We start from the raw sequence: 72089 nt of genomic DNA, 5'->3' as shown, positions 1-72089 counted from the left end.
GAAGGATGTAATCAATTCATGCTGCTTTTGAATGATGTTTCATATTGTGATCTTGTAAACAGATCTTAAAATAGCCAGTTTATAAGAAAGCTAAATCTGTATCATTAGGAAAGCTTTTCTTTTTTTCCCAAATTAATCCCAAAAGAAAAGTGGGAGGATGGAGGTACAGCAGCTTTGATTTTGAACCCCCTACTGAAGTAAAAGAATGATAATAATTTGAAAGTTGGTTTTGTTTTGGTGTTTTTTTAAGAAAAATGTACAACCATTAAACAATATACGCAACTAAATGTGGTATGTCAGAGATTAACTTAACATAGTGTTTCTGTAATGCTGAATCACTGTAAATTAGTTCAGATAGTGAACAGTGACGCGTTGTTTTATATTTCAGCAACAAAACAAGAAAACAGAGTTGACAGAATTCAGCATTTTCAGAATTTGTTTTGTGCTATATCATTTAAGTAGTGGCCAGTGGCTTCTGCTCCACACCGCGATGGTGAGGTCCTCTTGAAAGCTCAAATCTTTTGTGAATTGAATTGTAATCCTGGGTTTTAAACATGCCACCAGCTGAGGCTGAAAATGTACCATCCAGGAAAAAACTAAAATAATGTTTCATCACAGCAGATTTTGAGAACAGCAGCAAACCCCTTGCCATGGAGATGGAACTAGAGTGTATCCAGAGCACATGTAATCCTTTGGGGTTAACTTTGAAGAAGCTGGGATTAATGGATAAATCTCCATTCCAGTGTCTATAGCTTTGAACTATGGTGAACTACGGTGTCGTAAGAAAGAAAATCCTAATATGCATGTAAGGTAATTAAAGTTGCTCAGTGAAATACAAACAAACAAAAACCACAAACAAACAAAACCCCCCAAGATTTTAGGGGATCCTGTAGCTGAGTAAAGTCTAAGGGAGTTACACCAGCCCTTTGCTCAGCCCTTTTGCAGAGACATGGCCACTGAATGCAGGGGCTAAATGTTGGTGAATGTGGAACAGCTCTACCCACGAGCCAAAGTGGCACAAAATGCTATTGAACCAACTTTCAGCTGCTGAGCTCGGTTTTGGGTTGTAATCCCTCTCTCCTTTGCCACTTGTCAGCAAAACTGAGGCTGTCAGAAAGCTGACCAACAAGCTTAGTGTGTCTGTATTTGCTACATATGAGATCATTTTGTGTAGCAAGAGCTTCTCATCTGGGCCTTCTATGTCACAAAACTTCAGATGAGGATCCCTGTCCGTCTCATCTATTATTTCTTTGCAAGGACAAGTTCCTAAGTGTGTTAACGACCACAGAAAGAACGTATGTCTCTTTGGGGAATAGTACATCTTTTTACAAAATAAACATTTTTCTCAAGTGAATAGAACCAGAAGTATTAGAATAAAGTATAAATCGCTTTTGCCTAATCTCTTGCAGTTGCTTAGAACACAGTGATATCCGCACTCTGCGGCAGAGGGCAAGAAAAGCTTCTCACTTTTCTAAGTCTTTGACAAAATACACATAGTAGGAAGGAGAAAGGCTGTCAAGTCTTATGGCCTTTTCTGTTTCTGAAGCTTTATCATGTACTTCTGCAGCATATGGGTATAACTAATTACATTTTCTGAGCAGATGTGCAAAAGATGGATTGATATGCCAAAGCTGGTAAATGTCCAATGAGGAGGAGACTGGTGTGCCCATGACAGAATTTGTAAATGAGACATTTATGGAAATGACAAACGTAAAACATTTCATTTTAATGTGTTATTCCTGAGGTTAAAAGAAGTCCAAGTCCATTGTCAATGGAGAAAAATGTGTAATGTGTCTGTTTCCACTTTTAGAAAAATTAGTTTTTTCAAAATCCGTTTGGAATATGTTGGGGTTTTTTAACTTGTTTCCTCTTCTCTCCCATTTTCTACTTACTGTTGAAAAGGAAGGTGAATTAGAAGGGATTTCGAAGGAAAAAAAAAAGAAAAGGTTAAATCCCTCTCTCACACAAAAATAAGATTTAAAAAATATTCATTTTTCAAATGTTAAAATGAAAAATCAACTGATAAGACTAGTGAGAATCTGTACACACTACGCTGGAGCGAAACAGCAAATAAGGAATTAATGATGATGTTAGTTGATGCAGCATGTCAGAACAGATTTGACTGACCACTTAGACGTGCTTAATGGCACAGCAGCTACTGCTGCTGAGCGTGCCTTCCTGAAGCACAACAGAACCTCATGGATTCTGTCCTTAAAAATATACAGTCCTTTTGTCCTAATTCAGTATTAAGCTGCTGAGAAAAGTCACCCTGCAAAATTAAAGTAACGTTATTTGATATTCAAAATGCTATTTCTCTCCAAATGTTACAGCCCTTTTGTAGATCAGTACTTCTGTTGATGTCATTCCCTTCAGCCAGATCCAGGTATGTTCCCACCTGGCTAACTCCAGGCAGCCTTCTTTTGTTTGCTTTTCTTTGGTTTTAAGCAGAGCTGAAGGAAGTTTGAGAAGTTTGTATATTCTCTGTAGAGAAAGAACTAAAGGGGAAGAGCATTTTGCCTCTCAAAGTGATTTGCAGTTGACATACTTTTTTATTTATCCCGTTAGTCTCTTCATTATTATTCACATATCTCAAAACGGTGTATTCACCTTCTCAAATTTTCCAGTGCTTTTTCTTCATAGTTAATTTTCTTTTCTTTATCTCAAAATCCTTCATTTCCCTCTGACACCATGTAATATTTATTACATTAGTGCTAAAGCTGCATGAATAATTTATCGACTATTTTGCCTCTTTTCCTATTCAAGTATGGTCCATAATGATTTACTTGAAATATTCATTACTTGAAGTGTGTTGCTGAATAATTTTTGCAAATAATTCTTGGCCTGTGTATTGTTCAGAGGCGCAACCAAAAACCCATGTGGCGAAAACCCAGTTTCCATCCAACCATGGAAGCTCTTCTTCTGATCCAGTGTTTGGTGCATCTGCTGAAAATGTCCCCACTTGAAACTGGCTTCCTGAAAATCCTCCTCAATGCTCATCGCTCGTCCAGCAGTGAGAGTGCTGTCTACAGGGAGCTTGTTCAGCTGGCTGACGGGCTGGCTTCATTCAGTTACTCTCTTTGCTCCTCAGCACCACCAAACAGCACAGGTTACCCCAAGTGACAAGTTCCCTAATAGTGAAATGCTGTACCTATGACGTACACAGCCAGCCTTCAGGAAGCCTAAAAGAGATGCTAAAAGCACCGACAGTGCTGGTGAGTTTCCCTTGCAGCATCGATGCTGGCAGCAGCAAGAGGTCAGCATCGGCAGTGCTGGAGTGGAGGGATGAAAACAAGAGGCTTCACTTATATGTAATGATGGGACTTGACAATCTTAAAGGTCTTTTACAACCAAAATGATTCTATGATTCTATATTCAGCCACATATTTTTTAGGCACCAGTGCCAGCCAGGGTGTGAATGCTGTGTTTACATGGATGAGGGATCCCACACTTTGGGGAGCAAGGGACTGGGCTTTCAGGAGTTTGAAATATGGCAGGACCAGCAGGTCCTGTGCCCTGTTCCCCACCTGCAGGCAGCTGGGCTTGCAGTCCCTCTCTGCTCTCCTCAGGGGAAAAGCCATTTCCAAGCAAGTGTCCCAGCTATACATCCTGCTGTTAATGAGATGCTCAAGGGAAGATCCTTGGACAAACCCACCCTTTGCATCCCCAGCTTCCAGCTCATTTCTGCACCTTATAGACAGGTGGCAGTACCTTCTTGGCTACTTTGTCTTCTTTGGTGAGAAAATTGGTGTCATAAATAAACAGTGAACAAATTTTAGTATTAGCGTGGTTATTTTTTCCAAGCATTTGTGTAAGCATTGCAATTCCATAGATTGCCAGCTTTCAAGACCACAGTGTGTTTCAGTTTTGTTGATAAAGCACCTAACACAGCAGTTTCTGCTCTGAAGTTGGGACTTCTACTTGCTGCTACAGTGGAATTAGTATTTACCTCTTAACATGTATTTTCGGTATGTTCTAGGGATGCAAACTATTCATGTTCATAGTAGGAGCAAGTAGTCATTGCAAACTAAGAGCTAGGGCCCAGAAAAGTGTCACCTGTAAAATGCAATAAAACTGTTTGGAAAATAATGTCAGATATAAAGTTTGTTCTCAATGACATTTCTTTTGCAGTGAGGAGGTTGCTTTTAATTTAATTGCTAATTAAAAGTTCAATCATTTACTGCTTAATATTCCCAACTTAGTACTAACTGAACATTGATACAAGTGCTGCTGAAGTCCCTGGCCAAATTGAAGAAGGAGGAGTGGGGGACAATCTTTCAGGGTATCAGGGCTCACTCTGTGCTTACACCAGTTTTCCACCTCTTTTCGTTAGCAATGCTAAGCAGAGCGTGCTGACCCTCCGGATTAGCTTCTCTTGAATAAAAAAATCGGGAGTTAAATCAGTGTGTCTCTCTGCCGTGGTCTGTAAGAGCTGCCGGCTGTACCTGTGCTCTGCAGAGGCCTTGGGAGTCTGTCTAGGGCAGCAGGGAGTGAAAACCAAAGGGGACACACAGTATGTTTCAAATGGAGCTGTGCTTTGAAGAGGACAGAGAGAAGGTGCTCTGTTACATATCAAAGCAAACGAGTGGGACTAACTTGGAAGACAGTGAGGAAGCCGAATATATTTTTTTCTTTCTGAATTTCTATTAAAACCTTGATACATAGAAATATCTATAAGGAAGACCACAAAGTAGACAATTGGTACTGAGTAGTCGGTAATGATTGACTATAGAAGCTGTGACGTTTTGGATTAATGTCATTTTTTTTCTGTTAGGCTGAGCTGTCACCCACCATAGCCAGATTCTGGGGATGAATGTGTATCCTGTAATTAATTATTACTTATTGTTTTTCTGTCTGACCTCTAGAGTTGGTTTTTATAAACTGAAAATTGCCAGAATCTGGTTCGCATTCAGTACTACTGACAGTGGGAATGATCAGAAGAACTCACTTAACAAATATAGATGATAAAATAAAATGTCACATTTTATTACATACTTTTGTTCCATCTGTCTGAGCAATTTTAAATGGCAGATTTAAAGAAGTGCCAGCAGGCCACGTTTTTCAGGGGTATTGCACATGGCTGCACCGGCTTTTAGCATTTCCTTTCTATTACGAGCATAATTTGGTGGCACGGTAAACTCCTGGAAGGGGCCGAGAGCATGTGTGTTTGCAGTGGGACACTCCCTGTGCTCCTGCCCCTCTGTCAGCTCCTGGGGAGAGCACAGGGAGTCACCACCTCCGAAATGTCCCTTTCCCTAACTCAGATACTGGTTTTTGTGCTATTGGTCTAGCAGAGAAGCTGCATCACTGTTCCTGTGCAGCTTTTGAAGGTCACCATCACTCACCTCTGTGCTGCTTGCTAGTAAGACACCTCTGTTACTGTGGGCTTTTTCTACCACTCACATTTCTCTTCTTTGTGTATCAAATATTGAGGCTTCAGAAAATTTCAGATTATCTTTAAAGTGCTTGTGTTTCCATCAGTGAGGCAGAGTGGCTGGGTGGCTGGTTGTGGTGCTTTTTTCTGCTCGGGTGAGCAGCTCCCACCAGCCTGCTCCTATTGAGTTCTGGTCCTTGTTGGAGACAGTACCTGCCCTGCCTACCAAAGCTGCCAGCCCAGCTGGACACATCAGGCCCACCCCATCCTCCTCACCAAGGAGGGAAGTGAGTCCACCTCAGCCCTGAAGTCCCTCAAAGACTATGGGTTTTAAAGTTCAGCTCACACTTGAAGCATTTTTAATGCATTTTCTGCTTCAAAAATGCTGTGAAAAAATTAACAGGAAAAAAGACCTAGAGGAAATAACCCAGCAGAGAAAAACAGATTGGGAAATGGAGCACAAGGAGGCATAATAAAAAATGTAGGGAGTCTCTGATCAAAGAGCAGAGTGAAGAGAAAAAGGAGATAATGAATAAATAAGTAAATGATGCACACTCCATGTCCAGCTCCCACTTTCTGTGCCAGCTCAGTGGCACCCTGGCTCTGATGCACAGGACTGGCACTTTCTATACTGAGCATGACTTCATATATTATGGATGACATAATAATATGTCATACCATAATCTGGTCTGTTATTTCAGTTCATTGTAGGTGCATGTGGGGACATAGGCAAAAGTGTGAAGACACAAGTAAAGCCATCTATTCCTCCTGGGCCTTAATTTTCTATATTGAATTAGAGTTGGACTTCCCAATAGATAGAAGTTAAACTTTCATATCTGTTTCTGTGAACTGGAAAGCAGGATGCTAAATTGCTTTGGCTGCCTTTGAGGCACCTAATGTATTTTTCAGCCTTTCATTTAAAAGCTGGCTGTACAATGGTAATGGTCAGAGGAGAAAATGCCAAGCATTTATCAAGTTAAGGCTCATTTAAAAAAAAATATACTAGGAAATATGTACACTGGAACCAAATATGCCACATATTTAACCACCATTGAACATGGCTTTGCTGAAAGAGAAGACACCGAATTTAACAGATACTTCATCTTTCCATACTACATCTTTGAGAAGACAATGTTTTTTTCCCATGGTTAAACTTTTATCTTCATGCCTGATCCCTGCAAATAAAAGCAGAATGAGGACCCTTGTTCCTGAAATAATGTAGGTTATAAAGGGAGTTAACTCGAGTATTGGGATTTGAACATGAAAACTTCGCTAACTCCAGGCTACTATTAGTTTTGCACCATGCCAGTGAGTAAAGTATGGATTAGACTCACAGAAATACCCCCAACTGTGCCCATGCCTTGGGGCGGATTTAGATCAGACTGATTGTTCCATTAAGCTCCCAGTCTGGTGAGAAGTCACACTAGTAATTTGCATCTTCATAAAAGAATTAGCAGAGTTGTTGCTTTGAAGTTCAATTATCCATGTGCATGTTTAAAGCAGAATATTGAAAATGCACTGTGCTGTTTGCACAGCTGCAGAGAGCTAAATACACGGGATGTTTGCAGGTTTGCTATTGAACCTTTCGCACAGCTAGGGAAACACAGGGCTATTGTGAAGTCTGCAGAACCACCATGGGCAGGCATTGAAGCAGAAGTGAAGCTCTAAAGAAAGTTTATAACTTCATTTGTGGACACTGAGGATAAATTCAACAGGCCACTTAAGTGTTCATATTATGAGGTACCAGCTGCAGCTCTATAGTTAAGGCTGAATTGACATTAGAATTTAAATCAGGGGTTCAACTTCATTATTTATGTGGATGATGTGGTTTCCTTTCTTTTTTTTTCCCTCTTGTTTAGAAATTTACAGTACTTGGTCTTAGACTACATGATGGATTTCCTACTAACTAGAAGGTAAATCAATCAGTTAAGGGTTAAAATTAAGCTATAAAATAGACCCCTTATGAAATGAGATGTTGTTCAGAGTACTACTGATTTTTTCACATTGTTATCACTGTTAAAACTGAGTTATATAATATTAAAAAATAGCTGAAAACCACTATTAAAATAAATAATAAATTCTTATGTAATTGCTATGATCACCAGCTCATTTATACTTACAGGGATTATTACAGCATCAAGGCTCACCCAGCCTGTCATCCCCCCTTGCCAGCACAGACACTCATTGCCACAGCACTCCAGGTTACAGCTTTCCATGCCACAGTGCTCCAGCTGAGGCGGGCAAGAGTCCATTTAAAGAGACATCTTGGCCCAACTACTGTTGGGCCCTCACACCTTGGTGATCTCCCACCCACCTGGCTGCTCAGCTGTGGTGGACCCCGCAAGGCTCCATCCCTGCCCTCGTACGAGACCTACACGAGACCCAGGTGTGTTCCCCAGAGGGCCAGGGGTGGCCAGTGCCCGGTAGTTTGGCCTTTTAAAGCCTCTTCCTCTAGACCTGCCTCAGCTCTCCATGTGGGAACCCCTTGTGCTCCAGCCTGGGCAGTGCTGGGGGAAGCCTGGAGCTGCAGCTCCCACCTGGTGTGGGCCCAGGCATCACCTGTGGGTCTGGCAGCGATGAGATCACTTGCAAATGCATCTGAAAAACAGCCTGAAATACTGGCCTGTGCAGCTTATGGTGAGAGATTCCACAGCTGAATGGGGCTTTGGAGAAGCCACATCAACTAGATTATCCATTAGGAAGCAGTATACATTGTGAGACAAACATTAAACAGATTGGCCCAGGTGAGCTGCAGCTACTGCATCTTTGCAAGGCACTAGACATATGTATTATTTCATGTCCTTCATTCTTACATAATTTACATCACATTTCATGGACCACTCTTGACCGCTTCCTACCCCTGTGCTACATTTTGGCTGCTGGTGTTTTTTGCGAAGAACAGGAGGGATCGGTGCAAAAGAGGCAGGGATGACACATAATATTTATCTGTGACTGAGGAAGATATTTTGATATGACTTTTATATTTACTGCTAGTGACTAATCAAAGTTCCAGCTCAGCATCTGAGGATCAGCATTTCCAATTTGCTGGCTGCCTGTCTCTTAATCAGAGCAACATCTTAACATCAAGGGTTCTGCAGCCTGTGGTATTTGTTATGGGAATGTACTGCTTCAAAAACCTAGGAGAAACAGACAGATCTGATCGCAAGGAAATAAAAATATTATAGCTCTGATGTTATCAAAATTAAATGACTGCCTTTGAGCACACTACTTTTCCTATAGCAAAGACAATTACAAAGGGAAATACAAGTGAGGAAGGTTTTTTGAAATGCAGAAAGTAACTAAGGAAATCTCATGTATGAAAATACAGGGCATTTTGTACGATTTCGTTGCCAAAAGGAACAGAATTCCTTAAACTTGCAACTGTATATGTAATTAACCACATCAAAATGATAACCCACAGGAATTCAATAGTTTGCCCCAAAACATCATCCTCTTGGGTCTTGTGGCAAACTATTTGTTATACAACAAGCCTAAAACGTTAGCGAGTCAGGTTTGCTCAGTTCACGCACAGTCTATTCAAACAGTTGTGTCATTCTAAATGAAGAAACCCAGTGGAAGAAATAACAATGTATTTATTTTATTGAAATACTACAAATCCTCCTAAAACTAAGTTTGGGGTTAACCAGATTTACTGTTGTGTATTACTTTTTGTTTATGAATTATTGGAAAAGCATCAGATCCTGGTACAGTCAAAATCCCTTAGTAAACTGCAGATCAATATAAAAATTGATCCAGTCTCTTTCCACAGCATAAGTCTTCGTTTTGGAGCAAGTGTAAATGTTATACAACTTAAACTGAACCACTGCAAGGAATATTAAGATTATAGCTGATTTCTAGCAACTGTTAAACACCTCTAGTCCTGAAATCACACTTTCCCTAACTGCACTACAGTCTTGATAAGTTTCTTTCCAGTGATTTACATTCTTGTGATCTATAGAATTGTTTATTGCTTCTCTGTGTTTAGCACTGCAACAAATAATGTCTTTTCACTGTATTGTAATTTCTTTAATATTCAATACTGTTCAGATTCCTATTGGGGGGGAAAAAAAAAGTTTTCCATAGTTTTTAATACTGGAAAGAATTCTGTCTGGCAAAGAAAACAAATCTTAATAAGTGGCAATGCTAAATAAAAAAAAAAAAAAAAAAGCTCTAAGTAATTCAAAGAAGTCCATGTCAAGCTTACCGTCCACTCCTACACTTGCTTATCCCAGTGGACAGAGAGAGAAGATGGGTTTTGCAACATATGCAAAGGACTAATAGATCAAACTAATGTTGAGTTGGTACTATAGAAAGATCAGACGATGCCCACATCCAACTTCTTTACAGGTTCGTTACTGACCTGTCATATCTAAATCAGTACTTTCCCATTATTACTTATTAAATGAATATTTGATTTCTTAAATAGAAATTAAGAGGGGCATTTGCATGCCAAGTTGCTAAATGTAGAGCAACTGTATCTTGTCTACTTTAACAGTTGCACAACTCAAGGGGAAGGTTACTGAAACACCATGGGAATGACCCCAACATCCATTCCTTACAGTATGTTCTGCTATAATTTATGTCATTTTCCTCAGCTGTTTACAACCCGCACAGTATTTGCTAGCTACACAAATCATGTTTGTCAAACTTGCAACATTATTGCCCTGTTACAATGAGACTTCACCTTGTATTTTATTACTAACCAAAACCACTTCCACAAAACAACCCAAACCAAGTCTTTATGAAGTGTTTGTATATTCAGCCAGGCAGAAAGTGGAAATGATGCCACATTACTGATTTGCTCACTTCTGATCCGAATAGTCCAAACTGTAAATACTAACCATTTTTATTAAGTCATTTGTAGCCAATTCACAGATCTAAAATAGCTGAGAATTTTTGAAGTGGAGACTAGACCCAAGATCCATTTAGTCCAGTATGTGGTCTCTGGTGGGTATTGGCACTGGATTCTTCACGAGAGCTTGGGTAAGAGCAGATATGAAACAACAATCCTATGGGAGAAGTCCTCTCTTCAGGACTAAGATTGCTTCATTAGCCTAATGGTTTAATTATATTGCAATAGCTTGAAATCTTATATATATTAATTATTAACATTTCCATCATCTATACATCAAATTAATTTTTCTGAATCTTACTAAGCTCTTAGCCTCAGCAAAACCCTGTGGTAGTAGCTGTCTGCAGTTAATTTTAAAAGTCATCGGTTTTAAGCTAGTCTCACACAAAAAACCCTTTGTACACATAGTAACAGCTCCTGAGGAGCTGGAGCTTCTCCTTCCTCACTTACTTACTTCCACCACAGCCTCTTTTACTGGTTGCCAAACCAAACTAGATTCAGGCTTCCTTTGGAAGAAAATGTGTATTCTGCAAAATTATTACTACTCAAGACATACTATTTGTTCCTCTCAATATTTTTCCTTTTCTTTGATAGAGTTTTCTCAAGGAAATATTTTACTTCTGTTTCCACAAAGCAAAACTCAAACACCCTAATGAGGATGACTTTATTTTTTCTATAGCCTCATTTGTTGAGCAAGGCACACTCAGGTAACAACCACCACAGCCATGTGAAACCGAGCATGGTGCTGTCAAAAGCCCAGCTTTAACACTGGGGTTTTCCAGTGGCTGGAAACCTGCGCCAGCGCAGTCCTGTGCTTTCTGTTTTCACTCAGGCTCCAGCATCAGCCAGGGCCCTGTGCAGAACCACGGGATAAAATGTCTGACATACCTGAATACTCGTTCATCAGAAATCAGAGACATACAGGATGCTGCTGCTCATGAGGAAAATAATATATTTCAACAGTATTGTCTAATCTGTCTAGAGGAAATGCAGTTATTAGAAAACACGCAAAGTGCCAAGGCCCTTGGAGGGTGCTAAACAAAACAAGCCCCTAGTGAGAAAAGCCTCGGAGTGCAAAGATGTTTGTCTTGAAATGCACACAGAGGAGGGCAGCAGCAATAAAGAGCCCAGTTCCAAGTTCAGAAATGAAAAGGATGAACTGCAACTTGCAATTACATCAGAAACTTTTATGAACCATCCTTCCCAACCGAATGTGACTTCTGCAAAAAAGTATTTCGGATCTTCCCAATAAAATGTCTAATGAACACTGTGGGGGCCACAATTCTTGCTGAAATGGTAACTCCTCCTTCAGAAGCTCTGGAGCCAGGACTGCTCCAAGCCCCACGGAGCAGCTGGGGAGCTCTGCACAGCGCTGCTGGCACTGCTGGGGCAGGGCAGGGGCACGGCCAGACAGTCACAGGACACAGCTGCTTCCAAACCCAGCGCAAGGGAACGGGAGGCAGAGGGAAATCAGCAGGGTGGAAAAATTAGCAATCAGAAACCCACAATGACCCACGCAGAAGAAGAGATAAGTCTGTTGTAACACCCATGGGCACTGTGGACATAGTTAGAGGTGGTTATGAACTGTACACAGTACTCACAAGTGTCAGCAATAACCATTAAAATCAATACTCAGTAATATGTTGGAAATAGCTGTAAAAAGTTTGTAAGGTGCATGACTGAGTAAGGATAATTTCCCTGTCTCATTTCTTCTAAATATTTTTCTTTCTACTCCCAGCCCCCTTATAAAGTGAATCTTATTTTCTAACTCCTGAAGGGGAAAAGGAAAAAAGAAAAAAACAAACACACAAAACAAAACCACAAAACAAAATAAAACAACCAAGCAAACAAAAAACCACCAAAGAACTAACCAACCAACCAACCAATCAAACCAACAACAAGAACCAAAAAAATCCCCAAAACAAAACAAACAAAAAAACCCACCCACCCACCCACCCAAACCAAACCAAACCAAACCAAACCAAACCAAACCAAACCAAACCAAACCAAACCATTCCATTGGCAGCAATTTGATACAAGATTTTATTGACAGGGAGCCAATAAAAACAAAACCTCCACATGCTCTGTCTGGTTCCTCACCCACCAGACTGTTTCAGGGAGGTGATGTGTGAAGGAAAACTATATAGTTTAATTGGGTATTATTATCTATAAACTACTAGGTAGGTGCTGAGGTGTTCTGAAATAACCTGTAGGAGGAAAAAGCACCTGCAGTAAAGAGCAAGAAGAACATAATTCTTTGCTTATTCACTACTTAGAAATATTTTAAATCTTGTTTTTATTTCCAAATGATCTCAGCCTGCAAATGTACAATGCACCATTATAACAGCTGTAGATGATATTAAGAGACCAAACTGCAAGTACACTTTGGAGCACTGCACTGAATCATCAAGGAGTGCTGGAGAACTGTTTTTCCAGTACTTTAAATGTGTACACATTACCAAATAAAATAAAAATATCATGTATTATTGAACTTATATTACAGCACAGTGGGTAGGTTGCATGGAAACTAGAAAAGGATAACCAGAATAAAGCTGTAGTTAAAACATTTTAATAAAGTGTATAGAGTTTAATTTGTTACCTGAAAAAAAAATGACAAAGATGAGCTATAGATACAGGATCTACCACTGATCTCAGAAAGAATTTTTTGTTTTACAGAAGATGCACAGCTTTTGCATTATTTGGGGTTTTTTTAATAGTTTAATCATTGTATGCTTCTCTAAATTAAATAAAATGTTCAATTATTTGGAGAAAGAAGGATAAATTATAACAAATACATCAGAAAGTGGTTTTAATAAAAGCCTGCTAGGCTCTATGAATGAATGGTGGTGAGCACTGTAAAATTTCATTTTAAAATGAACTTTTGAACATCAGAGAAACATTCTCATGCTTAAATGTAAGCACACAGATTCTTCTCTAACATGGGAGTATTATTCTGCAATGGAGTGATGGAAATGCCATAATATGTCATAAACAATTTTTTTTTTTTTTTCCATTAGAAGACTGCTTGCAGGCACAAAGATAAATTTATTACAGCAGAACCTTTGGTGCTTTCACAGTTAATGCCTGACAGCATTTTCATTTTAATTTTTTTTTTTTTTTCCATGGTTTGTAACTTGATAAATTTGCCCTGGACCAAAACATGATTCTCAAGAACTAATGGTAGGGATCTCATTTAATCAAATTACATTTAAGTATGTATTTTTAAAATAGTGGAAAATCATCTTCCATGAGTGAATCATGAAAGCATGTGACAACCGTTCAGGATGCATAGGGAAGTCACAGGATGGTCCACAGGAGGTTAAATATTATAGTGCTTTTCCAGCAGCATAATGAGAGTTACCAGTTTGGCCCTGAAAATCACCATCCCTGCATGCAGGAGCCATTGCTTTATTTCACCCCTAGGAAAAACTATTGGCACTGGGAAAGCACAAATGCTCATCCATGCTGCAATGTCACAGCAACTGAAGCACAAAGGTCTCTCTGTCCTCTGAAGGGAAATCCATCGCCAAGTAACTCCTCTGAGATGCCTGCTCACTAGCTGTGGGATGTCATGGGCTTTCACTTCCCAGTGACTTGCCCAGGTTTCCACAGATAACCTACGTTAAAAAAACAAAACCTCCAGCCCTCAACCCACATGCCAGACAACAATTCCACTCTCCAAACATAACATTCATCTCTCTTCTATCCTCCTTCCAAAGGATAGTCATCACAACTGGATGTTTTGAGTTAACATCAGAGCTATTGGCAAATTAATCCTTTGTGCTGTTTCCTTTCTGTTTTATTCAAAGGTGAGTAGGGGCAGAATATTACTAAATAGCGCATGGTAAGTGTGTGATGGCTGTATGCTGGAAAACTAGGTTTCCCAGCTTGAACTTTGCACAGCTCTTTTCTTGCTGCCCTGTAAGCACTGGAAATCTCTTAACACACCGTAGAGGCAAAGTGAAGATTTCTTTGCATCAGAAGCAGTATTCTAATATTCTGCTTAATAGATTTTAAAAATCCAGAAACTTTGATTTCAAGAAAGGGCTCTTCAGAATCCATGCCACTTAAAATTCTCAAATGAATAGCACAGACTGTGCTTTTCAAAGGCACGCAAAAGTTAATCCCTGAATTCCCATGGCAAGCTAAAGCATTTGACATTTGATTTCTACAGACTCTTCAGCAAATCCCTCAGCTATGGTACATAAGCACCTTTTCTTGGCCCAAAGAAATTGCCTCCTGCCGAGGCTATTTGATGGCCTAACAGAGCTGGCTGGGCAGCACCGGCGCTGCCGCCAACACCAAAGCCCCAGCAGGAATTGGCAAGGCCACCACGTGGGGGAGAGCAGCTCTTGCCATGAAATCCTGGCCTGAATTTTCCACTACCCTGCTGCAATGAGGTATAATCTCTGCTTGTATACTTTTCATTCCTGGGAATCTTTCCAGGCTAATCTGTTCTGCACGGACTGTTTGGGCTGCCTCTGCCCCTGCTAAGTCAGTGATGAGGCACTTAGTGCTTTCAGTCCCTGCTGCCTGTGTCCAATGAGCTCATCAGGAGCTTGAGACAAATCCAAAATCTCAAGTTGAGCTCCTCAGCATGTCTGGAAGCCCTTTACAGAGTCTGTCCCAAAATAATGTATTTCCACAGCTCAGCAGTCTGTGCAATCATATTTCTCTGCATAGAGTGAAAAAACTAAGACTTTAAAGCTGACGCTTGCAGGGTCATTCCAGCATCAGCTCATAAATGCCGGTACATTAAGCCCAAATCCAAGTGTCCAGCATAATATTAGACTGCTTCGTCCAGACATAGGCACATTCCTGTAGATGTGGGTAGTTAATAGCTTTGAAAAAATACTAACAATTGAAAGTTCAAATGCATTTGAAAACTTTGGCCCAAGGTCACAGAAAGGTAAAATTGCTACCAACAGTTTGGAAAAGCCCAAGTCAGCTCTGCTAAGTTAGCTCTACTAGCACCTGTTTGGGTCTAAATATAAGATAACAGTAATCAAAACCAGATCCATCAGTATAAAAGTAGCTATCAAATAAAATCATGCACTTTTAGAAGTAACATAACTTCTAATAAGCATTTAGAGAACTTCTTTGAGTTTACAAAATAATAAAGAACGACTCCATATAAAACAGAAATTAAAATATTATTTTTCTATGAAGAATGACTTTCAAAGCACAGGTTACTAATTCTTATATTCAGTGCTTTCCAGACTCAATGTCCCACTTAGAACACTCTTCCCATATGTCCAAGTCTGTACTCCCCCTCTCCCCCCTTGTGCTTTCATACTTTACAATAATGTGTCTTTCATGTATTTATTTCACCATCCTTCAGTTAATCCAATTTTCTACACTAAGACATACCAAGGTGTGAGAAATCTTAGTCACCAATCTCTGCCACAGACTCAACCAAACCCTGAAAGGCATTGCTAAGTAGGCTACAGAATATGCAAATAGGAAACCTAGCAAACCACTAGCTGCCTTTCAAAATGAATTTATGGCTCTCCTTGCTCACAGATGGAGCTTTCCTTGTAATATTTCTCCTCACGGTTCTCCTTCATGGTTCATGAAAGCATTTTCAAACAGGGTAAACATGAGGCAAATGTCATGCTCAAGAAACAGTCTGGACACAGTTTATGCATCAATCATTCCTGTGAAAGCCACCTAAGGACCTTGGTAACAACAACCCTGAAGGCAGGGTGCCCAGTCCAGTGTCTAGCACTGCAGCACCGGTAAAGTGCCTGGCCCCAGGACTGCCAGCCTCTTGAGCCTCTACCAGTTTTGCTCGGTGACTACCTTGGATTGGCTGTTTCAGTGGTGCACAGCAACACTATATCAAATTGAAGAACAGCGAGTGAAAACTGGATCAGTCTGTTGGTGGCACTGAGTAAATTAAGCCAGGCAGAACATACTTGGAGGCTAGCCAGGACACAAAATGTACTACAGATCTTCTCATCAAAATCACTAAGATCTTGGACTATAACTCAGACTAAACTCCACTTAGAAAAGGAAATGACATAGCTACAAACCTATGCCTGCACCAAAGGTGACCTTTACAATACCATTTTTAAAGGACAGGGGAAGAGAAAGATGTGCTCACATTTTATTTTTGCTGTTGTCTGAAATGTCCTGATTCTTTGATACTGAGACAGGAGCTGCTGCTTCGCTGCCGAAAAGAGCAAGTTTCCTGAGGAGTGGGTTCCCCAGGGCGATGAGCAGTTTTTAATTAGAGTCAGGGAAGACCAGCCAAGGGACCAGGCGCTTTTCTATCACAGCTAATGCATAACAATCAAATTGGCTGTTTTGGCTGAAAAACTAGTCAAACTACAATGTGTTCTAATTACTCGGGTCACCACATTGGTCAACATCAAGGAAGCCAAAAGCATCTGCCATTTTTATACATGTTTAAGCATCTTATAAGCAAGTATGTATTTGAGGGTTTTTTTCAGTTGTTTTAGGATTGTGTCAGGTGAAAGAAATAAGAACACAGGAAAATAAACAACTACTAAATGGTATTTTTGTTTTGAGGATATATAGCTTTAAGTGTTTCCTCTATGTTTAGTCTTTGCCACTACTAGTACCTAGTAAATCATCAGAAAGGAGAAATGCATTATTTTTCAAAGTTTCAAGAAAATTCAATGTGTCTCCAGTAACTGTTACTGTCTCCCACTAATTCTCACATGTTTATGTATCTGCCAGCTCAAGCCAAGCTCTTTGGCTTGCAGGATCTTACACTTTCACCCCCCAGGCTTTGGTTCATAAGACTAACTCTGATGGGAGGTATTAAAAGACACACAACACAACCATTACAGAGAAAAAAAAAATAAAATAAAACTCGCTTAGTTCCTTGAAACCAAACTTCCCCTTCTCTGGAGTCTCCCAAGTGTTTCAGAAATATCCATGGGCTGGGCAGGTGTAGCAGGGAGTAGGCGACTATACTAGAACGAAAAAAAAGGTCTGCTACCATGACTTTGCTTTTAGATACTTCAATGAGCAATTGTTTTAATAGATGACAAGTATGAATCCTCCCGTAGAACATTCTCATAGCTACGGAGTCCTGTAAGGCAGAGTACCTTATCTGATAAATGAAGCCCTACATTGATATTCAAAATGCTGAGTTAGCATTCCCACAGCTATAGAACTACTTTCCGCATGTGCCCTCAGCCTCTGCCTGACAAACCCTTCTAGACCTCTGCAGAAATAAACAAGCAGCAAGAAACATCAGGACTCTGATACTTAGAGTCCAACTGCATCTAAATGTTCATTAATCTAGAAGCCTCTCAACTGCTGTAATTAGAAACTGTAATGCTATTACCCACAGAGGCAGTTTCTATTGCTAAAGTCGTAAATTGAGTGATTTGGTTATAATCTATCTTTGTAGGAGCACGGGTGTGTGGTAAGGGAATTGGTGAAAGATGGATTCAGCAGCCATCACCTCCAGCTCCTAAGCTGCTTTTTATTTAGCTGATATCAGAAGTCCTGGCTGCACAACCATATTCAGCACAACTCCACTTGATTGCGCATAGTGATCATGATGAGCTCCATTCAGGGAACAGCAGGTCAGAAAAAAAATCCCTGTTACATAAATATAGTCAGTAAATATAGTCAATTTATACTTTTGTACACTGATCATAGTCTGCAATTTCCTGTATAGGATGGCACAGCAAAAGACTTAGTCTCAGAAAAAAGAAGAAATCTATTTGCATTTCTTTGTGTTTACATGGTTTCTCTGACAAAATATTTGGAAAGCTCCCTTCTCAGTGGACAGGGTTTTTTTAATTTTTCATCTGATATGATTAATTACTTCAGTAATCAACTTTTCCCCTTCAGAATCTTACTATCTAAATAGGTCTAAATTTCTTTCTTTCTCTCTTTTATGTATTTGTTGTTGTTGTGGTTGGTTTTTGTTTTCATGCCTTCCCCTTTCCACAGTAATCTCAGTTTTAAGTCATCAGCAGCACAGTTCAGCAGTATAAAAGATGCTCATATATCCTGGCCCGGTCTCTCATGTTCACAGCCTGGCTGGAGCTGCTCAGTGCTATGTCCACTGTTCCAGGTCTGCAGATGCTGTGCTCAGCAGTGGGACCTCAAATGTCTCCTAGACAGATAGAAGTGTCTATAGAAGATGGATGACATTTAAAGGTCCCACTTGAGATGAACGCTCCATTTGATGAAGTGCCTTGCAGACCCAGATACAGTCAATTCATAGTGCAAAAACAGTCTAATAGATATAAATCACATCAAATTGTAGCCAGATATGTATAATAGTAGGCAAATATAAACAGTGCTACTCCTGTTGTGGTCTTTGTTAAAATAGAACCAAAGCCAAAGGGCAGTCACTAAAGGAAGGGAGTAATACGAGGAAAGAGTGAATATTGTGTTGCTTCCTTGGTCAAAACATGGTCAGTCATACCTGAAGGACGGATGTCAAAACAGATGAGGCAATACCTGCATTGACACGTCAGCATGCTGCACGTTTGCATGAAAAGGCAGACAGTAGAAAACAAAAAAGTGTCAGGGACCCTGTGTGTTTCTGGCATTACTTAACACACTTTGACCCCGCTGATACAGAAACAGAAGTGTATGGACAAAGCAGCCGCTACTGTGACAACAGCACTGAAGACAAGTACAGGGCTCCAGAACGACCACAGCTGCCTGAGACAGAGCTTCCGCAGGATGGTGAGTGACCGTGTCCCGAGAGCCACGCGGACACAGCTGCCTGGACCAGGAGGTCTCTTCCTGCGTCAGGAAAGTCTCACTTTTTTCCTTGCCCACACCTCTGCACTGAAACCAGCACTCACGTTCAGTAATGCACAAAATGGCAGAACGTCATAGTTTCACCACTGCCACAGGGAGACGAGAGCCTAGCTATCAAAAAGTACACGGCAAAGCTATCTATTTGTCTATTATATCATCTAACTCAGATGCTAAACTGCAAACCAACACCAAACAATGAGGAAGATTACATGTTTAAACACTACCGAAGTGTAAAACTCAGCAGAGGGGAATGGCGCTGGAGGGAAATGGAAAATTTTTAAAGCTAGATTAACGTATCCTGCAAAGCTCTTTATGCCATCTGGTAATACAAGCACTAAAAGACCAATATGGAAGAGTGAATAAGTTCAAAAAGTAATCAAGAATAAGAATCTGGCATAAAAAAAAAAAAAAAGGACAGCATCTGTTACAGAGAACGAAGGGAAATCACATCTATCTCATACTCAAGTAATAGGAACTGATGGACTGAAAGCCTATTTTTATAGCATACTTAAAGCTTCTGGGAGATGCAGCTGATAAATTCAGATGATAATTCCACCTTCCATCTGGCAGGTGAAAGAGCCTTCCCCAGTTCCAGGGCTAACCACCACTTATGGTTTACTGCCTCGTGTCACAACTAGGTCTGTCAGGAAGAATGATACCAACGTAACAATACACGTATGCAAATACTCATCAGCAACTAAGACCACGGCCCAGTTTCCCACAGCATGCTCTCCTGCCCACAGCACTTGGTGTCCCTCTCCCCCAGCAGGAGGGAGCATGGCTGGGTATCTCGGCTCTAGCTGCAGAGCAGCAGTGACAGGGAAAGCTGCAGTTCTCCTGTCCTCTCCTCACAGCTCAGGCAAAAGCTGTGTTTGAAGCCTTGCTAATGATCTGTGAGTGCGTGCTGGAGTGGGGGCGAGAAAAGAGGAGAGATGCACAGGAGAGGATGTACTGGATTCCCACTGGGTGGCCTACATTCGAGGTCTAATTCAGCACCTGATCACGGTGGGGTATGAGTTTCAGAAAGGGACCTCTCAAAGCAGGAGGACACAAGGGTGGCCAAAGGGGAGTTATGACGATTTTTCCTTTGCGTATCTCTACACAAGAAGCTTGCTTTGGAAAGGGCCATTTGTCATATCTGGATGGCTGCTCCCAAATACCACATGTATTTGAAAGAATTAACAAACATATGGTCTGATTTGTAAATGATAAAAACATACAAAATCACCCCTACCATCCCCTGCTATGTATTCTATTTAAATCTGGAACAAGTCCCCTGACTCTCACCCAGAGTTACACAAACCAGAACAGACAAGACAGTATCTAGTCCTTTCTTGACCAATTTCCTTTTCTGACATATTGTAGAAGGCACGATACACACAGCCATGCGCATCTTTGCTTTCCCGATAGTTTGTGACTCGTCACAAATTCAGGCCATATTTGTGCCTGTAAACATGACTATCAGACCACTATCTGTAGGATCTGCAGTGTCATGAATTAATCTCGTGCGATCTGTTTGCTTTACCAGCTGTATAGGAAATTCTCATCCACTGTCTATAAAGTCATAGCACATTATGTTCTTTTGAAATTCCACTTGTATTCACAGTTAAACCTTTAGCTTAGATTATCTCACGTTTATTATAAAAGTTTCCTTAACCCTCCGTTTTTTCTGGAACAAACTCATTTTCTGTTGTTACTCTATTCCCATTAAAATAATTGATACCTCAACACATTTTTCTACTTTCATATTCATACCTGCACCTGAAAAATCCATTTTATGTTGGCAAAGGCCTAAGTCCAACTACACTTGCTGGTTATTACATAACGTGACACGGAGATGTGTAACATCTAATGAGAAAGACAAATGCAAGAAGCACAGTGAAAAGTGAAGACAGAGCACAGAGCTATTTAACAGAAGGAGCAGGTATACTAATGACCAGTGAGGATAAAGAGGAAAGTTTTAGTACTGTTGTCTTTTGTGTTTCTCAGCAATTTCCTTCCAACTGAAACCACAACCACAGGGAAGTGAGCAGTATGTTTGGAAATCAAATCACACACTTGACATCAAGCAAGTCAAAAAGAGCCTTGTAGGTGATCAAAACCTTGTGGTATCTCCCATCACAGTGCTCGAGACTTGTAGAAGCTGGCTCTTCCAGAGAGCCTGTAGAGGTGACCCTTCCTCTCAGCTATGAGAAGCTTTTAGATTCAGGTGTATAGATTCAGATTCAGATACAGGTAGACGTCAGTTACATCCCAATTTTCAAAAGAAATTACATCCATGAGAGAGATTTTCTTAACCTCTACGTGCATATTACTGGATTTCTGAAGAAAAAATCCATTTTATTCATCAAAAATGTATAATACAGTATTTTACCTTCAATATGCAGGGAAGGCGGGTCATCAGGCAACAAACGAAAAGCAGCAGCATAATGTCCAGTGCCATGGGAGTCCCGACTTCTCTTAATCTGACAAAGAACTGAAGATCAAACATCTTGTGATTATCTGTTCTTCTAAGCAAAATGGTAATTGACTGAAAAGTATACATTATGAGCAGGCAACATTCCCACAGGAGGCCCAGGATGACAGAATTCTGTCACATAATCAGCTGACATCAAGTCCCTGCTTGATTTCTTTCCTAAAAAGGTTCAGCATGTGAAAGATCTCACCCTCCATTGACAATACATAGTTTGTTTAGTCTTCCTGTTCCCCCTCTTCTCTACCAGTGTTTGCCATCTTTTAGCGTAACTCCATAGAATAAATACAATACAACACGAAGGACATTCTCTGTTTCTCTCCAGAAGACTACATGCTCCAAGACTATGTCCTTATAATGTTTTCTCTAATTGCTCAGAAAAAAAAAACAAAACAAAACACAAAGATCTATCACCTTGTCTTGATAATGAAGTATTGCCAAAAGGCAAAAGGCAAAGTCTTGTTTTATTCCTGTTGTTTCCTACTAGGATTAGATTCCAGTCCCCTGTCTTCAATGAGAGCCAAAGGGCCCTTTATTTTCCTGAATAAGAACTTCGTTATTATCTCATCAGACTTATTTTTAGAATATTTGAATAGAATATCTTTGTCAGTTGCTACTGTATAAATAGCGGTTGCTAAGGAAGGAACAGTAGCTGTTTCCTTAAGCAACAGTAGCAAAAGAGAATGAAAGAGCAAATGATTTCTTAGCAGAAACAGTAGACTAAGAGCAGCAGTTCTCTTCTATTGCAGTATTTTAAAAATGTAGAAATGCCATCCACTAAAGTATTGGTATTTTAAGTTAGAAAAATATAGCAAATCTACCTCAAATTGGCACATTTTCTGAAGAGTGTAAGGGATTGTTCCTGCTTCTGAAATTCTCATTTTGTAGCTCTTCAGTTTTATAGTTGTAGACATATTTACTCTATTTTTTATGGTTATTTGTCTACTTCAGAGCAATTTGAGTAATTCACAACTCAAGGATCTCACATTCAGAATGACATTAAAGATTTCCAGCAAGGCTACAAGTTCCCTGTAGCTGCAGAGAGCATGTATTTAGGTACATCACCATTATTTAGTGAAAGATTTATCAGAAAAAAAGGGTTTGGTTTCTTATTTTTATTCATTTATTGAGATCTAAAAGTTGCCAGATGAGAACACTGGTGCAAAGAATTTGGTTTGGGGGACTAAAACTCTCTACTGGTGCTTCTACTGAACCCCCCATCTTAGTGGATGGATTCAGTAATTTCACAGTTGGAGATTACCATTGTGCTATTCTTTATCACTTTCAGAGAACAAGAGCAGTCCACTGCTCCCAGCCCACTAATGAAGCCACTAGCAGCTGCATAACTGAGAGATTTTGCTGATGTGATCGTTTCAGGAAACCAGCTGCCACACACTGTTCTGGCTGTAGTCACTAAGGGAAGACATTATGACAGTAGAGCTCTTCTGGGGAAAAAAAGCTTAGGACTTGTCTACACAGGGGACAATTCAGTATGGTTTATCTGAATTAGCCAGAGATTTGATGTGTATTAGTTAGAATCATATAAAACCTCTGGCTGTATACATTTATTCAGAATTAAATCATCCTAATTTGATTAACTTCTAAATGTTTTACACAGCTAGTGATAACAGACCAAGAGTAGAAGACATGTAAAAGTATCTAAAATTATCTGCTACTGAACACAGTCACTCTCCCCACCTCATAGCAGAATGAAGTTTCAAGAGCTGACAACTGGAATAGAAGAACCTGAATTCAAGGATCTGACAGGCAGAGAACTGAATGTCACCATCATCTTAAATGGTAGTTGGAGCCTGGGCACTAGCTGGTTATATTGCTTCCAGCTAGAGAGGTCATCAAACATGCCTGCATCACAGTACCCTTTTAGGCAACTGGAAGCTAAGCATCTTTGAAGCTGGCCTTAACGACAGCTATCTTACCACCAGCTTGTCTGGGATAGAGTTTGTCAGACACTGGGGACCGGTTTCATATGGGATAGACTGCACTTCCTAGGATTCTCTACAGAGAGAGAACAAGCTCCAGGATTGAGCAGGGAACTACATACCTAACCCTCCTTAGAAGTGGGCTGGTAAATGATGAGGTAAATATAGGCAGCTTAGTATCAAAAGCAAAGCTGTTAAGAGTCATACCTTAGCATGACAACTCAGCGAGTGCTGAGGAAACAACCAGGCTTACCACACAGTCACACCTTGGCTTCCAATTCCCACCCTGATAAGAGCATTTCTGGGGTGTTCACAGTTTCCTCTTCCCAGAACATGAGGTCCAGCCTGGAAACTCCAAGGAGTTTTTTCAGCCATCCTCATACAGGAGAGGATGACAAAAAGGCAACAGACACTCTGAAGCTTTTCTTTATTTTCCATTGTGGAAGTCCCCAAAAGCCAAAAGGCCTAGAAAGTGGAGGAGATGGTCAAGCGCTGAAGCCATGATAGGTCTCCATTCATTTGGCTTTCCACTTGTCCAAGTGAGAACTGGGCATCTGCTGGCTCCAGCTACAGTCATACTTACAGCACATTCAAGGCGAGGGCCTGGCATCTTGCCTGTTCTGTCTAGTTTCCCAAAAGTACTTGAGGACAGACAAAAGGTGTTGGTGCACAGCAGGGAAGTCTGGTTGCTGGGGCCAAGCCAGCTATCGGAGGCAGTGCCTGGTGAAACTGCACTTGATATACTTGGAGGTGCCACAAAGTTGAGAGGTTTGGAGGTCTGCTTGCCCTTCTGCCTGCAAAAGCTCCTGTGTGTCCCCAAGGCCAAGGCTATGCAGAGGGCCAGAGATGTATTTGATCAAAACAGACTCAGGTTATCTGTCCCTAAAATGTAGTACACTCTGCCTTCTGCATGGCAATCCTCAGAAATACCAAAAATAGACCTCAGAAGAGTATAAAAAGCTCCCTGCTAACATAATGTGCAAATGGACTGTCACACTCACGGTGATCTTGGACAGCAACAAAATTAGAAGGCAACAGCACAGAAAACTGCAGCTGAAAAATACCAACATTTTCCTCTTTTAATACATATTGTTAAAATGAACATTTTTAAAAGCTGAAGAGATGTGAGACCAGATGCTATTGCCGTATGTCTTATGCAGTTCATGATTACGAACGAACAGCAAAATACATATAAGGGAATCTAAAATGATATGGATACGAGCCCAGCTGGTGTCCCCATATGCCTTATGAATTCCATTTTTAGGAACACAGCAGCATTTAGCATTAGAGATACTTCTTAAACATCTCATTTATAAATAGAGTGGAGCTGTTTCACTGAAGTACACGCAGAAAGGTCCATGAGGATCAGAAAACCAGCTGCATTCAAAACCATTGAAATGGTTCAACCACAGTGTTTCTATTAGGAACCACTCTGCACCAGAACCCCTGAATGAGGGATGATGATTGTTTGTCATAGGTTCCTCACCAGGATTTTGTTAAAAACAACCATGAAAAAGCCATTTTAGCCAGAAAATACCAACTTACTTTTGTTTTAGCAAGCCTCCTATGTAAACTTTTTCAGGTCCAGAACGGAAGAGTGAAGGCCAAAGCTCCAGCGCAGTGAAGAGGTGCAGGAGGGGTAAATTCTTGTCACTTCTGAAAATCCATCAAAGTAGGGTCTGGAGCTTGGCTGGTCCACATTCTGGGGAGAGTCTTTCACCAACTGTCTGTGGACCCTTCTGCAATACAGCTCTTCCTCTCCTGCTTTTCAAATTCACCAGAAACACCTCTAAGGGAAGGTAGTTATCTGTGGGAATTCCTGGTTAATTGTGAAAAATATATCGCCAAATGCAGCTGACTTAAAAATCATCATTTCATTATTTGTACATTATCAAACAAAATATATCTAGAGCAGATATCTATAAAGAATACACTACATAGGAATGAAAAATTATTTTATTTAAAAATACATTATACAGCAGAGTGTCTCTCTTTTTGTTTTCTCACTGCTGGTTCACAGAGATAATATGAGAAATTTAACCCAAATATTTGACTGGGAAAGATCCTGAGAGAGAAAGAGACCAGTTACAAGCTGATGATATACAGTACACTGAAAAAAGAGTCATCTCTTTTAACATAAAAGAATCTCTTGGTAATCTTATAAATCAGATATAAAAAATGCAGGTTTGCTACCATGCAAAAATGAGTGAAGATTTCATTTAAATCTGCACACAGAGAAATCATTAGTACCTTGGACTCTAAATAGCTAGACTAAGAGAAAGGTACGTGTGTCTAAAATGGTGATACAAGCTTTGGACCTACTACAATTTTGTAAACACAGTTGATAGTCTAATAAAGGTGGATTTTCAATCACCTAAGTAATGTCATTGTAGCTAAGGGCTCTATTCTAGGACTTTTCTCCCCACTGATATATTTCTTTATTCCCTAATTCTCAGCTTAGCACAGTGACTTTGTGAGATATGCTCTCTCCACTCAAAGATGACTTGGCCTTGCCCTGTTTGTCAGGCATCACTTATGTATTTGCGTTTTAGTGAAAGTGGAGGCTAAAATAAGTAGTTAAAAGCAGGTATTACCTGGATGACTATGTGGGAATACTTCAGAATTAATCATAGAAAATATATACCTGATTCTACAGCCTTATGTTTCAAACATCTTCAAATGATGATTAATGACAAGGAATACACTGCATGATGGAAAATTTAAGATCTAGAATGTTTGACAGCCTGAACTGACCATTACTATTCTCGATGCGTCTATAGTGCTAGTGTGGTATCAGCTGTTGCCAGAGGAAAACTTTCTGGCAGATGTTAAGAGCATCTTCAGCAGCTACAATACTCAGATCCATTTGGTGCTCAATTTTTATAGGACAACTTCACTATGAATAGACAAAGTTGTCTTCTGAAGGGGAGGCTCAATTTGATTATTCACAGCAGTAACAGAGATATAATAACACTGCTTGATGTTGAAGAAAAAAAATCAATTTGTCAACACTGTACAGACTGATGGGATATTTTTTGTAATAATATGGCCCTGAAACACAAACAGAGATAGAAAGATTTGAAGAGAGAAATTCTGCCTGTCCTGGTCACCTGGGCTGAAGAAAATTAATGAAACCATTTTGTTTTTTCCATGAGTTCTTCAACATGAAAATGGAGAGTAGAAACTCATACGCACTTTTCTCACTAAGCCAGTGACTCTCTTCTTATCTTGGCACCCATTCTCCCAGCATAATATCAGGGTGTACAACAAATATGAGAAGCTGCAGGCTTCCTTCAATAATTTGTTCAAATGATTTATGAACAGCATGGCTTCCCATCAGATATGCTGAGCTAAGAATTGAGCCTTTAACTTTCCATGGGATATCATTAGTAATAAAGAATATATCAATGATCAAACTTTCTATATTATTTTCATTTCTTTTAACCTAGATACATATATATCATCCAAGACATTCAAGAACTACAAAACAACAGTTCTACTACAATTATGTCAGGAAAATATCCAAATAAATAAACTTTTAATTATGATACAATACTTATTACAGTAAAAATTGGCATTTTTTTCTCTTCAAAAGCAGAAGCACCAGTCTTACATATAACATACTGTTTGAATGATATCTTACATGGAATACAGCATAATACAATGTGCAAACAGCATTTTCATACAGAACATAATATTTGTCTAGTTTTTATACACTGAAATTGCCTCAAATGGAAACAAGATCATGCTGAATTAAAAATGTAGATTTTAAAAACTCAAAGTCAAATCAAAACATGAAGTACTGTTGGAATAGGTACATGAACCATTAAAAACAATGAGAAGCCAAAACAGAGGGTATTGTCAGATAAATATAATTAGTGCTCAGTTTGCCCCATTCCATCAAAAAGTAAACAGTTACTATTTTTGCTTGAAAGTAAAGTGACGTTCTAATATTTAAGAATTCTTCAAAATGTTGGTATCATTTTAATGATGTAAAAATCAAGTCAGAAATAGGACTTCTAAAAATTTCTTATTTTGATACACTGCAATTATCATGTGTGGGCTGTGAAAAGAGATGAAGTCCAATGGAGTGAATACACATCAGCGTCAACATCATGTGACTTCTGCAAAGGCCGTGATGTGGTTCTACGAGTTAAAGGAAAAACAAACAGATAAAAACCCAGAAACCACACAGATAAATATCAGCGCTCTTGTGAAAATATTTGCCTCCTGTGCTTCAGGGACAGCCTTATACTTGGAGACTATTGCAGGATGATGTAAATAAAACTGGTTTTCACTGCAGTGCTTTCACTCCCACAGAAATTCTTTGTTAACTGCTGAAAGTCTCCATACCTAAGTATGCTGAACAAAGTGATTAGGTGCAATGGTTCTACAAATTTTAGGTTTCAATTGGGTTTTTAAAATTAAGTAACAATGTGAATAATTGAGTAAGCTGTACTTTTATTCCTACCTTATTCATAATTAAAAGCAAAATTCCTAGAAACTAAAGTGATAGTTTCTGACAGATTATAATCTTCTATTTCAGTGTTCATACCATTTTAATGTTGCACTTTTTAAAAGATTCATTGCTCCTCATGAGTTTGATGGCACAGAATCAAATGGTGAAATGCTACAACAAAATTGCATTTAGCAGTTGAGAGCTTATATTCAAAATTTCATTTTTTCAGAATCACTGCAGTGTCCTCTTCATTTGCAATGCTATTCTCCTCTTCCCTTCAATGGGATGATTCTTATGAACTCAAAGATGTGTATCAGAATGTGGATATGCTACACGTGACTCTACACATTAAAACTGCAGCATCCCAAAGAGCTTTGCTACTTTTTCATGCTCTAACCTAAGCAAGTGCCTCTGCAAGTATTTGGTAGGTGAAGACTCAACTGCACAGTGATGTGCAGGACCCAAAGGAATGGTACATTCTCTTCAGACACACAGTACCCTTGACTGCCACCAATTTTATAAAACATGCAATGTGTAAAATTAATAAAGGGAATCTTGACATTAAGCCATGTGTTTGTTGCCCAGCACAAAAATGCACAGAGGGATATAGTACCAGGCAAAGCACTGCAGATTTCTCTGATCACCTCCCCTCCTGGAGCAGACCAAACTCAGAAGGGAGGAGGTGTAAGCTGAAGAGGAGGAGGGATGTAGATATCTCATGGACAGTAGGATAGAACTCCCTTTTTTGTCCCACTTAGAGGAAGCTGTTCTAAGTCCTTCAGAAAAATCCCTTATCACATAACATAGAAAGTGCTGAAGAGAAACAGTGGTCACCACACAAGTTTCTATTTCTCAGTTCTTCTTTAAACTATCTGGATATTTGTCTATCAGTCTGTGTGGCAGGAGGCATCTTTGATTTTCCCACTGCAGAAAGGAATTTAGAAGCACCTTGAGTGGAAGCACAGGAGATCTGCCTCTTATTTCTCCCCCTTCAAACATGCTGTCAGCTTTGCTTCCTCTCTCACTGTGCCATAACTGCACTGTGCCCAGAGGAGGGGCTCTCTTTCCCCTCCCCTGTATATGCATTTTAGCTCTAGTCTTGCTTTATTTTATGACAGCTTTCATAAGAGACCACCACCAAACAGTAAGCATCTATGTAGATTCATCTCCAAACTAGAATGAATACATTTTAAGTAAATAACAATGATTAAACCACAGCCAGCAGATTTTTTAAAAAGCATTAGATAAAGAATCCATGTGCAACTTTCTGCGAAAATATTTTTAGTAAACAATATTAGCAAATGTAATTGTTTCCAGATTTTGATTCTGCAGGAGACAAAGCAAAATTAGATTTTCTAATTAGAAAAGAAAACATTCGCGTTTCAAAGCCTTTTAGTTTTCAGGCCATCTTCTGCCTTCAGTACAGGAAGGACAATACATTGGGCAACCTCAACGGCTCTGGAGGCGCTGTGAGGCTATTATGACATTTTCTTACACAGTGTTTATTTTCTCTTATTTTGACCTGAATATTATCCTGTCAACTTAAGCCAGCACCAGTCTAAAATTATTCGCTTTGTTGATAAGATGGTTTAAAAATGAGGAATTCTGAGGAAAAAAATTCCTCGTTACTTATTCTAATAAATTCTTTCAGGTCCTGTTACATGCTATTTCTTTCTCTAAGTGACACACGTTCGTCTGTGATGCAGAGAACCAAATGCTCTTTCATTTGGCATTAATTCAGGGCTGGGTAACTATTACTTAGGAAAGGAGAATGTGGTTCACACTCCTGCCAGCTATAGTTTCCAAATGAGCAGGTCACCATCCTTGGAAGGACATGCAGATCATGGCATATAATAACACAGAAGAAAATCCCGCTTCCTCAATAAACTCTCAGAGAGACCTACTAAGCCACCGATTGCAGAGCTATTGATTTGAACCTTAGTGAAGACTTGTCAATTCATTTCAACAGACTCAGCAGGGTGATGCATAACTAGGTCAAAATTAATCACTTGCTGATGGGCAAGAATCACTGATACAGATTCATGCAACTGTCTGAGTTATTCATGCTTTTTCATATGTTATCGTCTCTAACTAGAAATAAGTCTTGCTGAGACTCTTTACAGGAAAAAAAAAACACAATACACACACAAAAAAAAACACACCAAAAAAATAAATCACACACACACAAAAAAAGCAACCAAAAAAACCACACCAAACAACAAAACAACAACCAAACAGCATCCCTCTTGAATAACTGCATTTCATCTCTCTTACCATGCTCTTTTGCTTCTGCTTAGATTTACTGTGACAAAGCTCAGTGTGAGATACAAACCACTATCAGCACACAAATTCACACAGATGCAGGAGACAAGCAAACAGCCATGCACCGCAGCTCAGCTCCTCCAACTCCATGGGAAATGATTTTCCCTATGGTACGCAAAAGAATTAGAATGTGCTGAGGGTCTGCTCCATGGCAGCAGTTTCACAGACAGGCATGCCAACTTTTGTACGATTCATTCTAAACTGACAGGATAGCTTGGTGTCAGCAGCACATGGACAAAGCATGCTTCACGGCCGTGCTCTCACACCGCTAACAGGACAATGAAAGCTAGAGGCTAAGCCTTGAGTGCAGATTTCTGGGGGAAAATGAGTGATACCTGTATCTCTTCTGTTAATATTTTAACTCATTGCTGTTTATAAGTGATTCTATAATGTTAAAGCATTGAAAAAAAATCTATAACAACTTTTTTTGTGGTTTGCAGTTTTCGCTATATATATTAAATATTTTTTACCTGACATTTTTTTGTTCTGCTCTCACGAATAAAGTTAGAAATATTCAAAAATAAGTCATCATCCCAAAAAAGATTTCTCAATTTTTGAAAACGGGAATTTGAAAAATTGTTTATAGTACTCCACACAGTGGAGTTCCTTTTGTTAAAAGAAATAGAAAGTACTACTGTAGTAGTTCAGGCAAATGATAATTTATCATACATTAATGTTATAATACAGGTTGCCGGGTCAGCAAAGTCTATTTTATGCTTTTACTGGCCGAATGACACTTTTAGAGATAAGACTGAGTTCAAGTGAAATTCCCCATTTAAAACATTGAAGACCTGCACAGAACGCTGCCGCCACACTGCATCTGCCCGTGCTTCAGTTCCACACACAAACACTCGTGTGCGCTCTTGCGCACATCAGCTTATTGCCTTCGATGAAGATGTTCAAAACAGTCCATTCCTGATATCCAGGAGAAGAACCTAGTGATGCGTGCTTTGAGGGAGCTTTGTTGTAAAGCATCTTCTTGATTGTTCCTAATACCTTGATTCTGTAACACCTACAACATGTTTATTTGAGGAGTCACACTGAATATATTGTTCCTTTTCCTATGTTTAAGTATTATTTTATCTGAATGTTTTATGTGGTTATCACAGTTTGCATTCACACAGAAACAATTCTTGTACAATCCCCCAGAAGTAGATTTAAGCAGACGAGTAGGACCTGAATTCAATTTTAAATGCTTGACATTCAAACAAAATTGCTTATGGTCTTTTATGAGCTGCCTCTCCTGGGTATGTGTTTCTATGCATGAAACAACGTTGTATTGTATCTCCTTTAACATACTGTATTATCAAGGGAGAACGATTATGACAACAGAAGTCTGAAAATCTCCCTGCAAGCTAACATAAGCACATGGACTCTAGTCAGGCTGTCCCAGAGATACCCATACATGCACTAAAACATGGTCTGTATGGAAACCTATGCACACCTTTGGACATCAAGCACAGCAGCACTTGGATACTTCTGATCTAAAACATTTTCAAGGAACAGAAATAGATACAAAGCCTCTCCTCTGTTTGCCTATAGTATGATCAGCTAAAACATCTCTGTGTTCTGCTCTCAGTCTGTGAGCTCAGTGACAGGCCACCAGTCTGCCTAGAGAGCCCGGGGACTCCCCAGGCCACGCTGGGTGTACACAGGTACACGCACCACTGAAAGGCTTCTTACTACCAAAATACTTAAGACCAGAGAAAAAGCAGTAACTCTGAGAATTAAAATTAGAAATATCCTTTTCTGACACTGTGAAGAAACTATTCTGTATCTCATGAATAATCAAGATAGAGTAAATAGAAAAAAACATTATGTACTAAAAACAGAAGGGGTAAGCTTCCCCAGTCTTAAAATACTATCAAGATCCATTGCAATATCTATACTTACTGTTGTTAAAATGTTTTATCACCACCATTACCTTTGGCATGCACACAAAAGAACCAAGAATTACAGTGTCAAACCCAACAAGATTTTTGAGACAATCAACCCTGATAGTCACTAGCAATTGGTTAGGCAACAAGAGTGTTACATATTGTGAGAGGAATTCTAAATGCTTATCACCATTAAAAGTTAGAAATGGCTGTGCTTGAGAGAGAGGAGAGACACTCTAACCTAAAGACCCTGAACTATCTGTTTCCAGTTCATAGTCATGCTGGAGAGTCAGTCCTGTGGGTGGAGTATAAGAAACCTCATTGCAACAAGGAATGGTGGCTGTGTTTGGGGACATGGTTTGGGCATTGCTGACAGAAGTAGCACTAAGCAGGAACGCCAAGCAGAGGCTTTGGGGATAAATGCAGCTTAGCTGTCAAACAGAGCACTGCAGAGAACCCACTGTGCAAATAATGTTGAACAGCTACAGAAAGTACTGATGATCTGACACAGTTATCATCTCACAGGAGACAAACCATAGTGCTTCTCCTAAACCAAACACTTCCTTCTAAAACCTCTATCCTCAGCATTCTATCTACTGCCTCAATTAGTCCTAAAATGCTCCATGTTCCCTTAGCATTTGCTTTTTTTAAAGCTAGAATAGTAATTTTTTTTAAAAGGCTAGGAGAGTCAGCAACTACTACGGGACGTGTATGAGCCCTCTGTAAGCCCTGGCCAATTTCAGGTGACTTTAGTATGAAATAACATCAGTCTCCCCTGAAACACGAAAAAATAGTTTGTGACTGCACTGGACGAAGTTGAACTTTAAACTCTTCCAGGTACCACGAGAATACTCCTATTTCCCAGTAACTCTTGCAAAAGAACAGGAATCTCTAACCTTGCCCACGGTAAGAAGAGAGCCAGCTAACTGCAACATGAATTGTCTTGTAAGAGATGAAGAAGGTCAGAGACAGGAGAGAAAAAGGAGCAGATGGATGAGTGATGAGGTTTCTTGGCTTTCATTCTTCTCATTAATTCTGAGGATGAATGTAGTTAAGGTGAAAGCAATAAGTCTGCATTGCTGAGCCAGCTCTGGCAAGGGTTCTTCAAGGAGACACTCTGTAACTATATGGCTCATTTGAGTGCATGAGAAGTGGATACCCATGCAGAACAGCTTAATCATCTGCATGCACCACAATTAAACAGAAGTGTCATGCAAAAATGATCTACCCTCATCATTAACCAGCAGCAGCTCAATTCAGAATATTACAAGTACACATATTACTATTTAAGTGCACTTCAAATGTAGCTCTTGACCTCCACCAGATCTCAGACAGTGGCAACACGGACAGCATGCAAAGCATGCCAAGAGCATTCGTTCTCCATCAGGAAAAAGCACTGGAATAGCAAGTAGCAGATCGGGAAACACAAAAATAAGGTGCTTGGAGGTCTGTGTGATGCACAATGTGCTTATTCATTTACAGGTAAATTTATAACAAAATTGCAATGTCTGAGGTCCCATCTGGTAGGCATTTCTAATTAAGCCATTCTTTAAGACAGCATCTTTGAATTGCTCGCTCCCAGACACACACATAGTTCTTATTTTTAAATACCAATAACAGACTTGCATTGTTTCATGCTTGCACTGTCTTAGCCCATTATAACTTCAGTCAGTCAGGATTTGTGCTACTCTTGGTGCTAATTTCTGACAGTAAGCTGACTTTAACACTGGCACAGGAGCTTGCACATTGAGAATAAGGAAAAACAGATTTAAAATAAGCCACATGTAAACATATGTGCTTTCAGAATATAGAACAGCCCTAACTGAAATGTAGTGAAAAGTAACTCGCACATGGCTAAAGTAGGCAAAAGGCAAGTATCACACAAATTATTTAGCACCTCTCTCTCTCCAGAGAAGAGCAAAGGATGTAAAATAAGAAGGGAGTTAAAAGGAAAAAACTAAGTTAATAATTCTTTTAGTGGTGGTAGTTAATTGAAATGGTTCAATTTAGACCTTTGTTCCACATAAGTATTACTCTTTGTGCCTTTTATTTAACAGGGCCCAGCTTCTATCTAAAACTTTAGACTAAACATTAAAAAAAAAAAGTCCACAAAAACTCAACATCTGAAGCACTCACATGTAAGTAATTTTTTCATCAATTATTTGCTACTTCAAATTTAAACTTTCTGAGGGTGGAAACAGGAGAAAGCATTTCCCAACAAATAGCAAACTCCCATCTCTTCCTCTCTGTCTGGAAAGAAGAAAGGCTTTGCAACATAGATAAAGATGAACTCACACACTGAGATATCACCAAGACCACCCTGCGGCGGTCTTCAATATAATTATCCAGAGACAAGTTCCATGACAGCAAACAACTACCTTCTACTGCCATGCGAATATGGGTTCAAAGGAAATATGTTCTTTCATATAATAAGAGACCTTGGCAGTTCACAAATGTGAACTCAAGCAAAGCAAACATTCCTGCCACCACCTTTCACACTCTCCCAAAGTTTTCCCCACAATATTTCAATCAAACCTAGGTCAATTCTGAGAAATAGAACAGTGTTCATCATGAGTGAGGGTGTCAAATCAGGTAGAAACACTAAGTTAACATGATCTCTTTTTTCCCTGAAAGGAAAAAGAAAAATTCAACAGCCAGATAATGTGTATTTATTGCCTATGATGGCTTTTGAGTCACAGAAATGGCTTCTACTGCAGGGGAGCCTAGCACATAAATAAGACATGCTCTTATTCATGTGATATGTCCTAGGCCAACTGACATCTTGTTTTGTTTTGACATTTTACAGAAAGTTTACTGAATGGATTATTTTGAAGATACACATTCATCATCTAAACACTTGCTCAAGCAAATTAGACTCTGACCTCCTTATGACAACATATCAGCAGAAGTAGCTTAGACATATTTGGTTCAAAAAGGCGTGTTAGATCATTCTCAAAAGAAATCTTCTTTCCCTCCAGGGAAAGGCATAACAAACCCAGGGCTAGCAGCCATTCTTATATAAGGACAACTCCCGCCTCTTCCAAGTGACTAAGAAAGACTGGGAAGTGGTTAAAAACATTTCTTACGTTTAATATCAAAAAATGTAAGTTATAATTTGGAGTTAAAAGAATGCCATAGAAACACACTTTTGGTCCCCTTCCCCGTTTAGAGTTGTTCACTATCTTCAAACATGGGCATAACATGGGAAATTTTAACAAATAATGACGGATAAAGTAATAAGAAAAAAGTTGAATTGCTTTCATACTTTGCATTAGTAGTTCAAACCTTCCCCCAGTAAAAACGCCTAACATGTTTTCTTCATTTGGTTATGCTATCTATTTCAGTGTTTGTTTGCTCCCAAAATTGTTCAGACATAATCTTATCTAACACTTACATACTAAAGGTTCATCTTAAAAAACGCAACTTTTTATTACAGGAAACCACAATATATTTTAAATACATCACAATACTTACTCATGCAAATTCAGGAAACTTACTCAGGCATATTCAGGAGACTATCACTAGCAAGTCCTAGCCCAAAATCCCATTTGCTTTGGCAAGAGATGGTGGCTTTTGTGCAATTACTGTATGTCCCATGTTACTTGTTACTCTCTACTATCATCACATTCATTAAGCTGTTTGCCCCACTAGTGCAGATGTCAGATCCCCAGCATTTCCAAATGGGTGCCCTGCCCTGAGGCCAGCACGCACCTGATGATAAAAACCCCATAGTTGATCCACAAGGGACCGGACCCCACACTCTACACTAGCCTGAGGACATACCCCAAAGAAACAGGATAAGTGCCACTTGTACCTGAATGACAAAACCCTTGGGCTCAGGGGTTAGATTTTCTTTCTGAGCACTTCAAGCTCCATGGACTCTCAGCCAAAGTGTTAATCAAACTTAATTGAGGAACAGAAGGAAAGAGGGCCTCAGATCTACGCAGCCTGACTCCATGGACTTTGCAGTGGCTACAGCAGCAAACTGGACTGATATGCAGTGACTGGTCTTGGAGGTGACATGAAGAGTCTCCCAAGGAGTGTCTGAATTCTTCCCTTCTTTTTCCTTCACTGCTATCTTTCCTTACTTTAAATCTGATTACTTGGCACTCTTGTCAAGATAGTTTAGGATCATCCTTCCAGGAAAACTACATTTTATTTAATTGTTTTTTAAAAAGTCAGACATTACCTTTTCTAAAGGGCTTTCTACTCGGGGTATGCTGATCATGGGCATCTGGGCCAGATTATCCATATGAGAATGTTCATGTTCTGGCTGACGTCCTCTGAAGTTATTTACCACACAGACAACCTAGAAGAGATTAGAAGATCAACAGAATAGCTAAGGAACAACTCATTTTTTGAGCTTTGATCCTGTCATACATAATTAGGCAGAACTGACACCAGCTTTAGTCACGGCTCACAGTAGAAACACAGAAATGTGAAGTTCATGTTTTACAGAAAATCCTTAATTAATATTTCAAGACAAAAGATTTTCAACCAATTTATTGTTACATCCATCATCTGAGAATCAAAAACCCCTCTATCTAAAAGCAAATCCATTACCTAAGCTGAATAATAGAATACCAATTATTAGCTGTGTCATGAATAGATGTCCAGAACACGTGCAGCAGAAGATGGCAATAACCTTCAATTCCTATGAAAGGCCAGTAACATCTAAACTTTGAGCAGCCAAGACTTTCTCAAATAGAGAATAAGAAAGGGAGAACAAGAAGGCAACGATCATCCCCAAGTTTGAACTAAACTCCAAACTGCTCAGGGCAGCAGTGACTCTCCCACAAGGATATAGCAACATGATATATACCAGTTAGTGTTTCTACTAATTCAGACATACAGCCAAGCTGCAACGTTTGCCCATTGTATTTTCTTCACAACACAAAGAAATCTGATGTAATGCTACTAAAAGGAGTTTATGCAATATTTATCACAATATATAAGAAAAATGCTGAGACAGATTTCTTTTCTATTCTATTTTATGATTTTAGGGGCACAAACAGAATGGAAAAACTTCCTACAAATAATCAACCAAATTTATAATAAAAAATAAACAACTAAATTTATAAATCCTGGACATCTTGTGTGGAAGGGAATATTTGGAAGTGCAAGCAGGTACATTTTATAGAAGACCGAAAGCTACAACTCACATTTCTCACAGGAGAAAAAGCACCCACCTCAACCATTACTGTGAGAGTTCTCAGCCAAGCCAAGTCTTCAGATCCAAGATCTTGAGATCAAGACCTTGAGATCCAAGAATCAAGCTCAAAAGTGTGTTCATGGGGAAAAATTTCAAAAGGTGTTTTTAGCACTATTACAAGCTGTCATGCAGACAAACCTGGAGGCAGTAAACAGCAGTGACTATTCTATGCCACAGTCTTGCACTGAAGTTACCAGTGAAAGTAATTAATAGATTAGTGGCAGCTTTATGACACAGATACTAGTCATTGTGACCTGTGACTAATGATCTGGTTTTGGAACACAATTCCAGAAAGAAAAAGGCTAAACAAGGATTTTTTGATACAGAATAACATAAAATTTCAATGCAAAATTGAATGAGAATGAAATAAATTCAATAAGGTTACTTTAAAGCCAAAGAAGAAATGCTACTTATTCTTTGATCAGTGTAGGTATTACTATACTGAATTTAATACTTTATTCTCAAAATCATAACTAGATGTTATTCTGAAAGATATAGAGTTGCTTAAAGGGGAGCTTCATGCAAAAATTATTGGTTGAAGTGCTACAATCTGGTTGATAAGGAAGCCAAAAAAGATAATTTGATCAGTCCTTTCTAGACTTCACATTTCCAAGTGTATGTAAATATAACTAAGGAAACTGATACTTAATTAGAAACAAAAATTAAAAACACCTCTTCTGTCATTTAGTTGTCCGAAAAGTCAAGGCTGACAATATTTTTTTAAGAGATACAAACTTATACACTGATTTTTCAACCAGAAGTATTAATAGCATAGATATACACTTACCAAAAATACTGCTATAGATATTCCAATTACAAATCCTGCTATTACATCTGACCAGTGATTTCGATACTCTGCTACTCTGTTGATTCCAGTAAGGAAAGCCAAGCACATTAAGCCCAAACACAGAACGGGTTTTGCAAGCCTTGTTCCTCTGGCTTTTACTGTGTTGGTGATATACATCTGAAAATTAGAAAGGAAGAAAGCATAAGACTGATGGATATCTCCCACTAATTGGTGAATAAAATCTCTACATTTTGCTTGAACAGACTATGTGTATTTGTCCTTTTTTTTTTGGCGGGGAGGCAGGGGGCATGTAAAGAAACGTGAAAGAGTGCTAGATAAAGTCATCACACCCTTTTCCTTGGGATATAGAAAGAGAATTAGACCATATAACAAAATTACATTTTATGTGAACCTGAAAAGCACCCAAAAGAACAGGCGCATTACACAATCCTATCCTGTTACTCCCAATCTATGTATTTATTCATGCATAGAGGTACAGAGACTGATCAAATTTTCACTGTGCAGTGTTGACAATAATAGAGAAAGATCTTTACCCTGAGAGGGGATACATCAAGGCCTTGTTTTTATTAGCAAATGTCTTTCCTCCTCATACACAACTCCTCCATGTGACTAACTAGAGACTTGTCAAAAAGCCGTGAAAACTAAGCTAAATGCCAGCATCTACTTTTATAAACAATGTGTGATAGTTTCAACCAGTGCTGAACTAATGCACCCCTGTACTTCACAGACGGTGACTGAGGATGTTCAGTACTAGTCACTCCCAGCACACAAACCAATCTAAACGCAGAACCTTTTATGCATCAAACTCCAACAAATCAATCTGCCCTGCTTGCAGGCTGACTCTCCCCATGCAATAGGACTGAACTAAAAGCACCGCCTGATGACAGAGCAGCTCTTCTGCCCTAAGGGTGCATTAGTGACTACTAGGTTTAAGCCAGCACTTTCCAAATTCTGATGGGTCAATGAAAGAAACGAATACCAAAGCTTTCAATTTTCATTTTGTTGAAAGTTCCCCCCCTGAAGAATTATACTTCAACTAACAAGATTTTTGAGGAAAAACTATTTACTTTCTGCAGAAGATATTTCTGCAATTAAACCACTGAAATCCCTAAACCCTTCACATTTAGACCAAGAGCTGAAGTTTTTAGATTGAAGAATGCAGATATTTTCTATGGAGTTTCACTAGAGACTCCGAGTGCGTAAGGCCATCCCTTTGAACTGCAAAGGGAAATGGATGAATCTGCACCAAAGAACCACCACCTTTTTGGCCAACAACTGGGCAGTCCTTTGTGGTCTTTTGTACTGTCTGAAACTTCAGCTGAATTTACTGTGCAATCAGTTATGAAGTGCTGCAATAATCCACTCAGGAAGAAGTTTAGGAAGTTATGATAAGTGAAGGAAGTAGTGGTCAGAGCTTGTCTGAAAAGAGCAACATCTGCCAGTAATTTTGTTCAAAACACTAGAGAAAGATCCACAGCCTAGAGGACAAATCAAAGCTTAAGTTTAAAAATACTGCAACACATACATCTTCAGTGTACCTTACGTGATGAACAGTAAACTAGTAGCAAGGTTTTAACTAATCCAGACAGAGCAAAGGTTTGAAGAAAAAAAAAAAAAAAATGGGGGTGTATCTCCAAATCATATTTCTCCTCTCTTCTTCCTAGACCATTTAAGAAACAGTGTTTCTCCTTTTGCTGACTATCCTTTTAGTTTAGCTCATTATATTTTTGCAGGCTCTCTTCAGTGAGTTACTCTTACCACATGGAACGCTGATAGAACAACTGTAACTTTAATTTCCAGCTTTTTAGCCCCACTGGTTTTCTTAGGCTACAGAAAGACTAGTGCATGCTGAGTTACTTGGCAACCCTCCATTTTAGTGAGTTTCACCATACTACAGGGTACAACACCTTTATCCACATTCACACATGTGAGAATGTCCGGTGCTGGGGAAAATATTCCAGTATTTTGAATACACAGCAAGGTCATCAGATTTTAAGTACAGCTTGGGTGAAGTTGAAACAGGGAAGTTGGCAGGAAGCTATCCTGCATTTAATTCTGCTTTGTGGCATATTAAATCAAAATTACTATCAAGAAGGAAAAGTTAACTCAAAAAAGAGTGTAGTTTCCTTAAGGCAGGTCTTGATGTATTTCAGTTACCTACATCACCTGGTAATCACCAAAATGATTATGTCAATTTTTATGAAGTCAAAACACATTATAATATCAACACTTGATTCTGCAGTACTTCAGTCAAACTTCAACATTTTTAATATAAAGCTAAACTGAAAAGTGCTCTCCAGAATATTTTTGTAATCTTTTCACAATCAAGCATGTCCTTCAAATCCCTACTCAGACAAAGCACTTAGTAGGATGAACCAACTGCAGACTCATGCTGTGCCTCATGGAATAATAATGACCTCCATTTGCTGAGTCCCTTCCTACATGTGCAGTCAAGATGATCATGCCTGGTCATCACGTTATTTACAATAACATGAGGGTTTTGCCAGCATAGGCACCATTTCTGTCTTTTCTTTAACGAACAAACATCACTGATGTTAAGAATAGACTAAAACATACATTAAAGAATCAATAGAAACAGGATAAACTGAAACAGTGTAGCAAAAACTCTGTATATTTGCAAAACTCTATATAGCAAAGGTAGACTCTTTCAAGGCAGGATTCATAGATGTCCATTTTTAAACTTGACCTCTTGTAGCTCTAGTACAATATATTAACACAGCAAACTCAGTCAAAGATCTGATTTGCATTAAACATGAAACATAATTAAGCAGTAGTTTTCTTCTTGATTCTGGAAGAAAAGCTATAAACCAGAACAGTCAGTAATTAACAAAGAATAAACCTCTTAAAAAGATGACAGGATTTTTCTTCTCTTACTTTTCATAAATATTAAATGCAGTATCAACAAAGGAAAATAGCTCAGTGATTTAAAACATTAGTGAGAATGAATGACAATATACATTCTTACATGGCTAAAGATGTTTACTGAACAAGTCCATCTCAGTTCCTTCTAAGAACAGAAGTTTGGAGAAAAGGAATCTAATTAAAGAAATCTTTTAACTTAGTCGACAACAAAACCAACAGTAGTTGGATTTTGTACGTAAGGTCAAGGATTGATACAGTAATTGGCATTAGTTTTGCAGGCCGTACACTCTCCTGCAACATCAGATCAGCGGTGAATCTTCTCTTGAAGAACTGCTGCTATTGCTTTTCCTTTTCCCTGAAATAAGATTTTAGTATGAAAAGACAGAAAGAAGGTACCAGCAAGTAGACACTGTCAGAGTCATATAAGGAAGTCGATGTTATCTGACCGTTCTGTAAGCACTAGATTTGCACGAAAATGCAAACATTTCACCTTCAGTCTTCAAGATGCTGGAAGTGAAGTCTTCAGAGAACCTCATAAATTGAAAGAAAAAACTTTAATTGAAGTTGTTTTGAAAATACATATTTGAAAGAGTCAGAATCACCACCAAAGACAAAGCAACCTGTGAGATTCCTGACATGACTGTTTCAGATCGTAATATAAGGGACAATCATAATGTTGGCACTTAACTTATACTGGGAAAGCTTTCAAAAGTGTCTTGTTGCAAATCTGACTCATGTGAAATATGTCCTAACTCTAGTGAAAAAAAAAATATTCCAAAACATGTAAGAGAACAACAGCAATTGTATGTCAGTTGCAGGACAAAGTGGCCTCGTGGGCTGTGCTGCAAACTCTTCCTAGTCGTCTTCTTTCAGCTGTCTCTAGGCTCATCCACACCAACATCCATGCACACAAGCACACATGTAACGGGTCCCAGAGTCCCATTTTAGTTAAAGTGGAGCTAGTCATCAGTGTGGGTGCACCAGCTGGGAGGGAGGTTAATTTTCCCAGCTGATTTCATCAGCCTGGGGCCCAAGGATATGGGGAGGAAGATCCTCTCTGTACTTGCTGTTTCAGTCCTCCCTGAAGCAGATGGTCTGAGGGATGGACAAAGAGACAGACCAGTCCGTTAGTGGGCAGAGAATAATGACTCATCAAGTGACAAGCAGAAAGAGGAATCACTGTACAGGCACCTATCCCAGGCAGTGCGCCAAATATGAAGTGTTTCTTGCTTTGTTTTGCTTTTATACTATGCTATCATTAAGGAAAGAGCCTGTAACTATTAAAGTAATGTAAGTAATGTTACGGATGTTCTACCTGAGGAATGCACAACTTTCAATATTCATCATACCTACAAGAAAAGAGATACTTGGAGATCAAAAAGCTGAAAAAGTAGTGGGCTATAGTGGATGGTAATCTATATCCAGATTCAATGTTAGAATCCTGTTTGACAATCTTCAGATTTCTTGATTAATAATTATTGGGTCAAACCATTTCTACATCAAACCACAGTCATATTCTCAAATCATGTGGGCCTTTCTGCAACTGCCCACTGAAGATTTTTTTTAGTGCTTTTGAAGCCTCTTCTGTCTTTCTCCGTAAGTTTTGCAGTAGTTACTGATGACCCTAGACAAAAATTGGCTTTGAAAGTCAGGGGTCTGGGTTGGCAAATGGAAGAGAGAGAAAGCTTTAGAAACGCTGGATGTTTTCCACTATGAGATCACCACAGCTCTAACTCTAAACAACTGTAGAAGGAAAGAGGTATCTTTCAGTGTACCAGGACTGTTAGATACACCCAAATATTAATTAAAGCTGATTCAGTCTACAGATGTCATTATCTTGAGTAATTATACTGTAATGAAGAACTGACTGACAAGAAATATCTAGAGGTCTTTAGATAAATCCCTAGACCGAACTGTAATGTTCTTTTACTATCCAGCCTGAAAGTAACCAAAACACCCAATGTATAAAGCCCATGATATATGCTGTAAAATTAGAATCAAGGGATTCTTTCATTTGTTTCACCAGATACTGAAAAGAAATTCCACTTTCCTAATACTGCCACTGAAAAGCAGCCAAAAAAAAAAAAAAAAATCCTTTAATTCTTTAATTTCCTAACAAAAAATGGACAGGCACTTAAAGATGAAGGAGAGGTGAAACGACACCAGGCCAACACCTAAAGACGGGATCAAAGAGTGACACTAAGCAGAATGTCACCATGTTACCAGCACCGTGACCCAGACTGCCTTGCTGTCTTTTCCCAGTGACTCATAAACAGAGCAACAGCAAACAAGACACAGTAGAAGCCCAGGAGCAAGAGCCTTGCAGAAAAGATGATCACGGGCCCAACAAAAGCTCTGCAGAGAGGAAAAAATTATTTGTCAGCTTTACCTGCCAGCCCTGCCTGAGGCTGTAGCTGAGGTCCAGGGTTCACAGTACAAAGCAGCAAAAGCAGTCTACAGACCTAAGGGATATGTCAGTTATCAAGACATTAAACCTGCTCCTTTATCATTACAAATCCAAAGCAAGCTTGAAATGTATGTGGTAACACTAAGTTCAAACACTACCCTACAGATGGGTTGACTGTTCTTGTCAAATGCAATAACACAATAAAAAGTAAACATTTACAGAACTAATTAAAATTTGTCTTGAACTACAACTAGCAATGACCTAGATCTGCAGCACCAAAGGACAACTGTTAATCACAAGTCTTTTATTTAAATCCATGGTAATAGACTGACTAAATCCTCATATATCACTTCAAAATCCTACCAAAAAAAGACCCATGACTTTTCATTTCTATGTCTCAGTTGTGGAAAAACAACAAGTACGTGCATACTTGGCAGCTTCAAAATATATCTCTAATTGTCCAAGCTATGTCAGTATATGCATATCAAAATGTGGCTTATACAATTACATTTAACTTAATAAACTTGCAGTGTTTGCCTTAATACCTATGTTAGCAGGTAGTGTTTCAGCTGAGAAAGGGTGAATTCCAATACTGAAAAGAAATGAAAGCTGATGCACTCAACTTATTAATATAACTCAAGAAAAGCAAGCAAACAGAAGATCTAAGACAAGTTGAGTAGACACCTAAAGAGAAATCCAGGTAGCAGCCAACTTGTTTAGAGATTCTGAAACAGATTTACAGTAGTTCATTTTGAAGACCCTGGTACACTGATAAAATAAACCTACAAGTCTCAAGAAGACAGGTAATGCATCCTTGAAAGTGCCTGGGTTTGGAGCAGGGTAGAGACTAACCATAGTGCTGCCATTCAACATTTCCATTGCTAAGTCTTTCTTGATAGGTACTGAGGGAAAGTAATGGAGGTAAACATTACAGAGAGGTCTAAATATTAGCAATACAACTGTTTGAAAAAGACTGTACTTCCAGCAGGAGGGGAATTCAGAGTTACCATAGCAGCCACCCACTCTCAAAAGAGGGGAGGGGAGGGGAAAAAGGAAGACTCAAGAACTTAGATGAAAAAAGAAGCTATTGTTAACAAGACAATATGCACAGCTGCTAGGTGATAAGGACATGGTTGCACTTAAATGGAACAAGATAGGGGAATTATCAGATAAAGCATAAGCTTTAAGTGGATTGATGGGTGAAATCACCCAATTCTGACATTGTTTTTGTTGCCCGCTCAGAGAGCAAGGACTCTGGATCAGCTTGCTGTCTGCTTATGTTTTTAAGCTTGTTGTGTTTTTTGCACAGCTGGCTGAAATGTTCAGGGAGGCTTCTGTAGCAATCCGCCCCCCTCCCAAAAATTTCTGTTAACCAAAAAGAAAGCACATTCTGTATCAGAGATTATATGCTCATGAAATACTAGCTGAGTAATCCATGGAAGTCTTTATGTCCATGCTTTCAATAACTGTTGTACCACAGCTCATACAAAGAGTAGGCTCTGTTTAAATCTTCTACTCCAATGAATAATGATGAGAAAGTTGTTGTTCAAGGCAAACTATCCTGATAAACATCATGACAGTATCAGGATGGGACCCCAAATATTGGAACATAGAATTTCTTTCCCTGGTGTGTAAACAGTATTTTTAGTTGCAACCATGCAACAGGATTAAAAAACAATAAATAAATAATAATCTCCCAATATTGCATCAAGGACGAAAATTTGCAGACTCTACAACTCAGCTGATATATCTTAGCAAATAATTCTATTAGGCAGCCTATAGGAATTCAGAGATTCTAAGAACAGTTCATAGTGCTATAGTTAATTGATGACAGTGTCATGCATCATGCAGTGATATAGTAATGACATAGGATATATTTATTTTTGAAGTTATTGAAAGATTATGAAGTCATGAAACAGATCACAGTGGTTTTAATTTTTGATGTTGCTAACTGCATATTGACCACAGACAAGACAAAGTTTGCATAAAATACTCTTGCTCATATAAAAAGCCATTGAAACTAGGTATTACACCTTACTAATGTCTACATTTGTTTTTTAAAATCTATTAATATTATTTTCCTTCCTGCTTTGCAGTAGCTGAACAGTTGGTTTCCTTTAGTTACTGTGACTCATACCAACAGTGGAAATCCAACTTTACAGATGGATGAGAAAAATAGGAGCAATTAAAATGAAGAATGCTGAATATTTTCTAAAATAGCTTGTGCCAAATTTAGAGGTATGTTTCAGTGAAGCAAAGCCTTAGATATCTCCCCAAATAAAGACAATACTATTAGGAGTCTTACACTTGCCTCAAGTTAGAATAGAATTTTATTGCTCATCTCCTATTTGCAGATAACACTTTCTTGTACTAACTGATGATCCACATCTCTTAAACAGACATCACTCACAAGGAATTTTTGGTAAATGTTACTGTCAGTGCTGCAGATTTTAAGCAACTAGTTCTAAAACCATATTCAGAAGCAGAGTTGGCACACTGTCTGTGGATGGGGTTGGGATCTTTGCCATGTTGGCAAGTATCAGTTTCCAGATCAATCAGGAACTAGAATTAAGCTTATTAAATTGTTGCTCAAAAGCAACACACACATATATATACATGTGTATATATGCACATGCACACACACACATGTATAGGCAGGCAACTGTTCAAATACTGAGGGGATTCAAGGGATGACTCCAGCAATGACCACAGAGGCGCACACACACTTGGTGGGTTCCCCACCGACACAATGAGCCCTGAGCCCAGCCATAGGGCGACAAAGGACTGTGACCACCAGTGCAGCTTGGGTAAGAGACTCCCACAGGCACGTGCCAGGGACAACTTTACTAAGCGCAAGATGTACTTCTGCTTAAGACCAGAATGATGCACACTCCAAACTAAGCCATGGAGTACTAAGCAGAGTTACTTGAGTGAGATTCATGAGTCACTCTGCCTCTCCTCTGCCTCCCCACACTTCTCAGTAGCCTTTAGAACAGCTCTGCTGCCAGGCAGTAAATACCAGTTTTTACCCTAGCCCTGCTACCAGAGAGGAGAGAGGGAAGAAGGATTGGATTGTCTTGTAACCCACTTCATTGCAGAATAAGAGCCAAATGGGCTTCGCATGAGCACTGAGGTACCTCTAAACACCAACTCTAGTACCTAAAGGCATGCACAGATCTCAGGAAACCTGCACAGATCAGATACTTACATATGCACACTCTTCTGCTTCACACCACCAAAGAATACAGCTCTGTGCAATTCTACTTATCCGTACTGGGTTAAAACATGGAAAGGAACCACTACCAGTCACAGGCAATCCCTGACCTTTCTCTTTACCGCCCAGCAAAGCCTCCTCTCAAATTGCCTGGAAATGGGGAAAAAGTAAACCCAGAGCTTGATTATCCTAAATCTATAACCCTTTTTGGACAACTTGCCCTCTCTCAGGGTTGCCTTAGCTTTCAAGCCTCAGAGAACCACTACATCTGTAACTGTCAGAATTAAGTCCAACTAATCAAATTCTCAAAGGCCTCATAGAACGTTTACATATATAAAATCAGACAAGAGTTGTCTTATTTTCTCCCCATTCCTCCCTCCTCCCCTCACACTGTGAGCTGTTTGCTCTCAAAAATATAGTGACATTAGATAGTACAATATACTTACAGCCAGATACATAGCTGCATATACACTTAGTGCTGCTTCTTTGGATGGGAATGTCTTTCTGGCTTTCATGATAAGGTCTGGATTTCCAGTACAGGCATGTACGCTACTGATGAACTGCGTATACTGTTTACATCCAAGTGCTGTATAGTTGGGTTTACAAAGTGCAAGAAAATGTGGTGCAAGATTCCCTGTTACTACTTGTCCAGCATTTACAAAGATGTCCGTTGCAAACAGTCCAAATGCGTAAATTCCTAAAGAGGGAAACAAAGAGTTAAATTTCCTGACAATTTCAGTCCAGGGCAACATATCATAGTATTTATCATAGTAATATACCAGCTCTTTCCATTTAAGAACCTGAAAAACCCTCATGTGTATTGTACCCTAAAGATCCTGGCCCATGTAGGGGATGGTACTTTCCTACACAACTGCAATAGCAACACTGCGATGTAGCCACACACACAGTCTCCCTCCATCCTTCGGAGAAACACGCTCACCTCTTGTGCAAGCAGCCCACTTTCCCAGGCCTCCCAGCCACGAGTCTGCACTGCTCGGGTTCGCTGGCTAGACTGGTATGTAACTTTTGCCCATGTTCACTAAACAAAAGTGAGAGAGGCAAATTTTCCAACCTCTAAATCTGTTTGAGAGCCAAGGAAGTCAGGGCATGATGGAGAAGTAACTTGAAAAACAGTAACACATACTGGACAAACATTTTCTTTTCCCTTGCAGCTGTAAAGAAGCTGAAGTACTGAATAATTCAATATTGCCATGCACGAGTGATCTTCATCTGCCTTCTACTATGTACATCTCTATGCATGGCATATTAATCACAATATCACCACAGTGAGCTAAAAATCTTTATATTTGACGAGCTGCTTACACTAAAGAGTTGTTTGGTTTTGTTTTTATTTTAATCAGACATATCAGCAAAGCATTAAGCACAGGTACTCGTTCATTCGAATGGAAATGCATCTATCTGATTACTTAAAAGAAAACAGAATTTTGCAATTCTAAGGTCCCTTTCTATCCTTTCAGAAGCAGAAGATGAGCCATGGAAGGAAATGCAAACACAGCACCCTGCCTAGGAGGCAAAGCCAGCAGGTGTGTGTCCAAATTCCACCTGAGCTAGAGATTTCCTCTTGCATTTCCACCGGCAAATCACCTTACCTTTCCCATACTTCTATTCACTGGTATATAGCATGAGTTCTAGCAGTAATGGGGCACCATGAGGATTTTAATGGACATACACTACAGCAGACAGGATGCCACAGAAACACGTGTTTCTAAAGGTTGAGGTTTTTTCTCCAGCAAAGCTAGAGGACGGAGGATGATTTCTGGGATCCTGGCTGGTCAGCCATGTCACACTAATGTTAATTCACCCTGAGCTGCCAGACACTGGTGAGCAGTAGACTGCGTCTGGTTGAGTGGCTGCGCAGAAGGGCCTTTTCAGCAAGCCCCGAGGGCGTGCACTGCCCCAGCATCGTTGGCCACACCACTTTGTGTGAGCAGAGCGGGTAGTGACGCCTCATCTGGTAGAACAGCATAGAGGTCACTGTTCATCCCTTACTTCTCTCCCAGTTTTTTTAATTTTTGCTTCTGTGAGCAAGGAGGGCCCACCAAGTGGGAAAGAAACCCAGGCACTGATTACACACAGAGCAACTGGAGCAGGAGGAGCTTCTCATCGTCACTTGCCACCTCCTCTGGATCTATGCAAGACAGTCTCATTCTTACTGAGTTTTAGCACTCAGTGTGACAGCGAGCAACCGTGCTCTCAGAAGGCAGGCATGGCTGTTACACAAGTACTGTAAATACAGACACAGCTGCACATCCTGTCCCTCCCACTGCGACTGGGGCATACAAGAGGATTAGCTGCCCCAAGGCAACGTTTCTCCAGCTGTTTCTCTTAGATACAAGCAAACAGAAGTGAGCCATGCTACAGCTCCCCTGCACAAATTAAAAAGCAGCATCTGGGAATACACAATAGACATTTTAAGTGGTGGTGCTTCTCCCTCCAAACACACAATGACATAGAAAGAATGACATCTCAGACCTGCTAAGGTCCATGGTGGAGTTACAGCTGACTTCAGTGGAGCACGGCTCTTGTAGTGTTTTCTGATAGAAACTATAATGCAGTCTCTGGGCTGAAAAAGTCCCTAAACTGGGCTTGGATTCAAACACACATTTATATTCCAAAGTCTTCAACTTTGACTGCTACGTGTGTGCATAGCCAAAAGAAAACTATCAACTATAGGCATGGCACAAGGGTATCTCCCTTCTCCACTTCACCCTGCTCCAGGCCTGCTAGTTGTTTGTCCTCCTTGTGGTCTCATTTTTTTTTTCTATTTTTACTGCTGTTTCTGCAACACTTTCTTTTTTTACCCAGACTTCCAAGAAGCTTCATTTGCTACCCAAAAGGAGAAAACTCCCTGTACCTGAGTTAGGACTACACATGAACTGTTGTGCAGTTACCTGAATACTTTTCCCAGGTCAAAATGAAAACATAATGCATCACTCCCACCATTTAGAAAATAAAGCATTAATTTTGCTCATACCAAGGAATCTGATGGTCCTGCGCACCAGTGGATTTATATAACAACAGTCTCCAGTTAATATTGTTTTTTCTTGGTTTTCAAAATCCTTTGTAGCTAACTGTAGACAAAACACTGCAGTTTCTCCAATGATAATCTTAGGGAAGCAGAAAAAAGGGGAGAGAAATGGTACATCAGATTACAGCAAGTAAAATGTACTAATATTACAGAGAAAGCTATCTCATTTTAAGGAAAAAAGACCAAACCAGCACAGAAGACAACATAAGCGAACCGTGTTCTGTATGTTAATCTTCTTATGGGAGAAATATGCCTTGCTTTACTTTATTTGCATTAAAAGAAAATAAATTTCTATAAACAGGACTTGTAATCAATATAACATAACCTAGTTTTCAGGATAAGGGGAAAGAAATAAATCTATTAGTTCAAGAACAACAGATCACATAGTACACAAGATGTGGACCAAAGTAAAGGCCTAATCCTGGAAGATGCTGAACATTTCAGTTCCCACTTGGCTTTCACTGACACTCAGCACTTCACAGGGTTGAGCTCTAAATTCTGGACCAAGTCTGGGGCTGAGGGGGAAGGAGGCATGGGAAAAGAAGAAAAAAAAGGAAAAAATAAAAATATCACAACAGAACTGCTAACATCAAAGGATTAGTTTGCCAGGAGGTACTTAACACGCTTTGCTTCATATTTTGTCAGCTAAGTTTATCAAGTCTGGCTTTAGCTTTGTTCCTCATGCCTGAACAAAGTGTCACCACTAATATTTTAACATTAAGCATGGCCTGTTTCACACTCATTACACCAAAACGAATAAAGTTCGCATTTCTATAGATCATTCACATTACAGCTGGGAAGGAAAAAAAAAAAAAAGGCAGCTAAAAAAAGAAAAATATAGATCTTGAATGTAAAATATCCCCTCTGAGATGACCTTTAATTTACTCATGACAATTACGGTAAGGAGACTCAACAGCCAAAGCCATGCCTTAAGTGTATATCAAAACCTGTGATACTGAAGCTTTATGGCAGGTAGCACAGGTATCGTCAAAAAGAGTAGAGCATTAGGGCCAAATACTGACCACTGTATTCCAACTTTGATTCACTGTGAGCCTTAAAGGCAAGGCTCTGCCACTCTTCTATATGAAAGTAGTAAAGCTTATTGACAGGTACATCACACTTTGATCAACAGGAATGAAGACCAGCAAACTGAAGTCTCCATACTACATAAATACAATAAATAATGCCATCAAATCTGATTAATTGCATAGTTTTTTACAAACCTTTGACCCAATAGGAAATTATAAGTGTTTTCATATATCACAATAGGTCTGAACAGTTCTAAACACAGCACTGGCTTTCAAAAACACCTATGGATGATGTCTCACAAGCACAGTTGTCAACAGGAAGAATGCAATTAATGACCTTACATAGTTATTTGTAGATCTACAAAGATGACTTTGGGCTAAATTGTGACACACAGAGGGGGAAGTGCTTCTTGTAAACAATGTGGCACAAATAACAAAAATTACTGTGGTGGCAAGTGTATAAAAAGCAAAATTCAGTTTGTCACAGAAACAGCCATCATCTGTTAGTTTAGACTGGCTTCAGATCCTAGTGGAATTTTCAGATGAAACAGAAATTTCAAAACCTGATCTAACAATTTTTCTCTTGCTAATGCAAGTGAATTTTTAACATACTGAAGTAACACATGATCAGTACACGCTTGAAATGTAACTCGACCTTGAATTCAAGTTCATAAAAATTATGACAATGATAAGGAGAATTCAGCCGAATGACCCCTAACAGTTCTTGGGAAAAGAAAGAAACAAAGAAACAATTTTAATGTGATTCATAAAGGTGAGAACTGAAACACTAAGACTTTCACTATAAGTCACAGTAACTCCCTTGTTTCCTCTAGAATACTGAAACATCAAGGACTAGGCAACCTGAATACAGTCAGATTCTGTTAACTGGTTTGGGGATTTTTTTTCCCAGTCCAATACATTTCAGTAAAACTATTGCAGATTTCCAATCTCTAGGAAAAAGCAGAATCAAATACAAGGGAAACACCTGTGACATACAGAGCAAAACCTCTTGCAAGAACACAAAGTGTGCCAGTAAGCTCAGCTCTCCAGCTCTGAACAATCTTGGAATCTGCTGATCTAGGAATACAGGTTGTTCTTCTTGGCTGCAGGGAAGCTGGGGTCAGCGAATGGAAAAGCTGCTCATTCATTCATAGGAAAGGAGATCCTCACTCCCAGCAACCTGTCTTCATCAGCTGCATCTAGGTCCTTGCTGCTGGCAACAGTTTTTCCTTGTTACATCTCCTGTCTTTGATGGTGACCTGGATGAAGAAAAATCTCTGCTCCAAGAATAGCAGGGAGCAGTGTTCATGTTCTTAGCTGAACAAAACCAGCTTCAGAGTGGGTACGTAGGTGCAAGGGTCAGAACGATGCAGAACTCAGTCAAAGAAAAAGCTTTCGCTACACTAGGCCTAGTGCTCTGCCTTCAGAAGTAATCAGAGTGGGATATGTCATTGAGTACAACACGCATTCATCCCTATGCTCCTGTGACTTTGATAGAACCCTTCTGGAATTTGGCAATAAATACAGGTTCTGTATTTTTCTGTACTGGCAGCTCAGCCAAAGCTGTTCTCCTTCCTCCAGCCTTCAGCACAAGCACTGCTCATCTCAATAATCAGCCTATTGATGTTTCAAAGAATGGAAGGAAAATCTTTTTCAATCTCAGTAAGTCCCAGGAGAGATTCTGTTTCCCAGTGCAATTCCATCCCCTTTTTCCCTCTGGCATCACTGGCAATAAGAAGCTGTACAGAGCGGAGAAAAGGGAGGGTGATGTCCCTGTTGCCCTTTACTATAATTTGCATGTCTGCATATTCCAGGAAGGAACAATTTCTGTATTCCCTCTGGCACAGGGACCACCGTTACCCCTTGCACTGCACATGCGAGTTGCAACCAGTCAAGAATTGACATTTAAAATAACATAATTACTTGTGTACTTCTTGGCTAAGTCTTGGGGCAAAAAGTTTTTGGAATATTCCAAAACTGATAGTGAAGGACTGCAACTGAGAATCTGAAAGCTCTGACAACATAAATTTTTGGACAGAGCTACACATGTTCAGATATAGAAATATAATTTGCAATGAAAAAAGTGAGGCTATTAGAAGTATCTTTCACCCCGTTTTAACAGGGTCATACCTCTTTAGATCACTGTACAAATTTCTTGAACAATAATGTATGTTAAAATTCTTAACTCACAGATATTTTAACAGCTGTTAAAAGCAGAGACCATCCCTATGGCTGAGGAAACCTTTTGACATATAATTACAGCATGTAAAGTATAAGGAAAAGAACAATTTTCACTTGACTAAAAATGGGAAGTGCCAGCTCTCTAATATTGTAAAAAACATATATAAAAATAATTTTCACAGTCCTCAGATAAAAATGCAGTGTACATAACTGTTACAAAAAGGAGCAAGACAAGAATGATTGTCCTACAGGCATCAGGTCAAGCTCTGACAGGTAGTGACTATGTCCTTGTTCCACTACGGCTTCCCTCTGTAACCTCCAGGCAGGCCCTTTGGCCTGGTTCACAGTATAAAGTCGATTAGGAACAATACAAAATAAGTCACCCTACATAACAATATTTAACATCAATGCATACTTCAGAACTAGCATTTAGATCATCCTTTGTTTTCGTGGAAGCATGGAAAAGAAATATTAACCTAGCAAAATCCGAATTACAGGAAAAGTTCTCATAACCATCTCCATGACAATCATATCCAGTCTGCGATGTGACAACCCATTTGACAGCCAGGAACAGAGTTTGGTAGGAGAGAGATCTAAAATTAATATTTCTCCTTGTTTCATCTCTCAGCTCCTGCTGAACTTAACTAACGTATTTCATGGTGGTTTTGTACTAGTAATATATTTATTGCCAGCCACCCAATACCTATCCCTTATTTTCTGCACAGGGTACTTGAAGCATTTAGTACACATTCCCTACAATGATTCCTTCCTTGCAAATAAGTTCAGGTTTTTTTCCATATTAGTCATTTTTCTGAATCCAGGCAAGCTGTTCCTAGTTTTAGCACTGCATGTCAATTTAGAAATCTAATTTGTCCTTCCCAAACTCATCCATCCAGTATATCCTTATCTTGGTTCCAAATTCTGAGCTCTTTTTCAACTTGAAATGTCAAACCTGACTCATTCCAAATATTAGATCTACAGCAGCTCTGACCTTGTTGATTTTCCAGTAAGCTGACTCCATAAACACACTTTCCCTAGTGTCAGTTATGGTTTACAACAGCCAGCACCTATATAACTAAATTACCTTAAATCTGCAGTTCTGAAATACTAATTAAGTTTATTTTATGGACTACCTTCTCATATATGACGTAACTCCATGTAAAAACCCAGGATTCAAGTAATAATTAAACATTAATTTGGATGACAAGATATCTGAGGGTATATTCATGCATTTAAATAAGATAAATCCTGAAATTCAAGGCTGATAATCTCTGTTTGGGATTAGAAAAGAAATTTCAGTGTATAAATTCATAGATCTTTCCAGCTAACACCTACTTTAGGGTATACAAATGTTCATGGAATATTTTATATGGGCCAGGGAACATGGTAGAATACACGATTCCCTCCCTCTATGCCAATTCTCAGGGTTATAGCTACAGCAACCGCTGAGATATACGAGTAACAGTGAAAAGCAGTTATTGTATTAAAAAGACCACTAAGCATTCATGCATATTCTGAAGTTATCAAGTTAAAAAACCACTGTAATTTATCTTCTGACTTCTTTTCATTCATTGTATTTCTCTCATTTAGGCATGACTTGAACCCTAACCAAGGCTTCTGTGAGACCATCTTCCAGACATAACACGGCAAGGGTTTGTCCCTCTGGGGAATGAGCATCTTAGGCAATTCACAGCTCTGTTTTTCTCTCTAGAATGAACTTCCTTATACCTCCTTATGAGGCAGGAAGAGAAGCTGGGAAATGGAGCTAAAAATCTTGGGGATGATCTCTGTATCTTTAGGTAAGTTGTTATCATTTAAGTTGCATGGCCTCCTCATTCATTTCACTTCTGAGCTCCCACTTAAAGTGTGGGATAGATTTCTTTTTCAAAAGAAATGGCTTTCACAGACTTTTTGATCCTGCTCTTTTTCTTTACTTTTAGCAAGACCATGGGCTATTTCTGGCCTATTTCCCCTTTAAAAATGCAATCAACATACCACAGAGCATAATGGTCTCCAGAGTTCAGAAAATCTAGCTGCATAAACCTCAGTCCTTAGTGATGCTGTAGAGAAGCTCCACTCTGCTTTAAGCTAAAATTGCTCTGTGAGGTGACAGCCCTGGCAGGAAAAGCAGCAACAGTATTTCCAGCAGTAGCAATTTCAAGTTCATTATGCAGAGCTTTCCCTTGAGGCCATTTTCTTTGTGTTTTTCTTGTTCTCATTGCTTCTTGCTTGCTTAAACTGACAGCAAATGCCCTGGTTGATTTTCGCAGCAGCACATATTCTATAGTAAAAAATGACCAGTAGTTTTGAAGAAAATGAAAAAAAAAAAAAAATCCTAGATAAATCTGTCTGCTGTTGATTAAATACAAAACATCCCCCTTGCATTCAGCATAGAGAAACAGGGCCATATTGCATAGCAGCTTCCGAAAGTCTGGTGAAAAGACATGAAAAGCAAATCACTTTTCTAGAGAAAGATGTGCGGGGGAAAAAAAAAAAAAAATCACACAAAAAAAAAACCCACTCAGCATTTTTTCCCAGTAAATTTTGTTTTAAAGATACATACTCTCAATTTTTTTATAAAAATATCAACATTTTAATAGGGTTCTTGGTCTATATTTTATCATGGCCATTCAGGAAAGAGAAACAGCAGTATAAGTTTATATATCTAGTAGCTAAATATTATCTGCCTTACTTCTCTCTAGTGCAGAGTAGCTACACACTATTAAATACTAACATTGTTTCTGACAGGGACAAATATTCTTTACTGCTCTTTGGAATGCATTGTACACAAAGTATGTAACAGTGGCAAAGGTTGCTCACTTCATGAAGACTTTATTGCTATTTGAAAACAAGAGGCACATAATAACCAAGCACTTACAACCAGGGTGCTTCGAATGATCCCCATGAGAACATAATCACAGAGACATGGCCAACTTCATCATTCATTGAATTATCTTCATTCATTACTTTACCATATGACAGAAAAAAAATAGTGAAATATTTTTAAGTACAGTGTCTTTAAAAGCTTCCTCTTTTTCCCCCCTTCTTTTCCCTTTTTTGCCTGAGCAATTGATGGTGCAGGCAAATGGCATCTCCTCTAGAGCCCATCTCTATTACCCAAGGGGCAGAGCCTCTGCACGGCAGCATACTGGCACCAGGGCTGGAACCACACACTGCCACAGCAAAACCTGATTATGTAAAAGATCATTTTGAGAAAGAGTTACCAGGAGCCCGTTATGTAGAGTGTAACTCAGAGAAGGGCCTTGTGCCATCATCATGGAGGGCCAGAGCACGAGCCCTGGCGTGTGACAGCAGGTCCTGCATTCGATGCTCTGCGACAGAAGACGAGGGTTGAGCAAGCAGTCCCCCGAGGCGCACCAGCCCTGCCGGGCTCTGCCTTCACAGGAACATTCCCTCTGTATTCAACCTGCTTTACCCACTGCGTTTGGCATTACACCATCCTCTGCTCAGGTCTACAAAACCGCTGCGAGATGTAGAGTATCCAGCTGCTCCGCACTGCGGTTCTCTGGGGGATTAGAAATGGCCAGGACAGCAGGAACACAAGCTCAGTGATGCTAACACGGCAGTCTGGGGGCCAAGTCAATGTCTGGCACCTGGCTCCAGAGCGATCTCACTGCTGGTGCTGTCACAACACTGAGACAAGTGTTCTTGGCAAACACATTCCAAGAGGTAGTCGATAACATACTTCAGTGAGAGGTCTTATGCCCATGCACCAAGCTTTTCTAACTTTAAAAAATTAACACACAAAAGCTAGGGAAAAAAAAAAAATAGAGAAAATTCTTGACATCTAAATAAAGCAGTAATTTTGATCTGAAAATGGTGAGGGGGAAGAGAAAAGAATTAATTCAAAACTGCCTTCTAAAAGTATCCATTCACATTTTAAAAGGCAAAGTTACTTCAAGCTGAAATACTCCAGATAAAGTTCCCATAACAGGGAATTCATACAGGTTTTAAGTTGTTCTCATTTCCTTTTTGCAAAAACGATGCCATAATCCAGTTTCCAAGTTCCACACTTCACTCTACAAACAAACCTGTTAGAAAGCTAGGTTGTAATATGACCAGAGATCAACTAATTTTAGTCTCCAGATCTCTGACTGATACCTGAAAAAGGTGGTTGTTAAATGTAATTATTTCATCAGGGATTTTGAAAAAGAACTTTACATCACTTTTTTCCTTTTTCAGGTGCTTAGCTTCAACCTTTATAATACCATAATATTTGTGAAGGAAAAACAAAATGTCCAAAGTCCTACCATTTATCTTCCCTATGAGAAGATGAATTCCTGAGAGCATGTTCAGTTCTGCACTCAGCTGTATCAAGGAAGCCTTCTACTGCATTGCAAGTGACACATGTGCAAAAGACTGTGGTTCCCTATGGCCTGGCCTTGGTAAACCCCTTTGTTTCTTGCCTGTCCAAGAAAACAGTATTTGTTCTATCTGTTGAGGGAGATTGATTTCTTAACCCTTCTGTGCATGTTGCAAACATTATTACTTGATGAGCACAATACCAGTGTTTATGATACCCACCCATACCAATGACCATTTCCAACAGTGATGTTACTTTACTCTTTAAACCTTAGGTGATCTACACAACTGCACTTTTCTACCCAGGAAATTCAAACATAATTCAACTTAAACAGTCTTTCATCCTTGTTTGAATAAAAACTGATCACATGAAAGGCATCTCTTAAAGATTCTGGTCACAAAGTAGTGGTTTTACAGTCAGTATATGATGGAAGCCACCTGTTCTCAGAGCAAGGAGAATATCTGAATTTCCTGCTTTTCACCCTGTCTTGCACGAAAACACACACACATAATTTGTTTTTATTTGTGTTTGTTACTGTCAATTACTTTTTGATTCATAATGATAAATTTAAGCAGACAGCTCAATAAGACGATTCTATACCTTTTTAATTAAAAATTACCTGCATAATAAAACAGCTTTCTTTGAAAGCATGTATCTAGTTTCTAGTATCTAGTTTCACTCCTATTATAATGGCCTCTGTAGATGCATCTCTTCCTTTACAATTAGCTTAAGCTACAGGATTACTGCCAACCCATGAAATACACTACAGTCATTATCTTTTTTCCAGGTGAAATCAAAGGTTACATCTCCACTAAGTTCAACAGGGGCTGAATTAGTCATGAATGTCTATGGCAAAGTGGGGAAATGGATCTTAGTTATGAAGATAACGAAACTAGGAAGCCAAACCAATTTCACAGGGAAATAGTACTGAATACTTAGGAAAGAAGTTTAACAGGTCAGATAAATCAGATAATGCCCACTCCTGAGCATATTACCTTACAGTAATTCTTCTTATATGATACTTCATAGTCTTCACATTGTAAGCAATTACTGCAAAGGACCCGGGTATCACTAAAAATTAGTTAAAAACACTTTAAAAGCCATTGCATGGAAAGCATCGGATCTAGAACTATTACTTTATTCTGAGCTGTCTCATATCAAAGATACTTGTGTATATTTTATACATTCAGCATAAAACTAGCAGTAAAACTAGAGAGCAACAAACCCTGACAGCATTAAGCCACATTTCTAACGTCTGTGAAAGCCAGGAAACAAATGACCAAATAAAAGCTTCCAAAGTAGAGACTGCAACTTGTATTGACACTTCAGTGACAGAGGCAGATCAAATGAAACCGTGGCTCTATCAAAGTCAACTTGTGAAGCTCCACTGACTCTAGGCAGACCCATGATGTTACTCCCAGGATGGTCACTAGAGATGCTGATCAGCGAGAAACACCAGAAAGAAAGAGATCAGAAGTCCCTCTTGCAGACACCCCCAAACAAATAGCAAGCCCAGATACAAAACAATGTGTGACCATTCACCTGCATCTCTTTCCTCCGATTTGAAAGCTGTAATTTCACTGTGTGCAATTATTTCTCCTTAAGAATGTTATTACAATAAATTAATACACTGAAGTGATGTTTATTAGAAACAGAATCTTAATGAGGGCATAGAAGTGGGAGCAGAGAACTGTTTATGAGCATCAGATTTTTAATAATTGCTTACCTCTTAACAATGCAACAGTAGGGAATTAGCCAGCAAGTTCTTTCACAGAACATTGCATAGCAGTACCACATCCCATTTGTCTTTATTTGATACATATACATGTAGAAACACTGCTTCAATAATGATACTGCATATCCTGTAGATCAAATATAGGGCATTTTCTGCAAATACGATTTGCACCATTACTGTCACTCTCTGAACTCTGCTACACAATGTCTATTTTACTGCTCTGGCCACAAATCCAGATGGCTGCAGATGTGCAGCTGGCAACACTATGTTGTCTGACCCTGTTCGGGAGTTTGCACAATGCAGTGCTTGAATGAAGAGGAAGTCCCAAGTGCCCTCATTAGCACAGCAGCCAATGAGCTGAAACAGGAGCAGCAAGAGTGGGGAATTTCAGCAAAAATTTCCTAGTACAGGAAATGCCTACAAGACAGAGGGGAGATTGTATACTTTGCTGTGAAGACAGCAGAGCATAAAAACAGCTCTTTTAGGCATGCAATGGTATTCTGAAAACTAATTGCGAAGTCTCCAGGCCAAAGTAAGCCCAGATACTCTTCTTTAATATGTGCTTGTATCCCCTTCCAGTGATAAAATGGAGCATAATGGTTTACCTTAACAAGAATCACCTCCTTTGCATAGAACTGTAAAATAATAGTAAACATGTTGCTGGCTTTATCAAATATCTTCAAAAAAGCTCAAGTGGTGAGAGAAGTGTTTTAATGATGAATGAGTCTATTTAAAAACTGTAGATCTTATGAAGCTTTGACATGGGCTGTCTTCAAGGCAGACTATATAAGAGCTGCCATTTGGTCTCCTGTGTGGAGACAATAAAGGGGTGTTAGATAAAATACGTAATTGTTATGTAAATGTACATACATATATTGTGGTTTTAATCAGTGATGGGTGTAATCTCTCATTTAAGCAACTTAAGATATTACTAGAAAGACAAGTTCAAAGCATGCTGTGTTGAATGGTGCTTTCACACATTCAATGATATGTTAACCTTTTTAGGTATTCTGGTGTGGTAAACTAATTCACACAGTACTTTTTGCCCTTGGCATTCAAGGTTAAAAACACATCTGAACTAAACTATGGATACAAATCAACCATTTAAGCATGAGTATTTTCTGGCAGCACATCATGCATACACACTTCCATATGTAAATATCTTAAAGTTTTTTAAAGAAAGTCTCTGCTTTATGATTTCCTTCTGCTTTTCATCATACAACAATTTCAATCAATTCATAAATACAAAAAATACTGAATAAAACTGGAATGCTGACTCTGAAAATGAATGTGGTTCCATAAAAAGATTCTATCAGCACCATGCTCATTCACATATGCTACTCCATCTCAGGAAAGCCTTGCTATTTCAAGTAGCACTGAAGCATGCGATTAAATCCCACCAATACCACAATAATTAATTAACAACTAGTACATACCTAGCTCTTGTATAATTCTTTTCATGCACAGATCTCCCAGCGCTTTACACAGAAGCCTAGTATCACAATTACCGTGACAGCCAGGCAGTAAAGGCTAAACGTATATCCTCCTTGGGTGGCCAGATCCTTTTATCAAGGCAAAGCCTGATAAAGCTCACAACCCAGCTCCAGACATTCGTTCTGCCAGCTGCACATGTGCACGAGGTGCTTATATACACCAAGGTCAGTCTGTCTAAAGGTCTCACCTGCCTTTGCTAAATGCTCTGGAAAGAACCCCCGTGACTGAATGAAGCACTGACTTCAGTCAAGCGTGAGCACAAGCGTGGCAAAGTGAAAGCCATCGTAACAGCTGGACTGTCCTCACCACCGCTCACACGAGTGCGCTTGAGGTGTATGGTACAGTGCAGCACCAGCTCCCCATTCCTCCCTCTGGCCTCTCAGACACTCACGCTCACATCTGTGCAGTTTGAATGCACAAAGGCAGCAAAATCAAGCCTGGCCTCATGGCAGAGCCCAGATACAACCCAACAGGTCCAAGGACACCCCCACAGGAACAGGAGAGGCAGAAACTGAGCAGCCAAGAGGCTCTGGACACCACACTAAATCTATGTAAGTATGATCAAACTACTAATAAATATGCACTGAAACATGGGCATCTCCACACATTGTTCTGCATAGAGGTGAACCTATGCACAGAGCCACACACTTCTGCAAATGGGGAGGTCAGACTTCAGACATCAGCCAGGAGCAGTGTGACCGTATGAGGTCTCCACTTGTCCGCAGAGACATGTTACAGACAGTCTGTGCACCCATTCTGTAAAAATCAAAAAAAGTAGCATGTATTGGCCTAAGTCTTAATTAAAGCTGGTCAAGCTCAAATACTTCACCTTGTGCTCCCCACAGGCTGCAAGTTGCACATGGTTGGTTACGGCAGCTCAGCTGACCTGTGATTAACAAATCTTTAAGCAGAATTAATTCAGTCACGTCTGAGCCCTAAATTGCTATGGACATGTCACAGAAATCCCTATTACTACCCAAAATAACTATAGTGGGAAGCTGAGTTCCACTTACTGTTTTCTAATCTTTAATACTTGATTTACAAAGAGGGAAAGTACAAATTGACCAAATAAAGTCCTTATAATATTATTCAGAGTTTGAATGACAAAAAAAAAATTAAAAAAAATTTATGACTCAGGTCCCTTTTAAAGACAGCATGGAGCCTCCCAGCCTAAAATAGCAGGTGTTTCAAAATGCTAGGTAGAGAAAGAAAAAAGAATCAGAACAGCAGGATACTGTTGCGCTGACTTCTGCTCCTGAGAGGGTTTTTAAATTATTATTATTTAGAAAACAACAAAAAAAAAATCTAGTTTAGGAATGAATGCCTTCATATATACTCCTTAACCCTATGTGGGTCACAGGCAAGAAGTAACATCTGCAGAGAAAGAAAAACGCTATTTGTAAATAAGAAAAACCTTAAAATATAGCTATATTGCAGTTATAATTAGTTGTACATTAGTAAGTATATAAGGTTAATGAAATTCACATATAATGTATAATAATTACAATGGATAATTACAATACATTTATACAAGACATGCAAAATTACAGGTAACAGCGTACATTGTCCAGAATGATAAGCAGAAGTGAAATCCACAGCCTCCTGAGTTTTCACTCAATAGAACCAGAGGGGTTTTTTTATCATGCCTCATAAGCCAGGAAGTGGCATCCAGGATGGAGAGTCTATTTTGAAGTGGTACCAAACAATTTATTAGATTAATAGCAGATTAAAAAAAAAAATTCTTAATATCTATATAGTAATTTTTCTACTAGATATTTCTTAGTGCTTTACATTAAAAATAAACATATTCCCACCTGCAAGTGAATAGAAGTGATCTTAGTAAAGCTAGCTTGCTGATCAGAGACGGCAAGTGCTAGAACTTGTGCTTTCCTAATCCTTCTCCAATACCATGTTCACTGTACTATGCATAAATACTAAGGACTAGCATGTTCACAGTGGATAAGCATCATCACAACAGCATGTTACATGTACAAGTCTTCTAAATACTATAGATATGGTATATCCTGCTCAGCTAGGCTTTTTATTTACAATGAGGTACCACACCTCAGCTACATAAGAACCACTTATGATGAAAGCTGGGCCATCGCTGAGTTCAATGTATCTGAGGGATGCTGCAAGAGCATTGTAAAGCTTTTTAAATGCCACACTGCTTTTTAGGCTGAAAAACACAGCTAAAGCTACTTACAATTCTACTTTGGCTGTCATTTATTACGTATCATATGGACACTTATGTCCTCAATCCTGCATGATGCACAATGACCAAGAATTGTTTGGTTGAGAAACTGATTATTACTTCAAGCCTACTATTTTAGATTACCAACAACGCGTACAAATTCCCTAATCGTATTGGATCAGTTGGATTAAAAATTTCTCACTTAAACATAAGTGCATCATTTATAGGACAAGCAGGCATTCAGCTGTTGCAAACAGAACGCTGTCTGCCTTGTTCACATCTGCTTGCCACTTTACTTCCAGAGAACCCATCAAGGGATGAAGCATATGGCCCCGATATTGTTAGTGTTTGTAAATAGCATGCATAGCAAGCACAGCAGAAATTACACATTCAATTGCAAGCACAAACATAACTTCTGCAGGCACTGTTGATGTAAGCCACCGCAGCACAAGAGGAAGACAGCTAAATAAAGAAGAATTCCCAAGAAAAACCACAATAGTTCTGAATCTTTTGTTGTTTTTCCTGGTTACAGCTCTGTCAGATTAGTGGTTTTATGCTGGGATAAAAACAGCATCAGACTATCAAACCATGTATTTGTCTTGCTATGTGTCCCAACAGGCCCATACTGACATCTGGCACACAAAGTTACTGCAGACTTTAACATTGTGATTTATTTTTTATTATTAAGTAAAGTTGCAATGCAATTTTACTTTCACAGAGGAAGAGCATGACATAAATTGTGCCTTAGCTTTAACACTTTAACATCTCCTGCTGGCATTCCCCCCTTCCAAAAAAAAGTGGCTCTCTGAAGTCCCCAGCATTTGCACATTAAAACCAAACAAACAAAACAGTATTTTTTACGTCTTTCTTCTCACCTGCCCCTTAATGCCAGAATAGCAGAAGACCAACTACCAAGAAAAGGCAGTTGCAGCTGTGCACACAGGTTGAAACAATTGTGAAGACAGAGACCAAATGGGCCCTTCAAGAAAAACATGATCACAGAGTAAACAAGATATTCTGGCAATTCCTTCTTCATGTAAAGTCTTAAGAGCCGTCAAATGTGCCAAAGAGAAAAGGACACATATATGAGTTTTAGCTAACCAAAGATATTCCAGGATTATTGAAACAGGTCACATATCAAAAAGTTAGAGTTTCTCATACAAGTAAAACCATTTCCATTGGATTTCAGAGGATAAATTTAGTCTACCCAATTCATACAAGTCCAGACATACAATTCAAATGTTCTGTTGCATTACCATTGTAATTTAAAAAACCGCATTGGGAGATGTTCAAGTATTGCAGCTAGTTACCAAGCAAAAAGGCTTTACTGCTCCCAAAAAGAGCACGAGGACAGACTGAACACTTTGCTGGGTGATTCCTCTAACTACCTCTAGAACATGTACCTAAAAATGAACACTTGAATACCTCACTACACATTCTTAGAATTTTTCGCCCTGTAACACAGAGGTGCTGGCAACTGTGCATCCTTGAATTATTTATCAAGTTTCCTTGATTTCTTTCTGGCAGAGCTGTCAAAACAGCTTAATGTCCTTCAGGGTGCAGAGAGGCCACTTCTAGTTTGAGTAGCAGAGTGGGAGAAAACTCTGCTCGATCCTGACCCTGTGCTCTAGTTTTTCCAATAGTATCAAATTGTCCATAGTCACTTTGTCTAAAGTGACTTGGTACCAACTATGAAGTAGAAAAATAATCAGTCTAAAACGGATGGAAGAAACATTTGTGAAGGTAGTGCTTTTTTCTGACAAAGGTCAGGAGTGAAAAGCACCTAGAGTTCTCAACTATGAGGTAAATGTAGAGATTCTTGGCACAGCAAATTCATAGAAAATAATTCCAGAAATATTTATTTTTCAGAACTTTAATTTTAAATCGTTTTTCCTTAAGTTATAACCAACACATAACAGAAATGGATCACAATCCAGCAGCCTTTTTCAGGTACAGCACTAAGTTTTACCAGAGTACCACAGTTTCACTGAACCACAGGTTAACTAAAAGCTATTCTAACAAGGGCATTTTGAAAACTCAATCTGATGGAATCTAATCAGTCCCTGATGCCACAGCACATGGAATCATAGATACCAGAAGGAAAAGAGGGACCAGCAAGTTCAAAAAGGAAGAGTGAAATAGGAGCAAGTCCAATCACATCAGCTGTGAGCTACAAGCTGGACACAAGCAGCACATCTCCTTCAGGTCTCTGCATATCTTTCAACTACTCTCAAACTGCTTAGACCTGGAACTGTTAAGACATCAACAGAGACATCAAACGAAGGGAGACTTATGAAATCTGTGCTGATCCTTCAAAAGGTAACTTCTCTTTCTCATTATTCACAAAATGATCTTGCTTTTTCTTAAAGCATCAGAGTACAGTAAATTTGATACATGGTCTTCCATCTCTCACTTTACAGTCTTTTTGTCAGGTTTCAAAATTCCTTCCTCAAATGCTCATGAAGTAGAAAGTTACTGACTAAAGCTAATCTGAAGGCAGAATGCCTGATTCTTAACATCCATTACTTGTTTGGGATTCATCTAGTTTACAAAAAAAAAAAAAGCAACAAACACAACAACAACAAACAAACAAACAGAATACAATACCTCATGTCTGAATGGTAGATATTTTTTCCATGATGATATTAAGAGGATTATTCTAAAACAAATTAGTCTTTAATTGGTTTACAGGGGAAATTATGAATATGCTAGAAATTCATGTAGGCAAATAGAACAGTGTATATTTTATGTGTAAGTGCTGTAATCATCCGCTTGTTACTTGGAAATAAAAACAAACATTTGCATAAGAAAATTGTTTACACATCGTAATGAAAGTGTGTCACTATCTCCTCCTGGGTTTTATACAACAGTCATTGTACATCTCAGGTCCAATACTTTGAGTGTTACACCCATTGTTGGTTAAACATTTTTGACATTTTATGTAATCCATATTAGTATGTGGACTCATTAAAAGAATCCTTGAGTGCAGTTAATAGTATTTTAGAGAGGTAAAAATTAAGATCTACCAGACAGAAATAATGCAGAACTGTTCCCTCTATAGATTCTGAAAACATAAGACACTAGCCTCACAGCTCTACAAATCACTTCTACTGGAAGCTAAAGGATTAGACTGACGTGTATTTCCCAAGCTACATCTGTCATAACAAGTCTAAAAAAGCAACCAGCCCACTGAGCAAGAACTGGCACTTTGGGAAATGGCTTAAATAGCACTGAGCTCTCAACAAGCATTTTTATGCTTATTACATATTTGAAGAGACTTAAATCAAGAGTGTACTTCTTGACACCTTCGTATTCGACTTAAAGATAAAAATTAAAAAAAAAAGAAAAAGAAAAAGTTTATTGACAATTCCTCAGTGTGCTATAGATTTCTGGATATTAGTGCTATAGACAGTACAAAGATGGGAGGGCAGAGGCACCTGTACTCTTTCAATCTTGAGTCACAAAGCCATATGGGAGGAGGAAGAACGGAGCCCACTGGGACACCGCCTCTGTGGGGGTCTCTTTCTTTTGTCACAAAATCTCACACTTTGGGCACCTGCACTCTTCTGATTGCAATTTCAACCTCATCTTCATATTGTAGAACATTTTCCTGTTAGTCTACCTAATGCTCTTTATGTAAACACATCTACTCACTCAGGCACTGCTTCACCTGTGCCTAAAGGTATGACTTAGGAGACCTTCCACAAAAAATACTCTAACCCTGGAATGGGCCGTATATTTTGTTATACGTTAAGCTGCAGTTGTTTTCAGCCTTTTTTAAAAACAAAACCAAACAAATCCAAACACTTGGGCCCCCAAAATTCTCCAGTGGAAGAACTCATCAACTACATATTTAACAGGTAAGAAAAAGTGCATATGTCCTTTAGCAATAATCCATCATAAAATACAGAAAACCAATGTTGCAATGTATCCTGCTTCAATTCATGGAACCTAAATAGAAGCTGGGAAAGGAAGAAGTTCTTATCCTACAGAACAGCTGCTGGATTCCTCTATAGGTTTGCTACAATTGCTGTTAAACCTATGAATCAAAGAATGGTGTGAGTTGGAAGAGACCTTAAAGATCATCTAATTCCAGCCCACTGCCATGGGTGGACACCTTCCACTAGCCCAGACTGCTCAAAGGTCTATCCAACCTGGCCCTGAACACTTCCAGGGAGGGAAGTGTTACTACCTGCTACCTGACCTAGGAGATACTGTAGAATAGAAGAAGCTCAGCTGGAAGGGACCTATGATGATCATCTAGTCACCAATGATCATCTGCCCGATCACTTCAGAGCTGACCAAAAACTTGGTTAATATGATGTAAATGCTTGACCAAAGAATGTAGATACACAAGCCACATAAGTTTCAAGTGCAGAATACAAAACCCAATTCCTTCAGTCACCATTTCCCTTTCCCATACCAGAGCACCTGCCAGTCAAGCACTACAGGAGAGCAAGCAGCCTCTGCTTCTGCCCCAGGACTCCCCTTTCCACATCAGACTCCTGAGGAGCTGTGACCTGACAGTCAGCAGCATCTGTGCTTGGATGGCATGGGGGCAGATGGACTCAGGAAAGGACATGTGGCAGCAGTGCTGCACCAGGGCTACAGGATGTATTAGTAGGAAGTAGCATTTTCACAACTAACCCAAAAGTTTCCAGGACTAACATAATGCCCATAGGTATATCCCTTGCAAATGACCCAGCTCATTATTTACATTTCAGCACATGCACGTTGCTGCCCTGTGACCAGACACTCAGCTCCACCACATGGCTGGAACCCAAGTCTGCTGCTGCAGCTCTGATGTGGCACAGGAGTTTTGGAAGAGCAGCTGCAGGACAGCCTCACAGCAGCAAGAGACTCACTGTCAATGTGATGCTCACCAAGGCAGATCCAGCTACCAGGACTTTACTTTCCAGTTTTCTAATAGCAGGCGTGTGGAAAGAGGAAAGTCACTGGAAGAACTCGTTCTCTGATTTTAGAGCAACTTCATTAAAACTTAATGCAGTGGAGCCATTGATTGGGTCACATTAAGAGTACTCCAGTTATTAAGAGAACTTCAGTTACCTTGAAGCACTGTATGGCTCCAGTTCAACAAGTCCCATCCCTCAAAATAAAACCAGTTACTGTGAACACCAAGGTAAACACTCTTTGTTGCTCTACCTCAAAACTCCAGAAATGGTATTAGCCCCACAAAACGAAATAAAAGAAGGAAAAAAAAAAACCAAAACCTCTCACAAATCATAGTATTTAATAAACTATATTCCATGACAATAGTGATTACAGGGAGGAAAAAAAAGTACTATTTCATTCACAGAAGTTGCTTTGTTGAAGAAATATTACCTTCACCACTTCTTTCAATGAAAAGAACAAGCAAAGGCAATGTTCATACCATACACAACTGAGCAAGAGCTATCCCATGTAAATACTAAGTCCAGGAGCATTTTCCAAGGAGAATCAGAACTGAATTCTATCTGAAGGCTGAAAAATGTTGCCTCTATTTAATAATGTTAATGATTAGACTTAATGTTGTTGAAATAATGAGACTGACATTCCCAGGAGCTGAATTCTCCATTTAATAAAATGAAAAAAAAAAAGCAACATGGGCAGCTGCAATGTGGTTTTCCATGCCCTGACCTCCCAATGAATGTGATTTGCCTGAAAGACTGGTGACTGGAACAGGAAGCAAGCTTAAATATTATTAAATTCTATTATTAGCTTTTTGGCAAAGCTAATTAAAAGACTGCCAACCCAAAATGTCATGGTGATTTCTCTGACGTAATCATCTAGCACCCAGGAAATGAATAGAAGCTACCAATCAATTTTGCTGACACACATTAGGAAAAAGAGATGCTCATCATGAATAACTGACATAATCTTTATAACTTCCTGAGCCAAACAAAAGAAACAGAATTAAAAGCAAAACAGACACCATATGCAAACAACAGAAAAATATCACTAACAAAAACACCCTTTAAAAATCTCAACAGCATTTGGCAGTTCTGAAGAGCAAACAAGTAAACTGATAAATAAATTGGTCAACTAACTGATGTTAAAATAAAAAGGAAAATGAAAGCAAAAGGCTACATAACATCTTTTGCCAAATGATGTAGTTCCATCTGTAAGAAAAAAAAAAAAAAAAGGTCTTAAATAGTAAGGTTGAGCCTGACCATGAGGTTTTAGGTTGGATACCATCTGAGACCTCATGGTGCTACAATGCAGAAGGGAATTGTGTACAGGATTACCATAGTTTCACCTTGATGAAGCCTTCTGTTCTAATATTTTTTATATTTTCCTGAAGAGGAATTAATCTGTGAAACTACTAATATCTTAAGGGGCCTCTTTCGATTGCAGGTATTTGGGGGTTTTTGTTTCGTTTTGTTTTTATTCCAGTGCTTACAGTTGATTAAAATAAAGTCTTCACAGGGAGTTTCTGTATGTGTAACTTTGCATACACCCGGTAAGTCTTCACATAATCCATCCCCAATGGTTAAACACTCCCATCTCATTCCCTCTGTCTTAGCTCCACAGTATGGTCAGGGATTATTAAATGATGTTCATGCCCTTGTTATCTGACAATGCAAATACTACATTCAACAACTTGAAGGGAAGACAACTCTTAGCTGTTTTCCAAAAAACCCAAAGTAAATCAATGAAATAAATCTCATTTTAGATACATCTATTTAAACCTGACTGACAGACGATCACATTCAATTAGAGACACATAGGTTTAATTTGCACATACATCAGCAATTGTGACATATGGAGACAACTAAATCAAGCAGAACTGCTCTCTGCTCCTTACACATATGATTTTACTTTCAAAAAAATAAACTGACAGAGGGGTTTTCTAATTGGTACTGGGTAAAATAGTATTGAGTGGTTGCTAACAAGCAGGTTTCCCTCAAGTAGCCCATCTACCCGCAACCAACAAACGTTTCGAAAAATAGATTATTTTTACCGAAAGGAGTCGAACGGGGCTGGCAATACAGGCACTGGCAGTTACATAAATCAGTGCTAAAAATAAACTTCAGAGGCGCGGGGCGAGCAGCGGCAGGGGCCGGGGTCGGGCCCGACTGCGCTGCCCACCGGGGCCCGCGGGGCCGGGCTGCAGCGCCGGGAGCACGGAGGGTCCCCGCCCGCCGGGCCCACCCCAGAGCCACCCGCCCGCGGCGCGGCCCGCCCCAACAAGTTGCCAGAGTGGGGGCGCGGGCTGACCCCGCTTGCTTACCACCAGCACGGGCACGCCCGCGGTCAGCGAGTAGAGCAGCACCGGGGGCACGGCGCTGCGGTCCTCCGGGCCCGGGTAGGGCTTTCGGTACGCGCCCTCGTAGCAGAAGAAGCCTTGCACGTTGACCGCAAAGGTGTCCGTGTACTCGAAATAATAAGCCAGCATCACGGTCCCAGCCATGATCACCATCTGGAAGTAAAGCATGCTGGTGAGCGGAGAGGGCACTCGCATGTACGTGGGCTCCGGCGGCCGCGGCAGCCCCCCTTCCCGGCGGCGCGCTCCGCCCGCTCCCCGGCGGCATCCACCGCGGGCGGAGGCGGCTCGGCGGCGGCCGGCAGCGCGGGCAGGCCCGCGGGGCGGGGAGGGCAGGGCAGGCGGGGCCCGGCCCGCCGTTCCGGTACCGGCTCCAGCGCGGGCGCCGGTTCGTGCAGCGGGCGGAGCGCGGCGGAGAGGGGGCGGCTCCGCCCCGCCCCACCCGGGAGCAGCCGCCGCGCCGGACCCCGGCCCCGGCGGGGAGGAGGACGTGGGCTGGGGAAGGCTCTGTACCGGCTGCGAAGGCCGATTTGAAAGTCCCCCGGTCCCGGACGGCTCCCACGGCACGGCCCCGCGACCGTGATTAGTGAGTGAACCCGCCCTGCCGCCTCCTTCTCTCTACACCGAATACACACACACACCTGTACGACGGGCGTGTGCGGGCAGGGGAGCTCCCGGACCTGCCCGCCGCCCCGCCCCGTCCCTTCCCGTCCCCGCACGGAGCCGCCGGGAAGCGGCGAGCTCTGGGCACTGTGCGACCCGGCGGTGCCCCCCGCACAGCCCGCAACCACAGCTCAGACGTGTCCGGGCAGACAAACGGGGCACCGCTATTTGCCGGGTGGTAAAGGCTGCGGAATGTAGATACATCCTCTTCTGTATGTGGATAGCTATTAAAGTAATTAACGTTTAAAACTTTCATTTAACATATACAAAGAAAATAGGCAGCTGGACACGATGGTGTCCTCGCCCAAGGAACGTCCCAGAGTGAGAGTCTGCTCTAGTGCCAGGCGAAATCATATATACACGAACACAAGAGTTTCACTTAAAAATACATATATAGCACAAATACATACACTTAAGAATAGATAAGCGTGCCCAATGCTTGTACAGATTCACCCGCATGCGGGCTCTACTCTGGATTCCCAAAACCAACAGACAGAAAGTTACTTAAAGGTAGTCCCCTCTGCCCCAAAATGTTACATGGCCAGGAAACAGTCTATAAAGGGACACCATAGCCTTAAAGATTCCACTTGGCTTAGTTAGTAAAAGCTGTTAGAAATAAAAAATGAGATTTGATCGTCCTGTTTTATAATGTGTGATCATTCTTCTAGCATTCTACTTTGGCTTTAACTGTTCAGTTTCCTCCCCTTTCTGGAGGATTTTGTTCATATTCAGTGATGTTAGTCTCTGTGCATTTATTTTTAATCAGCCCTTGAAGAACACACTCTTCATGCCTGGATTCCACATCCAGTCTATTTTTATGTGTTCTTAACATACTCCCCAGAAGAATCTAAATCATGTCATTCACATTCCACTCACCAGACTTAGCTGGAAAGCTCCCTACCTTTGTGAAAAATATGTAGTGAGACATGAGACATCTTGTGGTGAATTCTACCTAGCACAGAGTTTATTTTCCCCATTTCTTTTGCACAGTCCAATATCCATCACCATACACATAAAAAGCTTAATTTCACCCTGGAGCTTGCATACAAATACTCCCATTGTTAGGATATAAGGCCTGAGCCAAAGACTAAAGTGAATAGCAGGACTGCAATGAACACTAGACTCAGCTCTTCGGCTCTATTTGAGTGGATGGCCCAGAGAAACATGGTGGCATATTTATTTAAAAAAAATGGAACTGGAGAAAATTAAGGTTTTTCCAGTAACCAGGTAATAAAATACTCCTGCATTTTGCTATTACAAGCTAACCTCTACTTATAGATATACCAATGGAGCTATTGCATATAGGAATTAGGGGATATAAAAAGCCCTGGTTTTACAAAACTGTTTTGAAGCTACTATCAGCTCTGAAGCATATTGGATCATACATTTTTTGAAAGAACCTCCACAGGCCACGTAGTCCAACCACCTGCTCAATATAGGTCCCATTAGGTCAGGTTGCTTGTTTCAGTCAACTGTTAAGTATGCCAAAGGATGAAGATTCCACAGCCACTCCAGACAACCTGTGCCAGTGACCAGCTACCGACATCTGAAACATTTTTTCCTTATAGTAAGCCAG

The 72089-nt window shown here is 39.7% G+C and overlaps 1 protein-coding gene across 1 annotated transcript; it reads right to left on the bottom strand.

Annotated features, from left to right (window-relative positions):
- Nucleotides 1-25337: 25337 nt before the first annotated feature.
- PLPPR5 (phospholipid phosphatase related 5) lies at nucleotides 25338-70132 on the bottom strand. Its single transcript, XM_082053796.1, has 6 exons — nucleotides 69818-70132; nucleotides 49577-49709; nucleotides 47028-47278; nucleotides 38057-38233; nucleotides 36247-36366; nucleotides 25338-27545 (listed from the first exon to the last, which is right to left on the bottom strand). Exons 1-6 carry the CDS (start codon nucleotides 70046-70048, stop codon nucleotides 27513-27515), a joined length of 945 nt encoding a protein of 314 aa, XP_081909922.1. The 5' UTR covers nucleotides 70049-70132; the 3' UTR covers nucleotides 25338-27512.
- Between the last annotated feature and the right edge of the window lie 1957 nt (nucleotides 70133-72089).

This window comes from Streptopelia decaocto (genome assembly GCF_964273445.1).
Source record: "Streptopelia decaocto genome assembly, chromosome: 5".
NCBI classification, from domain to species: Eukaryota; Metazoa; Chordata; class Aves; order Columbiformes; family Columbidae; genus Streptopelia; species Streptopelia decaocto.
Note: the sequence above shows the minus strand (reverse complement) of the source record. Positions and strands in the feature narration are given on the sequence as shown.

Coding starts and splice junctions, on each gene's coding strand:
- PLPPR5 (XM_082053796.1), bottom strand. CDS start 70,048: ATGCGAGTGCCCTCTCCGCTCACCAGCATGCTTTACTTCCAGATGGTG. Junction 38,234..47,027: donor ATGCAGCTATGTATCTGGCT/GTAAGTATATTG, acceptor TCTAATTTTCAG/ATGTATATCACCAACACAGT. Junction 36,367..38,056: donor TATCTATAGCAGTATTTTTG/GTAAGTGTATAT, acceptor AATCTCTTCTAG/GTTGTCTGTGTGGTAAATAA.